A 71,054-nucleotide genomic window follows, 5' to 3' on the forward strand; every position below is an offset into this window, starting at 1 on the left:
AATTATGGCTTTAACGAGCTTTTGGTTTCTTGTACTTAAGTATGTATGATTTCTATATTTCAATTTTTTGACACTCTGGAACATTTGAAAAATTATTGACTAAATCTATAGTTCTGAAAATCTTATTTCAATCTTACCAAATATGACTGCGTTTTTTTTTTTAAGTTCAGAACTAGGAAAAATTGAGAAATTTGAGTGCATCTTATACAATACCATATATTATATCTATCACGGTCCAAACAAAGAGGGTCTAAACAAATATCAGTCGTCCGTTATCTTTGCGATACGTGCTAGCATGTGTTCGATTTCCTATTAGTTGGCAGCTACAAAGCGGACCATTCAAATGACACTGCAATTTTTTTAAAAATGCATACTGTACAGATGATACTAAGGAGCGGTGTGGACTAGGCGGGATGTTTATATATATATGTATATTATACATAGGTGTTATTTAAATATACAATTAGAATTATCAATAAGTTCATGTTTTGCGCGCCAGTAAATAATAAAGCCCAAAATTCTGGTCTTCTTAAGTATTTCTTGAGTGTCGTACAATATTATTTTCTAGCTACTATCTCTCATTATAAATGGTTTTAGTACGAAAATTTGAACTTTTTCAATTTATAGCGGCTATTCCGGTAAACCCGTAGGTGAGAAATTTGGTGAAAATGCTTATTAATGGAACTCTATCAAGCAAAGTGGCTTCATAAACAAGTAAAATTGTAAGATTTAAAGATAGGAAAATCGTCGAGTTTCATCTGGGGGCCTCTACATTCCGAAAAAGACGCTATTTGGTGTGATATGACCTTTATTTCTTCGAGCTGCACTCAATGTCAATGGTTGTCATCGAAAATGGGTCCAATTTGTATTCCATATATAATGCCATGAAATTTATGTGCAACATATTATATGTTTATGAAAAACAAAAAAAAAAAAGTAGTTTTATTAATATCACTTCAACTGTTTTTTATTTAATTGTAAAGTTCAAGTCCTTTTAATAGAACACCCTATATATAGATAATTTTTCTATGGACATAGTCTTTTTTCCTTTTCCTCACATCTATGAAAAGCGATCTTAGCAACACTGCTCAAGAGAGAAAGTGTAAAAATATGTGTGCAAGAACTAGAAGCCTTCAATTTTTTACGGATATAAACTGCTCCAATTAATAATTGTTTTAAATAAAAACTTAATATATATGTACCTTCATAAAAAACTCAAGAGCTACCTTGGATATAATTTTCGTATGATTCCATGGCGAATTAAAAAGTGCATCGAGTTTTAAACGGCATGACAGAAACACAACACTGTGGAATTTGACAGTCAAAAAGTAGCAACAGTAACGGCGATGGGAATAGGAAAAAATGTAAATTTCCTAAAGGTGTTAATTTGAGGAAAATACTTGCGAATAAGTGTGAAATCAAGTGAAAAGTGTGCCTCGCACTTCGGTAGCATCTTCCGAAAGAAAAATCATAAGTTTATTGCACAAAAACAGAGAAACGGTTGCGTGAAGAAAGTCGACAAAGTCCAGAAGAAGAATTCGGCAATTTGCATTGTCTACACATTCTGACTTGCCACAACCTCAACCACAACCATACCTGTCCGCCGTTGTCTTCGCTAATTGTGTTGTGTGTTCATATGTTCGGCTTTTGCCTTTAATTTGGAATTTTGTCTTTTTCATCACCAAGCATCGCAGAATTAGCAGTTGAAGGAGGTAGAAGGTGAAAAAAGCATTTGCTTATAAGAATTGAAAAGTGTGCATAATTAAAAAAAAAGAGCAGAATACAAAGAAAAGGAAGAACGGCTGGCGTAAATAAAAGCAGAAAATAGTGAATCGTGAAAGCATTTTAGAGATAAGTTGAATAGAACGAGGAAAGGTAAAGACGAGTGAATAAAGAACAGTTTGTTCGGGGTGTTAGCGGCCGCCTTCTCGAGTGCCAAAGTGGAAGAAAATCAAAAGAAGAATACAAGAGCAGAACGAAAGAAAAGGAAAAACAAGGCATAGTTTTGACAGGTAAGAATGTGAAAAACATAAGAGAATCACATTTTACAAATTTTCATTTCTCTTCATCATCTGCTTAATGTGAGAATGATTGGAAAATTGAAAAATAAGTAATATTTTTTTCACGTTCACTTTCACGTCTGACGTATTGACGTATTTTTGTTAATTTTTTGGTACATAGTGTGGGATTTAGCAAAGGGTCGCGGTGTAGCCAAAGATACAGCATATCTCAGCGACGACGAAGTGTGTGAAAGAAAAATTGCGGTTGCGGGGCGCTGTAAAATTGAATTTAAAGCGTAATTGTGACGAGAAAATGGAAATCGAGCCCGACCAATCGATAGAGGCAATGGACACACAAGAGGTCGAAATAATCACAAGCGACCTGCAACATCAGCAACAGCAACTGAATAAGCTGCATTTGCCACCAGCACAGCTGCCTAACGAAAACGGCAACGTACCGCCGCAGCAACTACTCGCCGACACCACTTCGCCATACGCCAACGAACAGGAGATGACGTCCGTCGAGGATCCCAAGGAGGATCAGTTTCGCTCAGAGGCGACATTTTCATATACGGTGGAGAATATTGCACAGTTAAAGCAACAACATCTTTCTCCTCCCGTATATGTACGTATGTTGCCATGGAAAATAATGGTAATTCCAAATGATCGTGCGCTCGGTTTCTTCCTTCAGTGTAATGGTGAAAATGAATCACCCACATGGTCGTGTAATGCCATCGCTGAACTAAGGTTAAAATGCCACAAACCAGATGCACCCCCGTTTACACGTGCGCGCATTAAGCATCTTTTTTACTCCAAAGAGAATGATTACGGCTACTCAAACTTCATTACGTGGACCGAATTACAAGATCCCGACAAATGCTACGTACATAATGGCGCTATCACATTGGAGGTTCATGTTGTAGCTGACGCGCCACACGGTGTACTTTGGGACTCAAAAAAACACACTGGTTATGTGGGGCTTAAGAATCAGGGTGCAACATGCTATATGAACTCACTGCTTCAAACACTTTATTTTACCAATCAACTGAGACGTGCTGTTTATAAAATACCGACAGAGGCTGATGATAGTACCAAGTCGGTAGGTTTATCACTGCAGCGTGTATTTCATGATCTTCAATTCGGCGACCGCCCAGTGGGTACTAAAAAGCTTACCAAGTCCTTTGGTTGGGAAACACTCGACTCGTTTATGCAACATGATGTACAGGAATTTTTACGAGTGCTGCTGGACAAATTAGAATCAAAGATGAAGGGTACTTGCTTGGAAGGCACCATACCGGGACTATTCGAGGGAAAAATGTCTTCATACATAAAATGCAAGAACGTAGATTACAACAGCACACGCTATGAAACTTTCTATGATATTCAGTTGAACATTAAGGATAAAAAGAATATCTACGATTCGTTCAAGGATTACATTGCCTCGGAGACTCTTGAGGGTGATAATAAATACGACGCCGGTGTACATGGTCTTCAGGTGAGTTAAGAAAAACTAAAAATTTATTACTGAAGTGAAAATACTTATTTGATCATTATATTAAATGTAACCATTATTTACGAACTTGAAAAATGTGCCAATAATTTTAAAAGAGACCTAATTGAGCACAACCGTTAGTATAATTGGCTGAGAAACTTCTCGTTGTTCTAGAATGCTGTTGGCGGGAACGCAGAAAATTTTCGCCGGTGATATTTTAAAAATTAACTATAAAAATTTCTTTTAAATAAAGTTTAAGCTATATTTGCGCTTTAGAACCATATTTGTACCACTTCTTTATATAAAAATTCTTAAATCTAAGCTTATTTTTTATTTTACTTTTCTTTCTTGTAGGAGGCAAGCAAGGGTGTTATATTTACAGCCTTTCCACCCGTGTTGCATTTGCATTTAATGCGATTCCAATATGATCCCATAACAGATAGTTCAATCAAATATAACGATCGATTTGAATTTTACGATCGTATAAATTTGGACGATTATCTAGCCGAGAAGGAGAAGACACCTGCCGAATACGTTCTGCATGCAGTGCTCGTTCATTCGGGCGACAACCATGGCGGCCACTATGTGGTCTTCATCAATCCGAAAGCGGATGGCAAATGGTTCAAATTTGACGATGATGTCGTCTCCAGTTGTCGTCGGGTAGAAGCCATCGAACAGAATTATGGCGGAAACGATGATGAAATATCGTTCCATGCTAAGTGCAGCAATGCATACATGTTAGTCTACATACGTAAATCTGAGCTGGAACGTGTCCTCAGCGATATACCCGAGCATGAAATACCCAGTGAATTAGTAGAGCGTCTTGAATTAGAGAAAAGAATTGAGATGGCTCGTCGTAAAGAGCGGAGCGAAGCGAACTTATATATCTCCATTCACGTTATCCTGGAAGAGTACTTTGAAGCGCAACAAAAGCGTCGCCTTTTCGACTTAGATAAAGTCCACCAACGTCTTTTCAAGCTGAAACAAACCCAGACTGTCGAGGAGATGATGGACGCGTTCGTAAAATCGTTCGGCGTAACAAAAGATCGTATGCGCGTGTGGATTATGTTTGCGGCACAATCACAAAAATTTCTTTATTTTGATTTCCAACGGGAAGCATTACGTCCGATTGAACAAATCGCTACTGCACAGAAGCCATGGGTGATCTTTCTCGAGTTGGCGTCTCCCCTTGTACCTGGCCGCCCGTTGCCACCGTTCGATCCTAAACAGGAAGTGCTACTATTCTTCAAGTATTATGATGCTTGTAATAAAAGGCTAAATTATATTGGCTGTTCACAACAGCCACTAACCCGGCGTTTAAGTGAACTTGTGCCTGATGTTAATGCACATCTGGGCTTTGAGCCGGACACCGAATTGACTGTATTCGATGAATGCAACGACAAGAAGATTCCCAATATAAATGAACCTCTTGAGAATGTGCTTTACCTGCATCCGGACAATTTGCAGGGCTACATATTGATATTTGAAAAAGAGCATGTTGATGTTAAATTAGATTTGCCGACAGTCGAGGATTACTTCTTGGATTTGGTCTACAGAGTAGAAATCACATTCTGTGATAAGTGTAACCCCAATGAACCGGAAATCGTCCTAGAACTCTCTAATCGCTATAATTATGATCAAATGGCACAAGCGGTCGCCGAGCGACTCAATACTGATCCAAACAAATTGCAGTTCTTCATGTGCGTCAGCAGCTACAAGGAGACACCTGGAAATGCCGTTCCGTATACATTTAAGGTGAATTTACAAGAGCGCATAAATAAACATAGATATAAGCGAAGGCAATTTAGTTGGGATGAAAGAATTTGAGTCTAATAGTGATCATTCTCGATTTTTCCATTATTATTTCTGTTGTTGTTGTTGTAGCAGCATAAACATTCCCCATACTAAATACGGGGAATGCTGCTGGAGTGAAAGTCCTTGGCCGGATATAAATCCGGGTCGTTTCGGTAACGTAGAACGGACTATCATGGAAACGTTATTATCTCTCTCACTATATGCATGCTTAGTTAAAATGTGATTGAAGAAATTATGCATTGCTTTTAAATTCAAAAAATATATAATGGGGAGGATATATTTTTTGAATTCACAAGGGTGAGGTGCCGCTTTTGGACTTTTCTGTGGCGGTATAGCCTACAATTCCGTGTCCGAAAGGAGTGTATCATTTAAATATTACATAATCTGTTATTTTTGCGCCGAAAAGTCTAACTTGAGAAACTACTTCTCCTAGTATAAGGTATTTTAGTAATAATCTTTCCACTTCAGGATCGAACTTAGGACAGTAAAGTATCATTTCAACATATTTATCTAACACTTTCATTGGTTTCTTCTTTTTGAATTTTCTTTTTTCAGGGAACTGTTAAGGATCTAGTCGCATACTGCAAGCAGAGCGCATCTAAAAAGCTCTTCTATCAAAGACTGTCTCTCAGCATTCACGAACTCGACAATAAGAAACAATTTAAATGCATTTGGGTCTCAAACGACCTTAAGGAAGAGAAAGAGCTCGTGTTGTATCCCAATAAGAATGAGAATGTCAAAGGCCTGTTGGACGAGGCTGCCAAAAAGATACAATTTGCGGAAAATAGCCGTAAGAAGTTGCGTTTGCTTAAAGTGGCCAATCACAAAATAGGAACCATATACAAAGAAGATACGCCGCTGGAATCGCTACAAAAGTCGAACGAAACGCTGACGACACAAAGTGCGCAGAAGACTTTCCGCATAGAGGAAGTGCCTGCCGAAGACATGCAACTAGCCGAGAATGAAATGCTCGTTCCCGTGGCACATTACAGCAAAGAGATCTACAACTCATTTGGTGTGCCATTCTTAATTAAAGCGAAACATAATGAACCATACGGTGCGTTTAAGCAACGTATACAGAAACGTCTCAATGTGCCCGATAAAGAGTGGGAGAATTATAAATTTGCCGTCATTTCAATGGGACACCCGAACGAAATTAACGACAATACACCCGTCGATTTGGAAATCTACCGCAATTGGACCAATGCACATTTGCCTTACTTTGGACTCGATCACATAAACAAATCTAGAAAGCGGACATCCTTGAATTTCTCTGAGAAAGCGATTAAAATTTATAATTAAATTAGAGTATAATTGGCGTAAACAACAAAAGCATAACAAATAATGAAACTCATTGTGGGGTCGATGTGTGCGTGCAAAATAAAAGAACTGCTGAGATGAAGAAAAATATGCGGAGAGAAGCGAGAGAGAGGAGGGATAATAGCAGGAAATTTTTAAATGGGGCTTTATGGCTAAGAAGACAAGTTAAATTACAGCACGATAAACGATAAAAAATAGAAAAACAAAAACAAAAATGTTGCTAACGTACATATGTCTTGTTCTTATGTTTACAAGCTGCATTCACGCCGAAACAACAACACACATATACCAATGCAATAACATCAGCCGCAAAAGCAACAAGGAAAACTATGAGCAGCCAAAAATATGAAGCAAGGAAGTAACAAGCCAACCAATTTGTCAATCGGCCAACTAACCAACCAGCAACAGCAATTGTAAATGCAAACAAAGGAAAGCAAAGCAAAAATTCTGCCAAATGCAACAACAAGCCTAGAGTGTTTGTAAATTGTTTGCTTTTATAGTTTTGAATGTGTTAAAACGCTTCGCCTGCAAAACACTCACATAGCTCACAATCACAGACAACACAAACAAGATTACGTATGAGTAATAAAACAAATGGAAATACATAATACACTTTAACAAAACAAAAACCCGATCTTTAAAATTAAACTAAAATAAAATTAATAAATTTAAAATATAGAACTTTAAAGCAGGCGTACGATTGTAAAATATTTGCGCAAAATTAAATGTGTGATGAGGTCTAAGTGATTTTCAAAAGTTGCTGACGTGATTGCGGCGGGAAATGGATGATCGATATCGGCGTAAAACAATGATATTGGGCAGGAATCAAGTTTCGTAGTGATTTTGGCGCTTTATTCGAACTCAATAAGTGGATGTTAGTTAGGTGGTGCATTTCGGCTTTGACTGTCTGCATACCTCTTCTACCTGATAATTTCGAAAAAGATTTAACTACCGGATTAAAAATCATGGGCATCAACAGGCGCAAAGTCTCTGAAAATGCGCATCACCAGCAGTAACAGCAACAACATGGAAAAGCATAGAGTGCAAGTAGTGTAATTTGAAATATACAGATCCATGCACACATATACATATATATATATATATACATCTATTAAAAATTAGAGATATACATACATACATTGAGTCTAACAAAACGAAACGATCCTGATGATTTTTAGATTACATGTATCAGAAAAGCTATACATATATTAATAGGATTTTATCAACTTCCAAAACACAAAAGACGAATGATTCTCGTACATGCTGATAAGACTCCTTTATTACAAAAGCCTACATACATAGAAGCATGGAGGTTATGCGAATAAAAAGTTGTGGGGCGAATGGTGGAGATTCATTATTTTATGTTTTATAATGTTAGCGAAAATGTTAAGAATATTAATTGAGGAATCGCATCCTGCTATCCTATCCAATGTCCTTAATTATGTACACAAACAATTTTTTTATTTGTGAATTTTTTTTTTTTATATTAAGCGCCTCTATTTTAAATTATCTGAAAGCTGTCCAGCGTTAAAATACTGAAAAATGTTCATACATATCGTTACATTAGAAATCTTTGAAAAATTTGTTTTTCCTTTCGTCTGCAAAAAATATTACAAAAATGGGCTTTACGTAAATATTGTATCATTAAATCTTAGAACTTGTACGAGATGTTATGGGGCGCGTCATCATTATTCAAAAGTGGCGCGAGTGAGCTGATACTGCGGAAGTCCTCCATCCTGAACGGATCATTCAATATGTCAGAATTTCGGTTCATAACTAAAGTCAATAATACGCATACGCCTTAAAGCTACTTAATACCATGGTCGGTAATTATTATGAACTAAAACATATAAATTTAATCATTGGGGATGGGATGGTAATCATTGTAAATTAAGAAAATAAAAATGTAATATTATTCCTGACTATTTTCTAATTCATATTTTTCGCCCAACAATAATAATTATTCCTTTATATTTATATTTTTTATCCACAAGTAATTAATAATTTAAAATTTATTCGATCAAGGACAATTACACTAAACAGCAAAATCAAAAAAAAAAAATCCATCCCGGGCTCACTATTTTTTCTTATGTAGTTCGATCTCCAAATCAATAAAAATAATTTTCGAATTTTACCACATTTTTTAGAATTTTTCTTTTATTGTTTTCGATTTTTATGATTTTAACGAATACGTCAATCGATGTAAATATTAATGGTCTTTAATTTACGTCACTTATTTTTGATATTAAAAAAAAAACAGCTTTTGTTTCCCAAAAAAATCGTCCAAAATTCAAGGAGTTAATAGTCAATATTTCTACAGAAGTTGAACCCTCCACGAAGCGAATCCATCCAATCATAATAAAACTATAAGCAATGAAGTAAATTTATACTATTTGCATCAAAATTGTTCCATTGAAAATTCTTATTCGAGTAAAAGTTGAGATATCTCAGCGCAACTCAGTGCGTAATAAAAGTGAGCAAAGTCCGATAATAATGACGTCCACCTTCCATATAGTGGTAATTTCCAAATAATAGTCCGGATTTTAAAACTAAAGACCAAATATGGGATAAAGGATGACGTAAATTAAAAAAACATGTTGTGTATTTCTAAACCTGGTGACAAAACTACAAAATTTATTGGACTTGGATAAAAAATACGCAAAAGGTTTGAAATCTAAATATGCCATCGAAATTTGCTTTGGCTTGGAGTTGTTTGATCTCCAGGAAATAAATAGTGACAGTTCGGGATGAAAACTCATGTTCTCAGTGTTATTGTTGTTTATATTTTATATTTGTTGTAACGTAAAACTACAACCATGTTGCATGTAATTGCAATTGTCGAGCAAAAAAATTAAAAATCGATAATCTATTAATATTCTTGACCCAAAAAACGTTAATCAAAAGTATCAGACGATCTTTAGTAAATCAAACAATAATCATTGCCCCGCAAAAATACAAAAATTAGAAAATAGTCATAAGTTTTTATTTTTATTAACACTAAAAAACTGCAACATCTTTAGAAATTATAACACAGACAAATATAAATGGGTATATTCAAAAGTTGCAATATTTGAAACATGATAATTTTTGATTAGTTTTAAAAAATAATGATTTTTGCCTTCCCTGTTGCACTTAAATTTATTTTTTGCGCCAATAGATTTTGCCATATTCTAAACTTAGAAATTTGTTTAATGATTCTCTGCGGTTATTTAAAATAATTGCCTTTAAAAAATCTGATATCTCTCTGTCTCCCCATAACTTTTATTTGAATTCGTCTAAATCGGTCGATAGATTATTTATTTTTTTATTTGCTTTACATTTAATTGTAATTATCAATTTAATCGATTATCAAGCTTTATATCAGTAAAAATGGTTAGGATATCAATCATTTCAAAATTGTTACGCTTGTAGCTTTTCGCAGGTTGTTTAATTTTTTTGATGTTCAAGTTGACTTTGTGACTGACGGTTTTGAAACTGGACTACTAAAATTTTTGTCTGTCCATTCTTCAAATTTGTTTTTATTTCTAATTATAATTACTTCGCCCTTTAAATTGTGGTATATTTTTTGAGAATTTTAATTGTAAATAGTTTACGCACGTGTCCAAAATACCAAAAAGTCGCTACGATTTTTCTTTCGACAATGGCTTTATAGTAATTGAATTCTTTTAATAAGTTCGAATGCACTGACTGGATTTCTGGTTTTGGCGTCGTAATTGAGGAGATCGCCATATGAATGTTGCAATTCCATTTCAATAAAACACACAACTATTTTGATTATTATTTTAAAATATTGAAAGCAAGCATTTTAAAATGTTAAGGAACAGCAATTTTTTTTTACTTATAGTTAAAGTTAATGTTTCTACGTTTCAAGGAGATGGAAATTAATTAACTAATATACATACAAATTAATGCATAAAATTAAAAATTAAATATAAAAAGCTAAAACAAAGGCAATTAAAGTATAACTACCATAAAATAAACATTTATTATACATATGTATGTGTGTGTAAAAATGATTACAATCACGACAAATAAAAAAAAAAAATTATTAAAGCCGAAAACGGAAAATATTCGAACTGTAAACGAATTGAGATAAAATTAGTGAGATGAATGAACTATTTAAGGAATCATGAGGCGCTACCGCCGTAGCAGGATGGATTAATGGCGCCGGTTCGAATTTCCGAGCATGAAACACCAAATGCTAGAAAAAGTTGTTTCTAATAGCAGTCGCTCCTCGGCAGGCAATGGCAAACCTCCTTTCGCCGTTCAGAGTCAGCTTAAAACTGTAGGTCCTTCCATTCGTGGAACAACATCAAGACGCACACCACAAATAGGAGGAGGAGCTCAGCCAAACACGGGGCGTAAAGGACTTCATATATAATTTAGTTTAATGCTTAAATGGAAAAGGAGCTAACTGCTGTATAATTACCATATGTCAAAATTGCAGCCGTTGCAATTATTTTCAGATATTTTGAAATATGTACATACATATCGCCACGTGGTAATGTCCACCTTACAGTGACTTCCCCGATTGGAAGATACATATTGAAGTGGGTTATGCGCCTCGCCATGAAGCATCTCTTCACAATAATTTATCTAATCCCAATTCTCTTCTGCCGAGATATCATCACATGTGTTGGTGTTTTCGGGGACGAGTCGTAACAGCATTGCTGCATGAGTCACTCGACCATATCAGACTGTTCTTTGAGGTTTTCAAAGTATTTAAACCTTTGCTCCTTGTTGCATTTAACTACGGCTTCTGGGTAGGAGTTCTTCGCTGATATTTTAGTGCTAGTCTGTTGACAGAAACTCAGTATCATATCTCCGCGTATCTAAATAAATCACTTTACGCTTGAACAACGTTTAAATATTGAAATCTTATTTCCAGAAAAGAAGTAAAATCGAAGCACATTTTCATCTGGGCATCTGGCGATCGGAAAATTTGCAAGTGATAGTCGAGAAGACAAACGGTCTTCAGAGAGTGACAGTTTGGTGCGGAGTTTGAAGCGATGGTACCATTAGCCCATTTTTTAGCTAGAAACACCATTTTGGTCAACATTTTGGCATGAGAAACAATTTTTGTGTCCCCGAAAATTGAAGGCATGAACTCAGACGCTCTTTCGTCTCAGCAAAATGGCGCACCATGCCACTTGCGTTGTTAGGGGTTAAGGATCGGCATCATACGTTTCAATGAAATAAAAAGGGTGTAGGTTTCCACTACGAGTTTAAGGCTTTTTTGTGTCCTTTATTCATAAGGCACCTCATACAAACCAAGCTCTCTCAATAAATCAAAGATAGAGGTTTGTTGGGCTGAACATATGTGCCTTTCTTTTGGTGGTAAAAGGCCTATATGTTTACTCCTTCTTCCTATGGTATCACATTCGTGAAGATAGTGTGTTCAAGTTTTGGGGGATTGGTCGCAAAAACGGCAGAAGTCAGTGGAACATATCCCTAGCCTATACAAATGGCTGCGCAATCAGCAGTGACCTTGAGTATATCATCTCAAGTGGGAGCCAGAGTCAAGTGAGCCTGCAGTCAACGATTCCGTATTCTTGAATAAGATCACTTTTTGTTTACCAAAAGCTTCCCTAGTCATATTAAGCAGTGTCAGCTCGAACACCAGCTCCATCGCAGCTGTTGAGCAAGGTTAACACCATAGGATTTTCGTACTAAACTTTTGCACCATGAAGGTCTTAGTTGCTAGATTCTTAAGGCGAATATCGAGCAAATAAATTGTGAGATACAATGCTTAAACAGATTTATCTGGATACTACTTACTTCATCACGGCGAGAGGAAACTACTATTCATGCGAATAATATTAAATTTAAATTCATATGTTATTCAGTTCACGAGTAGCTATGACCAATATCGCAAAAAAAAACAATTTATTTTATTATTGTAATAAATTAATTTTCCCCCAATAGAAAATAGTCTGTTCGGTATTCATAGTTGAAGAACGCTATTTTGTGGTACTTTTCTCTTTCTACACTCATGTACTCGTATAAAAGATTAATATTGTTTTATTTTCCAGATGCGTGATATCTTCATTTCAAGTATTCTAATATAGCTACAAAGATTAAATAAGTTTAATTAATTTTGTGTATCTTCAATCAGAAAAAATCATCCATGGGTGTGAAGTGAATGGATCTCCTTAAGAGTAACATCTTCAATATGAGGATGTAATGCCCTCGGCGAATGACTTAGAGATTATCCCAACTTCTACCTGACTATCAGCTCAACGCCACTGTACCACTTAAGGAGGCATCTCAGCCAACTGGTGAGAGACTTAAGGCAGCACTTTAAAACTTGCCGAGCGGCTAATCATATCTAGAGATAATCAACAAATACTAGTCGCAAGACGCCATTTACGTAATTGGATAGAAAAATTCCTAATCCGCTCTGCACTTTACTTTACCAGAGGCCAACAAGCGTTTTGTTTTTCTTTTTCCTTCATAGTCGGTTCCATTAATTAAAAACACGACTTTAGTCCATTTTCTTAACATAAAATTTCTTTACTTCATATCTGCTCATAAAACCAAAAATAATAACAGATTTTCTTTAGAATTTTCTGCGCTTTAGTATCTCAGGTCGCCAATTGACCGGATGTGTCTCTTCGCTTGCCTCTTCATCTTCCTTGTAAATTTTGATTGTTTTATCTGCTTCGGCGGTAATCAATCGCGAACCGGACTGATCAAAGCACATAGCAAAAATACCTGCTTCACTGTCCATTGAGCCGGGTTGTACAGGAGCTTGGAAACGTTGGAAATTGTAGCCAGTGCGCCAGTCCCAAAAGAACATTGTACCATTGTCACCACCGGACACCAATACTCCATCCGCGTTTACAGCCATGCAGTTAACGATAGCATTGTGACCAGAGATGTTTTGAACAAAATTGCCCTCCGGACAGCGCCATTGTTTAATATTATCTGGCGATGCAGAGGCAAACATATAGAGCGTGGGATGTAGCACAATGCTGCGCACAGATTTTTTGTGATTCGTCAGCGTACAAACGCTTTTGCCTGCGGCCAAATCCCACAAGCGCACCGTCGAGTCATGTGAACCGGTTATAATCTGCGGATTGACAGCTTGCGCAACTACACTAGCCACAGTGTTTGTGTGACCGGTGAGTGTATGTATGTTCGCCTTAGTACGCATATCCCAAATACGAGCGGTGGAGTCACGACCACAAGTAGCAAGTACATCAATTGTTGGATGCAGCGCCATAGAGTACACGGCTGACAAGTGACCGTGGTAATGGCGTATAACTTTATTGTATTCGAGATCCCAGCATTTTACCTGACGGTCTTCGCCACAACTGAATAGGTATGGATGTTTAGCGCTCACCGCTAGGCCGCGTACTGTGCTTACATGGCCAGTAAGTGAGAGCTTCAGCTTGCCACTGGCCAGATCCCAGATTTTTATAACGCGATCACCGGCGCCCGTTGCGAACCATTCGTTGCCTGGTTCTACAGCTATGCAACGTACCCAACCCAAGTGGCCTAAAAAATTAAAACAAAAGAAAAAAGTGAAAGTGAAAGTACTTGGAATGCGTAAATTATTTTTAAGATGCTCACAAATGCGTGACACTTACCGGAAATAACACGTGACAACTTCCAAGGAGCGTGCCAACTCGGTTTGGGGATTGTAGGCGCTTTCTTTGGTATCAGTTGAACATTACTGCCGGTTGTGCCAGTGCGTACACCTGAGCCGACCACGAGAGATGTACTACCATTGGACTGTTCCATTCCAACACCGCCGTCTTTGTCATTTGCCATCACCATAGCGTTGTGCTCTCCAACTAAGCTTCCATCTGTAATGGCAAGTGGACGCTCTGGTCCTTCTAGCGCGCCAACTGTCAATGCTGCTGCTAGTTTCTTTGTCTCAGCAGCTTTAGAGACACGGTCAAACACGAGTCCGTATGTGTCTTTTGCCTTGATGGATTTTCGTATTTTCAGCCTGAAATGCGTTCAATATATAGTATTGCAGTGGAATTAAATGTTTATTACAATTTATTTACAGCTTCTCGTCAATTTCCGGCAATGCGCTTTGGTTCGAAACAAACATGTCGTGCGTACGCTTTAACGATCGAAATATAAGTGTGTGCACACTGTGACGTTGTACTTCCTCCATGATTAAGCTTACTCTTAAGTCGTTAAAAGTACTATTTATTTAAAGACTCAGTTTCTTATTATAATAAATAATTATTCCAGGTAAAAAGAAATCACACACCATTCAATGCATTGCATGGAAAAATATACAAATATTTGAAAGAGGCTGCAAAAGGAAATGTCAAAAATAAATTCAGACAGGGTTGCACCTAACATACGTTTGTTGATTTAACCCTTGGAAACATTGGACAAAATTAAATTTACTAAACACGCCATCTTATACGTAGTTCTGTTGATTGCGTTAGCAAACTATTGTATTTACAAGCATATATAGGAATTTCTTGCATAGTTCGAAAACTAACCCAAAAATCATGAAGATACTTTAACTAAATTTATAAAAACCCGATCAAAAAAACCGACTTTCCACACATTTTATTGGAAATTACCCATAGTATTCAAGATCTCGAAATTCCAAATTAAACTTTAAATAAGTCTACATTGACTAAGAAATACTATTACCAAATACTAATTAATAAAGGCAACAAACCAAAATTCTATAACAGAGTATAGTACATCGTAACTGTAGTTCTAAAGGATTCACTCCACCCTAATATTATCATGAAGGTATCCAAAACAAAAAAAACGAAAGGGAATTTAGTGATTTTTTAGTATATATATTTTTTAAACGATTTTGTGGTCTTTTCTATTAATTTGCTGGCACAGGTGAACCTGCAGCCGCATTACTCGACGAAGATGTGCCTACTGAAGCTGAAGGTGCTGACGATGACAACGACGAAGATGTGGACGAAGAAGCTGATGATGTACCCGCAGCAGCTGAGCTGTTATCCTGTGATGCGCTCTCGAAGAATTTTTCGATCTTCACAAGCATGAAAGGAGAACGAACATATACAATTTACTGAATAATTAGCGCCACTCTTTCCAATATAAACAATTTCTTACCATTTTCTTGATGTAATTGCATAAAGTCTTGTTATTAGAAGTAGTAATGACATTTTCCACTCGATACGGTGGCGAAACAGTGACTTCATTAAATATTTGAATGTTAGTTCCCTGCCAGGATACTTCATTAGACTGGAAAACAAGAACGAAACATGCATGTTGTTCATTAATCAATTTTAAAGCATAGCATATTCTGCAGAACTATAGAAAAAGCAAATACAGTCGAACCTCAATAAGTCGAACTTCGATATCTCGAATCAAACTGCTTGGCAATGGCGTTTAGAGTGAGAATTGTGTGTAATTTTTACTTGATAACTCGAACTTCTATTACTCGAATATCTTGATAACTCGAACAGAATATTTGGCGCCAGCTTTGAAAAGTCGAATTTCCAGAAGAATCCCCTTATTACGTGTTGCTTATTTTATAGCAAACAGATGTCAGCAGTTGGGTCGCTGCACTGTTTAAGACCACAGGTATTTTATTAGTAGTTCTTACGCGAAAATAAACTCTGTTGACATGTCATCAAAATGTTGTTTAAAAACTTTATTTATTGATGAAAAATTTAAACTAATAAAGGAAGTAGAAATGGGTGCGCGAAAAAAGATGTAGCTGTAAAGTTTATCAAACTTGCATTTTTTCCCCCGAATATGGCATCAAAATTACAACCACTCGATCAAGGTGTCATACAAAATTTAAAATGTCATTATCGTCGCAGAATTTTAAAAAATACTATAAAATGCTTTGAAGTAAACAAAAATCTTAACATTACATTAATGGACTGTGTTGATGAAATAACTAATGCATGGAATATCGATGTTAAGCCGGAAATCATCTCTAATTGCTTTAGAAAAGCCGGCTTCGGTCAATATTCTGAATGGGAGGAAGAAGATGGCATTCCTTTGGTTTTCATAAGCGAACACATAAAAGAAAGGAGAAGGAAGAAATTCAACTGCAGAATGAATATGAAGCTTGGCAAAATATCAAAGGTACAGAAGGTGTCACCTTTAATGATTTTATGCATGTGGATGACGATATTGTTACTTCAAAGTTTCCCACGGATGAAGATATTGTGGAGCCATTGGGATCTAAATCCGATTTTGAGCATGATAGCGAAAGTGATATAGAAGATGATTTGCAAGATGATATGCTGCAACCAGTTTCAATCGAGCTAGTTGCAAATTCGTTCAAGATTTTGCGGTCATATTTAAAAACCAATGAACATACAACCGATTCTCTGTACAATGGTTTAAATAATATTGAAGCTTTTTTTGAAGATCAGAATAAAAAATCCTCTCGTCAATCCCAAATAACTGACCTTTTTACTTTAAAGGAATGAAAGCTATACATCTATTCATACAATGTTATTAATTATGTATATATAATTTTAAAATATACACATACAATATTATAAGCAACTATACATAATTTGAAGCATGTACTGTTTTATCAATAAAATTGTTTGCTAACCCTTGAGTTTTATGGATTGTTTTATTTTCCATCTGGTTTTATTTTGTTTATGGATTTTTATGTATGTATGTACATATGTATATTATATTTGATAACTCGAAATCTTGGTAGCTCGATTTTTTTTTGTGGCATGTCATAGTTCGAGTTATCGAAGTTCGACTGTACTTCATACGACTTGTGTAAGTTAATAATATAATATACCTTGAATTGCTTTGCAATTGTTCTGTAGAGCTCTTGTGCCTCCAGGCTAACGTCTGCATTTCTTGACTTCAGATACGTCTGTCGCTGTTGAACTGTATTGCGTAGTCGAATTTTTATCTGAAATGTGTTCGATTTTCAATGTTTCTTATTCAAACTTTAGAATTTTTTTCAACAAAGTAGTTGTCTGGCATTTATACCTGCTCCAAATTCAACTTTTGTGGATCCTCAACGAAGTTGCCATTACACTCCTTGATTACTTGGACATTGCTGCATAGCGACAAATTCAACACGTACACATCATTTAGTTGCTCTGAGTTTTTTGAACGACATTCTGTTTTAAATAATTATTACATTGATAGGAAAACTTTTGGGCTGGAACTCATTTAACAAATTAACACTATTGTTGTAAAATATTTAGCAATTCTGTCTGATAGGCAGTCCTTGTCCCTAACAAGATCGGGTCATTCAGAGAACGAAGTTTAACTGTTATGAACGAAACACAAGGAAGACTATGTTTAACACATGTGTGTGTGTGCAAAGTTGCGGTCCAAATAATAATAAAGCTACTGCCGTATATAGTTTAATAACTACTATATTGTCGTATAGGCAGAGGTAATACAACTGCAGGACTGATCTGAGAGTTCTTATAAAAATTATTAAGAATAGGAACTATTCAGCGGCAATCATTTTTGGGAACACAATTTTGCAGCTCATTAAGTTGCTAGCACTAACAAAATGACAGGAGACAGTTAAAGACCGCAAAGCAGCACTTTGATTCACCTATAGAGACACGGAGACAGGTCAATACAAAACCGTGATGCCTGATGCAATAGCACTTTGCTAATATGCCGGACGACAAATTAACTTCGAGTACAATCCAAAATACACAACCTAGAACATAAAGATGGGGGATCAAGTATTATTTTAGGGAATTGGACGGATATTTAGGAGAAAACTATTTGACCACATACCCTCAAGAAATACGAATGGGGTTTCTAACAGGACAATGGCTAAAAGCTTACAAGTTAGCGCAGCAAATTCCATGAAAATGGGGTTGAGGTAATTGGTGGGCCAATCACAGTCACTCCCAGACCACAATCTAATAAGTAATTTATGGTGACACGCTTTGAGGGTAGTTGCTTATGCCAATCCAACAATTATTTGTGAACTCTGTAAATGATAGAGGGCATGGAAATTAATACCTCACGAACGATGTGAAAATCTCATAAACTTAATGCATCGGCAGTTTGTGGCCTCAAGAGCAAGCAAAGGAAACTCAGCTAAGTAAAAATTATTACTATTATTATTGCGTTAACAATTTTTTCATTAAATTCAATGAAATTAATAATTATTTTAACTATGTAGCCCATATGCATTTAGGATTTTTCATAAAATTTAATTATAAAATATTAAAAGTTTTTGTATTTACTTATTGTTAACCCCCATAATTTGTTAAAATAAAAAACAATAATGGCTTAAGCTGCTTGTACTCTATTTTAGCCACTAAGCACTGTATTTTGTACTATGTTTAATAAATAATAATAATAATAATAAAGAAAACAATAAACATTTAATAAAAGCAACCACATTTTTTCTTAATTTCTTTCGCACGGCATACGACCGCCACTGTACATTTTGCAATAATTAAAACAATTTGAATATTATTATTAATCGTACCACAACAGACAATAGTCTAGAGCCGTGTTAGATTTGGAAATTTGTCCTGTTCAAGTCGTTTAAAACCTTGATATTGCAAGACACTAACCACTCCTTAATAATATTTTGAATACGTTTAATTATTTTCAGTATTACTAAGATCGTATCCTAATGATTGTACGTGGCTACCATTCGGTTGGACACAGTGGACTTTCCTCGACAGGCAATGGCGAACCTGGATGACCATTTCTGGCGCTAAAAAGCTCTCGCAACCTCTCATAGCCCCTATATTTTTATGATAACATCCAGGAACACATCACATATTGAAGGAATATATATATACATATAGGAATATATATCTATACATATGTAAACGTTATATTAAACCTATATAAATGTCATAACGAGGACTGAGTAGCTTAACTTAGTTTTAATATAACTTTTAGTACGAGCAAGAACTAAACAGGTGTTTATGTAAACAACTATACCAATACCAACAAAACACATACTTTAGTATTCATTTTACTCAAAAGTTACATCGGATGATTGACCTCAACCAAATTATAAGCGGTGCAGCTTTCTCTTATTCTGTGACAGTTTGATCCTCAAGCTGAGCGAATGCAGCAGAATTTACGCGAAATGAAGTTAAAAGATAAACCAAATAGTTTTAATAAAGTCTATACTTTTAACGGGTTCTATTTCTTAAGTACTGCTCTATTTTCAAAATAAACTCTCAAATCATCGTGGAAACAATTGAAAGGATTTACAACTGCTCTTAGCTGCCGTTTGTTTTACGAGACAAATTTATTTTTTCTGTTTAAACAGAATACCTGCTTGTTGAAAACATATTATCTGCCCATTGCTGATAGATTTGGAAATTATACTTCACATATAAATGTAAATAATAAACAATATACTTTTGTTTATGATATATAAACATTTTTAAATTTAATGTTTTTCAAAGGTTTGTAATAATTATCTTGAAAAGGATACTTAGTATGAGCATTTTTGTGTTGTGATCAAATGCGAGCACTTCGCCTTCCACCTCCTCGTTGAAGCAGGTCGTGCAAAGCACAGATGATCCAATACTGAAGCAATCATTTACCGCAGCCATTTTTAACGAAAGCCGCCACACAACGCAGCAATGATAACGCGAATTTATAAAAACTCTATTCTTTTGTTTTGTCAATTATCAAATTAACAGTATTATATATACTCTGTCGATAGGTTTGTGAATTGTGATATTTAATTATAAACAATTCGCAGATGCTTTTTCTAATGCAACAAAATGTGGTCGTGTCGCTTTTTCGACTTCTTGCTGCTGTTCCGTTGCATACGTTGATTCGCGGAAGTATTTGTCTTTTGTTATTTCTGCCAGCCGTTTAGATTATGGGCACTTTTTTAGAGCGCACGCCGCCAGCAAAATTTCAACAATAATTGAGCATCAATTCACAACAAAAGTACAAAAAGTGTTAACGGTGGCCGTAATTTTCTATGCGTTTCTTTTTATAATTATTTTATGTACTTTTTACCGACACTACTACTGCTGGCGCCGCTGCTCCTATTACTGCCGCGCTGCACTATTGCCTTTTTCCACTTTACTTGTGAAGTAATTTTATTGGTTCTTGCTTTTGCGATTCCACTAATTAATTACTCGCGCACTTTATGCAACTTTCCTATTTGTAAGTTAAATGCAATCTGCAGTGTAATTTGCGAAAGTTATTTTGTTTTTCACACAGTGAAAAATAATAGTAAACAGCAAACGCAGACGTTATCCAAAAATTTTTTGGTTAAAGCACTAAAAAACGAGCGGATCAAAAGGAAGGAGATGGCAAATCGAAAAACTCAATCCAAGTTTTCTTTGTGCAGCATATTCTTCCACACACACACATGTACACCAGCGCGTGGCGAATGACCAAAAAGAGAACTGTCAGAGTGACAGTTAACGTCCGTTCGAAATTACTATTGGCTTAAACAAAAAACTAATAATTTTAAGTTACATGATTAGAATGTGTTCTAATAATATTAAAATATATTTCTTATATAAAATTTAAAAACTTTTACTGCAATCCTTAAAACATTAATTCCAGTCGAATATTCCGAAAAGTAAAAAGATAACCTAATAGCAACTCTGTGATCAAATCCAAATGTAAACAAAAAAGCCGCCGGCTGGCTATAAACAACACACCGTCGAAATCGTTATCAAGTAGGGAACCTTCGTTTGCGTTCCTATCGTTAAATAATCAAAATTGACGGTTCAATTACCACCGATGGCTAGCAGCCAAACAACCAAATACATTTTCTACAGATATACGCGAGAAAGTTCCAAATGTTCTGAAATTAAATAGACTTACCAGTCAGCAGTGCCTTTTAATTTTTGTAAGTGGTTACCACGCCCTAACTAGTTTCTCATGAGCAGTAGATTTTCTCAGCTTCAAGTACTTTACCATTAATGTACCTGCAACGCCAAAGATCAATGTTAGTACTAGTGCTTCACTTGCTACTGCATCACATATCCATTTCAGTATATGGCATTAATCATTGGATTGTGCAGAATGATGGCCGTATTACACAAAAAATTGATTCGCCTTTTCTACTGCGTGAACCGCATAATCTAGTAGCATTTCTAGACCAGATACAACGCAACGATTACGTAGAGCAATCTTATCTAAAACTTAGACGTCAACGTGAATTAATTGCAGAGCATTTGCGTTATTCGAAACGATTCAGTGAAGATCTGGTTGTGCAGGCGGAGCGCTTGCAACCACATTTAGGGGCTCAGACTCAACCAATGCAAAACTTGATAAACTCGTTGGAAGCTCTCACAAAGCAAACAGCCAAAATGTATAGGTAGGTAAACTTAGAATAACTGTGTCTAAATATATGCCTGAATATTTGCATGTATTATCAGCTATCTGGAGTTTGTAAAAGATGAATTGAAAGAGTTCAGAAAATTGAAAATGCAAATAACACAACATCATGAAAAGCTAATACAACAACAGGTTAAACATAAAAACTATATTTTTTATTATTGAATAGTTTGCTAAATGGCTAACTTATACTGCAGGTCCCACTTGCGTCTCGCCAATTAGATGAAAAGACCAATAACGAGGATTTACTCAAGCGGGGTCAATACTGCAGTACGCGAACACTTTCTAGCACTGAAGATCCGGTTTTATTTTGTGACTTTTACTCTGATATGCAAATGCGTTTAGAAGACAAGGATGTTGATCCTGAAGCATTAGAGCGTGACTGGCAGCTAACGAGTGAGTCTGTGCTAAATCACGTGACTAATCTTAATATACAACAACGCATGAATCTGGAGCAAATAAAAACAATGCGATCACAAAAGGCTACAGCTGCATCAAGCGTCAAGAATAAAAAAACACAAGCAGCGTCCATAACTTCAGATGGTACTGGTAAAGATACATGAGTCAGATACTTTTATGAAAAGTTTGGTGTCTTCGGTTAGGTCTCTTGTATAACGTTTTGTTTTTAATCTCTGCGTAGCAATAAATCATAAAGTATTTCTGAAGTTTCAAGCAGTTTTTAGGCTTATCGTCATACTTACTTTTATGTGTGCATGTCGTTGAACTTAAGACTAAATATTTAAGAAAACTCCCTTTGTATTTTTCGATACGATATTTCGAAATTTTACAAGTTTCTTTTATGTTTACATTTTTTACATTATACAAATAAAAAATGCATAATCTTCTATATATATAAAAATGAAATGATGTTCGTTTGTACGCATTTTTTTGGGCCGATACGAGGCCAATTTTATTCGTTCTTTTTTCAAAGGGGAAGGTTTTTAGCAAAAAAAAAATTTCTTTTAAATATTTTCTTCATATAAAAAAAAGAAAAAATCAAAATATTATACAAAACAAAACTTGCTCGATTCTTAGATTAAAGTAAGTTTCGAATCGACGACATTCATTTTATGTGTACAACTTTTTTTGAATTTTTCGTTATTGTATACAGAAATTTCAAATGATTCGAATGAAAATTTTTTTTTTTTTATTTCTTCCATAAAATATTACACCTGTCGTTAGACAATAAGTAATTTGATTTACCATACAAAAAGATGGAATGAGAGTGATATTGAAGGGCCAATGACCCAAGCTCATTTGGAAGAAATATATACATATTATTTAAAAACAAGTGGTTAACAAACAATGACATATACGATTAGTTGACAATTGATTACAAGGATTTTGCAAGATCTGTTGGTGTTTGACGGTTAAGCTGTCTTTGGGTAGATTTTTCTTTATTTGGTAGTCTTCTCATCATAGGATTTGTATGCGTTAATAGTCTATTTATGTGTCTTCTGCTAGCGCTTTGTATTGTTTCATCAATAGTATCGATGTCAAGGTCGCGATGAATATCTGCGTTAGGTATGTACCAAGGTGCATTAGTTAAGATCCTAAGTATTTATGAAAATAATGTTTCAATTCAATTGAGCAATGCTTTCTTTGACCAATTCTATATGGAAATGAATGCGTTTGCAAACGATGTTTTCGGCTATGAACAAATGTTGGAATCGAATGAAAAAGGAAAGAAACGCGAAATGATAAAAAAAATTCTTGGAAAATTTAAAATGAATGGTGCTTCATTGGAAAAATTCAAAGGTAATAAGAACATACACAAGATAAAGTTAGAATTCGAATTTTTAGATTTATTTTGTTTATTTCTCATTTTTTGCTTTGTTTCGTATTAATTTTATTCTCTTTCAGCAAATCATTGAATTTATTGTCTAGCGAAGCGGGCGAGGGTACGCTAGTATTTTATACTATCATTGAAACAAAAAATGTAAAAACGTTGTTTCGTGTTTTTAACAATAAGATTACAATTTCAACAAAATCCAAAGTTGATATACATAGATACATACATTTTCCACTTAACTTCAGTCTCAAGATTTTCAGCTTAGGCACACTTTCCCTGTTATGTTTACCACTGGATGTCGGTTGTTTCGAGTGCAGTATGCATTTCTTTTAAACTGGCATATACATGAGTAGGTTTCGCTCGTTTCATTTCAGTGAGCGACTGTGTTATTAGTAAACTGCTCCAACCAGCATTAATGGCGCCTATATAATCCTTATCATATAGATTGCCAATATGCAACGCTTCATGGGGATACACATTATATTGCTCCAGCGGTTTTTCAAATGCAGCTTGATGGGGCTTTTCAACACCTAGATCATATGAGGTGTACACGAAGTCAAAGTTTTGTCTAATATTCATATCACTCAATACACGTTCCAATCCTGGATCACTATTGGAGATGACACCAACATATTTGCAACTGCCGCGTATCTTTTCCAATAATTCTAAGTTACCGTCAATGTGCACATAACATTCATTAGAACGGTATTGCTCAAAGAGTTTTTCACTAATGCGACGTATTTGAGGATGCGGCAATTTATCGTCTATTCGTTTAAATACATTGTCCACCAACTGCACCCACCACTCTTGCCAAGTTATTTCCTTGGAATTGCTGCCGAAATTTGGGTACTTCCTTGCCATAGCTTTGAATTCATCACGAAATATATGTTGTAAACGAACTGGGTCAAGATTTTTTACACCCATCAACGCCGCCGTCTCAGCATATTGCACTCCTGGAGCCTTGCGAAACTTTAGCAAAGTATCTGTGATATCAAATGTCACTAGTCGAAAACGTCTCAAATTTTTAACAAGCTGAGCTTGTCGTGGCATTATGCCAAAGGTAGACTCACTGTTAATGATGTTTGTGTGTCTGATTTTGCTCTTATTTTTTTGCTTGATAAGTCAATGGAAGCAGGGTACACCTTGCCTTGGATGGTAGCAATTGCTACTTATGTTTGCTTATTGATAAACTGAAAGATTATCTAATGGATAAAAGATAAGAGCATATTGCAATATTTTAAGCAATTCGCCACGGTTTTAAGTGTGAAATGCACCAGTCAAGGCGAATTTATATAAGGTGTTGGCATTCGAGCAATAACAACATTTTTAATATATGTATATTAGAAATGTGAAAAGAAAGATAATAGAAGATTGGAATGAATGACAAATAAATAATATTAGTTTGTCGCACACTCACAACACAACAACAGCTTCCCGTCATTTCGTTTTACTGGCATTATTAAATTAAAAGCGAATGGGAGAAGAACAAATAAAGCCTTCTTAGATATGGCTTATGCCCACAGTTACTTTATTTTTTGCGATTTTGTCAAGTCTGAAGTCAGGCTCCTTTCCAATACAAAACAAACAAGCAAAAGGAGGAGAAATTACATGTTTGTGAAAATTCAGTCGCGCAAGCCATAACATTGTGATTTGTGAGGTTTACACTAAACGAAGTGGCGTGAGTTAAATTTTGAAAGCTCAAATTAATATAAAGCCTCCAAATGCAGTTTTATTGCGTTTTTATGCGGATGATGCCGTGACAAGAAAGTGCCTATAATTTTTTGTGTTTCCATTGCTTTCGTCTATTCCTCCTCTTCACAAACAAGAAATTTCCCCTTCTTTTGTTTGTATATTCTCGGAGCCTGACGGAGCCTGGTTTGAACCTTGAAGGTGGTCGCACTAGAGCAATAACAATGTTTTGTCCATTACAATGCTACGAAAAAAAGAAAGTATAAAAGGAAAAGGAAAGGACAAGTTGCGCTGCAAGCCTGCAAGCAGTTGGAGTTAAAAGCATACGACATTCTAATCCCAAAGACGTTGTTTCTAAACGTCACCACTGTCATCACCACCTTTCACGAAACGCTATCTTGTTCTTAGTGAATTAGACAGAATCAGTTGATTTTCTGACACAAGAATATAATATTTGTATTCATTTTATTGTTTTTAATTTTTATTAGTCCCACGATTGTCACTAACTTGTAATCTTTTATTCTTGGTACATGTATATAATTTTTGCAATTTGGAAGTTTGATTGTCAATCTCTCAATGAGAATGTAAACATAAAATAAGCAAAACAAAGAAGTAGCCCACCCTGGTATTCAAAATCAGCTGTTATAGCGAAGTCACCCTGTGTGGATTCGCCTTCTAGAAACATGTAATATTTAGTGCTCTTTCAAATCATCTATCTATAAACCAGAAAAATTGTAAACTTGTGTTGAATATATAAATATGCCCTAAATGTGTCGATATGTCCGAAGAACCGCCAAAAATACGTTTTAAAAATACGCAATATAGCTATATTGAGCTAGGTGGAAAGAAACACATATTCAAATCACTGAAACAAATACTTTCTGTGGAGAAGACACAACAGTGGCCAGAGGGAACAATGTCTTGTAAGTACAATCGTGCGTTTTTTCATCTTCAAGTTATTATTCTAGGCTACGATGTAGAGACGTGTAGCTTTCAAATAAATCATAACGATAAATGAACTGATAAAAACCAAAACGCCGCCAAAGTTTAATTTGGTGTTTTAATTCCAGAGTCTTTTTTGTTTGTTTGTTATTTATACATATTGCCTTTTTCTTATTTCGTTTAGATTCGGCGTTTAATGCTCCACCCTCTTTGCGGCCACCTAAAAAGTATTCGGACATTTCCGGTTTGATTGCACCGTACATTGATCCGCACACCAAGCTACGCTACGCCAACTCTGAAGAATATACCATTGTAAAGACACTACCATCTGATATTGTCGCTGGTTACTTAGCATTGCGTGGTGCGAGCAGTATTGTGGGCTAAAATTTATAGAATTTAAATATATTATATCTGCATAATGATTAGATTAAATAGAAATGTTAAGCTACTGTTTAAGAAACAATCATACGTATTTGCAAAACTAGAATGTATCTGAAGACAGATCGAAGCTCAAGAATATTCCAAAATATATACATTTGCTACTATCAAAATCAAATCAACTTTTGTAAGATAAGTTTAAATCAACTTATTATTATTATTGATTTTCGCAAGCTTCATTATTTTTATATGAGTTACATATGTGTGCAATGTGTAATAGTGATATGAACGTCTGCCGGAGCACTCTGCGATAGAGGTTTGGGGGATGGTTACAAATTTGGCAAATGGCAAAGAAAATAATAGTCTGCCCCCATAGTATACATATTGACGAATTTCGATCATTACTATTCGTAACTATTTATCCATATCACACTGATCAGTAGAATCATCTGTTTCGATCAATATAATAACGGGTGATCAATTAAGAGGAGTTTTTTTCATTTGCGTTTTTTTTTACAGTTCGCGCGCGAGTTGTGGCAAACTGTCATCGTGGATTTGTTGAACAGCGTTTGGCATTTCATCATGGAAAGACTCACACCGCAACAACGTCTACAAATTGTTCAACTGTATTATGAAAATCAGCGTTCTGTGCCATACAGCTCGTGAAACAATGACTTTATTGAGCAGTCATTTCGGAGAGCAGCTGATTTCACGTTTAGGACCTGTGAGTTGGCCACCAAGATCTTGTGATATCACACCTTTGGACTTTTTTCTTTGGGGATTCGTGAAGTCCAAGGTCTATACTGATAAACCAGCTACGATTGAAGCTCTGGAAGCCAACATTACGCGTGTTATTCACGACATACCAGTCGAAATGCTCGAACGAGTGATTGAAAATTGGACCTTCAGAATGGACCAACTTAAGCGTAGTTGCGGCCAACATTTGAATGAAGTCATATTCAAAAAGTAAATGTCAAAGAATGTCCTTTCAAATGATAAATAAAGGTTTTGAACATAATTTACATTTTTGTTTTTTTTTTTTAACTATTGAAAAAAGCACCTCATGATTGATCACCCGTTATAATGGGACTATAGCGTTTGATGAGTTGCGTATGATTTTATCGAAATTTAGCACTGTTGAACACCAGCTTACGCTGACGACGTACTCATATTTTCAAAAAAGTCTAATAATACAGATATCATAAGAATGTACACAGAAATTCTACATCAAATTGATACCTGGTCCAAAACTTCAGGCGCTTCAATTTCTCGCGATAAGTGCAAATTACTACATATATGTAAAAAATTAAATTGCGATGTACCCTCACTTACTTTTTACAACATTAATATAGGGTTGTTCAATAGGTGCGCTTCAACATTTTTCTGATAGGGAGGGCGAACGACGCAATATTTTTTATTTTTCGCTTGTCATTTGTAAACTTCATTAGTATACATTTCATCATGGAACGCTACACACTTGAGCAACGATTGCAAATCGTGCAAATTTTTTATGAAAATGCAAAAGAAATTGAATTTCATACTTAACACATTGTGTGCGGGACACGTAAAAATACGTTTTTCGCAAACTGTGGGTAGAGCGCGGGTCACGTAGTTATACGTTTTTATAGATGGGTGGTAGAATAAGGGAAATAAAGATATACGGGTTATTAATGTTTGTTGTTACCCTTTCTCATACCTAGTATTACGATGTACAAACATATACAAATCAAAATAATAACGGTAAATTGTTTTTAACACATTATTAGTTTTCATTATTTACTTCATTTAATTATTTGTTGGTTAAAATTTTCTTTTTTTCGAGTAAACGACCGCATCTTCACAGTATACAGAAAGTAGCTTTATTTATTATAATAACGATAGAGAATACATTCTAAGATAAGAAAATAAAAGTTAAAAAAAGAAATCAGAGCCTTTTTAAATTTATACTGATTTTTAATAACAATAAAATTCGCGCACATTTTTCAATAAATTACCCGCTCCAGCGGTAATGCACTGGCACAAAACGCCCGACCACAATTTGTTAAATGTATATGTTCAAACTCGATAATAAAAAAAAAATAGTTAAAAAAGTCAAACCGTTTGTGTTTTATTCAAAAAAGTTCAAAAGTTGAAGCGCTCTTACTGAAAAACCCTATATAAACTGTACAAATAGCCTTAAGTTCTTAGGTTTAATATTAGATAAAAAGTACACTTTTACAGAACACTGTCATTATATAAGAAGTAAACTAAGTTCTAGATTAGAAGTTATTAAGTACCTGTCCACAAAACGCTCATTTATCGGCTCGGCATTGTTGATAAACGTCACAAAGGCTCTTATCACGTCACCTTATCAGTACGGCTTGGAGATTTACGGACATATTGCTAAAATTAAATTAAAGCTACTCTCGGCTCCCTACCATACAGCCCTGAGAAGATCTCTACGAGCATTTCCAACAACTCCTTTGAAGAATATTTTTGCGGAAACTGGATTAACTTCTATCGCAGATAACGGAGAAGACTGTATTGGTAAACTTTACGCTAAACCTATAACAACATCGAACAACGCACTTCGAAAAGATGTACGCTTCGAAAGCGTATTCCTAAGATACCGTCAACCATCCACCTCTGTCTCAAATTTGCTAAAGATAGTAACCTACCGCTGCAAAGGGTTCACATCAGTAAACATCGAAACCCACCCTGGCTACTTAAAGAGGCGTCCTTTATTAACAATTTAGCACTAAAACGTAAAGCGAATATATCTCGTGAAGAATATAAATCCTTTTTTTCTGAAATCGCAGCGAATTACAGAGCCATGGGCTGGAAGCTGATCTATAGCGGCGGGTCTAAGACAGGACAGACTTCATATGCTGTCGTAAAAGAGCAAAAAGAAATAATAACTTATGGGCTCTTATGCCCATTCTGCTCTATATTTACAGCAGAAGCAGTTGCAATTTCTAACGCTTTTTTGTATGCAATCCAAAACAAGGGCAAATTCATAGTGTGCACTGATAGCTTATCGTGCTTTTCGGCCATCCAGAACTACAACAACTCTAACTACATAATTGATTTCATAAGAGAGGCACTAACTACCAAACCACAAAAAATCAAAATTATGTGGATTCCTGGCCACGCAGATATTAATGGTAATACACATGCTGACCAAATTGCTAAACAAATGAGGATCACCCCTACTATTAAAACCAATATCATCTTTAAACATGACATCTACAGTCTCATAAAACACCAAAGGCAAAGTGACCTCCTACGCGAGTGGAGTAACTATAACCATCCCTACTCCTTATTTAATCCTAAGCGTGTAAAACCAGGTTTTAGTGAGTCAATCCCAACGAATATGGTCACACCATACATACGCCTTCAACTAGGCCACACAATACTTACAGCCAGCCGAAAGCCTCCGATGCTAGCGCTGCACCTCTTTCAGTTTGTATAATAATTTTATTGTTATGTAAACCTTTATAAAATAAAATAAAAAAAAAATTTTTTTTGAAATTCCTAAATATTCGAAATAACAATTCTTTACTACATAAATATTTATATGTAATTTGTTAACGCCTAGATTTTTATAACGTCAAGATTTTCTCGTGAGATTGATTGATATTTCATTGATGGATTTCGGCAATTGATCTCTTTCGTACCGTATGATTGCTTATCATCTCAATTCTCCCATAGCCATAGTCGGCTATGAGGGATAACCATGCCTCCAAAAATGTGCAATATACGCGGTTCATTGTAATTTTGCGGCTCTGCTTTGCAAGGGGGTAATACTGCTCCATCAAAATATTTTGCGTTGGTCCGGAAGATTTCGTCACTCTAATTTAAGTTGTATGTATGTTTTCATAAAAACAGCTACATGAACCTCATTGACTTCAACCACATACCACAAGATATATGATAAAGTGATTTTCCCATCATCTCCTAGATAAAACGTCAGTTTTTTTTGTATAGTTTGATTAACAACTTCATATTTATAAAAATACCTAAAGTTTAAGTACATAATTTTTTTCTCAATAAACGGTAAGTAGCTGATAAATTGATGATGATTCAATATATAACGCTCTGTAAGAATTCCTGTGATGATTCTGAAATTATTCTTATATAATTCCATACAATCTGTAAATCGGTTTAGGTTAGTGCTACCTATAATTGATTTTGATTGCGGAAACTCGGGTATTTTGCCCCAGTATGGTCTTTACTTCTGCTCCTCTCAGGGCCGTGGAGAGAGTATTCGGGCCCCGGGCGAAACTTGAGATGCGGGCCCCTTCAAATTTTTTTTATTTATCAAAATGCGTTTTGTGTTATAGTGAGCCTTGAGTCCGGGCCCCTCTGAAAAGTCCGGGCCCGGGGGAAAAAGTACCCCTTGGTTCTCAACAGGATTTTCTTTAATTTCCTTACCATATGGAGAGCGAGTAGCGATTATAAGCAAGTCAAATCATCATATACAAATTGCTTATATGTATATAGTATCCTTTTAGATATACGGTGTATAAGCTTAAATCCGCTGATTGCTCGTAGATGGCGTTAGTGAGCATATCAAGTTACCATAGAAATGCCATATTTTTTTTTGCATGGGTTCGACACCTGTTTACATCAATCACTGCACATCATCAGTGATTTCATACAGCAACACACTTTTTTCCTTGCGTAATCGTGTCTAACTTTGTGCCAAAAAAAGAGCATATGCGGGAAGCTCTACTTTTTTGCTTTAATTTGAAGAAATCGGCTGCCGAATCGCATCGAATGCTTGTGGAGGCCTATGGTGACAGTGTATTATCGGAAACAACTTGCAGAGACTGGTTTCGTCGGTTCAAAGACGGCCATTTTGACTTGAGTGACAAGAAGCGTGAAAATCGGCCCAGAAAAGTTGAGGACCATGAATTGCAGGCTCTTTTGGATGAGGACGATACCCAATCGCAAAAAATGCTTGCCGAGCAGTTAGGTGTCACTCAACCAGCCATTTCCATGCGTTTACGTGCCATGGGAAAGGTCCAAAAAGTCGGAAAATGGGTACCCCATGAATTGAACGATAGACAGATGGAGCGACGCCAAAACACATGCGAAATCTTGCTGGCTAGGCATAAAAGAAAGTCGTTCCTGCATCTTGTGGTGACTAGCGATGAAAAGTGGATATACTTTGAGAATCCTGAACGAAGAAAATCATGGGTCGATCCCGGCCAACCATCAACTTCTTCATCAAGACCTAATCGCTTTGGACGCAAGACGATGCTGTGCGTTTGGTGGGATCAGCAGGGTGTCGTTTACTATGAGCTGTTGAAACCTGGTGAAACTGTTAATTCTCATCGCTACCACCAACAACTCATCAAATTGCGCCGTGCTTTGCGTGAAAAAAGGCCTCGTTAAGAATGGTCCAAAACTACTTGGAGACAATCAATTGGGAGGTGCTACCTCATCCCGCTTATTCACCAGACCTGGCCCCTTCGGACTATCATCTGTTTTCATCGATGGGTCACGCGCTCGCCGAACAGCACTTCGATTCGTACGAAGACGTCCGGAAATGGCTTGACGAGTGGTTCGCCTCGAAAGATGAAGAATTCTTTTGGCGTGGTATACACAAATTGCCCGAGAGATGGGAAAAATGTATACCTAGCGAGGGCAAATACTTTGAATAAATTATTTTTTTGCTTTCTATAAAAAACAGCGGATTTAAGCTTATACACCGTACCATACATATATATTTACATTCTAAAAAATGAATAAGAATCGTTAATACAAAACAATATCCCCACTAGGTCGATGTCTAGACCTTCTTACATCTCTTTGTAGGCCTCCTTACATCTCTGTATGCTCGTAATGCTCCTATTATCAGAACCTTAATCGAGTTCAATGGAATCTGAAAATATGTGGAGATTAATTTTTCAGTCCACCGCGGCCGCCGTAGCCGAATGGGTTGGTGCGTGATTACCATTCGGGATTCACAGAGAGGTCGTTGGTTCGAATCTCGGTGAAAGCAAAATTAATAAAAACATTTTTCTAATAGCGGTCGCCCCTCGGCAGGCAATGGCAAACCTCCGAGTGTATTTCTGCTATGAAAAAGATCCTCATAAAAATATCTGCCGTTCGGAGTCGGCTTGAAACTGTAGGTCCCTCCATTTGTGGAACAACATCAAGACGCACACCACAAATAGGAGGAGGAGCTCGGCCAAACACCTAACAGAAGTGTACGCGCCAATTATTTGTTTTATTTATTTTTAATTTTTCAGTTTCAAAAAATCGTTTCATGACTTCTTTGAATCTCTTTTATAAGTATTTTTATAAATTACTTCAGAAAAACTAAATTTTACTACTACATACATAAATAATTCAGCAAAACTTAAAAATAATTGTAATTTTTCATATCATCGTAATAACACGTAAATGGAATCATCACTTTGCTCACAAAAGTATTTTGTTTTTGCTTTTGACTAGTATTGGAGTATAAAGTTCACTTGATTAGAGACAAGCTGTTTAATATTTCGTATGAGAACCATTATTTTTGGGAACAGCCTTTAAGCGTCTCGGCATTGATTATAATTATACCAACTGTGGACGAAATCCGGGGGGTATTTTCTCCCATTCCTTGAGCAGCGCAGACTTACTTTTAGATGAAATTTTGTTTTCCCGTACTTTTATCCTCGAGATAAGTTAAAATATTTTCAATATGTTTTATGTCAGGACGTTGGGGAGATGTTTGCAAATACTGTTAAAAAGTATCCACATTTTAACATCATATGCTGTATGTGAGGGATCGGTATAGGGTTGAAATAAAAATTCGTCCTTTGACTTACCCATTTTTTGTGCTCTGGAATGTAAATTTTCTTTGAGAATAGGGATATAAAGATGCTCATTCATTTTGGTATCTATAAAAACTAGTTTTCCGTCTCCCTGAGCTGACATACAAACCCAAAGTATGACAGAACCTCTTCCGTTTATTGAAGGTTTTTATTTTGCCGCTCTTCATTAGCTTGCGCCATACGATACGACGACCATCCAAGCCTACCGTTAGATGAGTTAGACGAGGACGATCGGTGACTCCACTGCACTGATAGGGCCTAGTAAACTGTTACAACACCTACAGTCATCCAATCTAAAAATTCCAAAATTCAAGTTTTTATTTCATTGGTGTTGGCGAATAAAAGTCGCTTTTCTTTATTTATTTTTATATGACCGGCTTTTTCCGTGCTATGCGACCGAGGATGTTGTTACTCCCGAGTATACTGCTACAATAGTAGTCATCAGATATTAATTAATATTTATTAATATTAATTTAATATTTGGCGTACTTCTCTGACTGTCAGTAACTTTGATCGACTACTACGTGTTTTATTTTCTAAATGACCATTTCCTTTGCACCTTTTCATTACTGACTACCCTATGCTCAACCATCACAATGAGCATTTAAAAAAGTAAATTCATATACTTGATACATATAAGATATTTAAAACGTGTGCAAAATACTTCTGTAAGCCACTGTACATTCATATGTACATTTACACATAATATATAATGACCGCAAACAAGAAAAACAACTACATTCATACCTACATATATTGTCAACAGTAATTAGGTTTCGAAAGCAAGTAAATAAAGAAATGTGGAAAATTGATATACCAATGCCAGCATAACAATTTATTGCTATCCCACACCATGCTAATTGAAAAGGCAGGCGTGCTGTGCCCAATTGTTAAAAGATCACGTCCAACGGTTTATGTTTTGTACACAAAAACCATGCATGTTATATCCAAAATGGAAATTGAGAATGCACGAAATGATCCGCAAAGAGGTTGAGTGAACAGCATTAACACTCTTTAGTTTGAACAGGAAATTTGTGTACCTGCTGCCTGAGCGCACAAAAATACTCACACAAACTCATCTACACAAGAGTTGACAGGACGCCATACATGCGATGAAAATCTTCCGGGAAGTTGTCTGTGTTTGTTACACGATTACGGCAAGGTTAGTGCGCGCAGCAGCAAAATTCTGCCTACAATATGAGCATGTATTTGTTGGAAAAGCGTTGAAGCTGAGATATCCAAACTCGTTTGCCAACATACATATGGCCTCTGGTGACGGGCAAGCATTGTTTGACAAGAACTTTATATGTGTGCGTGTCGGCTGATTGACGCTAATATCTAAAATTTTTGATTTTCATCATTCAAAAGCCGACAACAAGTATGTGTGACACGACGACACCCGACTGCACTAACACACACAAAGCTCAGTCAAGCATGCTGGACCGTCTCCCGAGGCCAATACGTTTGTGGATTTTTGAGCAGCGAGTGCTCTTGCACAGGTCGTTGAGCACTGATCAATCCATGATATCCACAGTCCTCAACAAGTCTCACATTCGAATGCTTCTTGTGCGCAAAGCGGTGTGCAATTCGGAGAATCTTAAAATAAGCAATAACCGTTTTAACGCTTTAAAACGCCGGCAATATTAACACAAACATGTCTGCAACAACAAGTAGTGGCGGCAGTAGCGCGAGTGACGATTCGGTAACGGATGGCGATGCCAGTTTTAAGCTTGCTAATAAAACTTTGCAAGATTATGAAGTTGTGTCGGTCATTGGCAACGGAACCTTTGGTACGTGCTTCAAAGTTCGCGACAAGCAAACCGGTGAGCTGTATGCGTGGAAGGGTATTGACTATGATGAGTTGAGTGAGTCTAAAAAAGCTTCGTTGGTGTCGGAGATACGGGTGCTGCGCCAGCTGCAACATCCTAATATCGTGCAATACTTTCATCATTTGGTCAATCATGAGGCTAAGTCGATATTTATTGTCATGGAGTGCTGTGAAGGTGGCGATCTGGCGCAGCTTATAAATCGCGCACACACGGAACGTAAGCGCTTCGAAGAGCGTTATATATGGCGCGTACTCTTTCAGGTGTGTAAAGCGCTGCAGGTGTGTCACAACAAGATAAGAAAGGGGACTATTTTACATCGCGATATTAAGCCAGCAAACATATTTCTTGATGCACAAGGTAATGCTAAGCTAGGAGATTTTGGCTTGGCGCGTATTCTGCGCAAGAATCAGGATTTCACTGCCACTTTTGTCGGCACGCCTTACTATATGAGTCCGGAAATCGTTAAGGGCTCGAAATATGATCGCAAATCGGATGTATGGGCTGTGGGTTGTCTTGCCTACGAAATGTGCGCCTTGCGTACACCCTTTCAGGCACCAAAATTCGATGAGCTTTCTTCAAATATTTCCAATGGAAAATTCAGTCATCTACCTTTTGTGTACTCTAACGATCTACAGGAGATTATTGCGTACATGCTCTCGGTGGATTCAGAGCAGCGTCCCAGCATTGAAGTGATAACACGTCACCCAACCGTTGTGCGTAACATAACCGAACTAGGCAACGAATTTCCGACGTTGATAAAAGCTGAGCCCGAATTTTTTGTTTATGAAGAAAAACCCGATGTCTGTTGTAAGCTACAATACAGCCCCTTTATAGATCTTTCCAGCACTATGTATACGGAACAAAACAGTTTTAATGAGGAATATGGACAACGCCGTTTAAGCGGTGGCTTTACACCTGACTTACGCGCCGAACTCTTTTCTTCTGTGAAACGTCCTTTGCATCCTACATGTATGCTACAGCGATCGGATCCTGAGCTCTATGAAAGTATAAAGCACGAATACTATATGAGCGCAAATGATGAGACAACACTGAGACCACCAATACCACCTCCGAAGCCATATTCACATACGCGTGTGCCAGCCAAATCGACCATGGATGAGCTCAAATGTCCTGCCATGATAACGGAGAATGTCTTTAATGAGGCTCTACAAGAACGCTTACGTGCAATACGTGCACAGGAGTCTCTGTTGCAACAAAGAGGGCTCAGCTTAGATGCGCGCACGCAGGAATTAAATGAGCGAGAAAAGCGGTTGCAACAGTTGGAAATTACGTTACATAAACGAGAACTGGAATTGGAAGTGAAGGAAAAAGCCGTGACCGTTGAAGCTACTCGTATTGCAGCAGAAAGTCGAATCGCTCAAGTCGCTGCGCCTCCTCCGATACCGCCCCGAAAGTCCAGCATTAACAAACATGACGGAACTTATTGCAGCATCGATGACACCCAATTGGAATCACCTACAATAGCAAAGCTAAGTTTGCCCTTCGCCAAGTCGCTTCCTACCCTTCGTCGGGTTACCTTCCAGTCACCGAAAAAGTTTATAAATTATAATATTGAAAATATTCCGATCGACACTGCTCAAGTGATGAATGTGAAATCGACAAAGGTGAACACTAAAGATCAGCCTACACAACTTCAAAGCAGCGTTTCCAGCAAGGATAGTCGGGATTCAATTGATAGTGGCATCGGCACCAACTCTACAACAAAAGCGGTAGCAAAACCTACGCAAACACGACGCCGCTCAATATTATCCACCATATTTGGTCTACATCGGAGTAGCAAAGACTCATCAAAGCCAGACAGCAGCAACCATATTGGAAATGCTAGTGATTCAATAATAAACAAAAACAGTAACCAACTTCCGCATCCATGTTTATCCACAGGCAAAACCCACACGCCATTCACACCACGTGACGGCCAGGTACTGGCCAAGTGCGAGACATCCGAGCTTAGTAATATTTGGACTATGGAACACAAACGCGCAGCATTTGACATGTTGGCCGCAATGAATGCCGGTCAAAACGGCGCGGACGCAGCGCAAACAGGTGTTGTGCAATACACTAGGCTCTCCTCAAACACTGTCACCACCGTTGCACGCCAAAAATTCAGACAATCGACCCGCGAACGCCATAGCGCCACCTTGCGACGTCATCATCAGATCCGGCGTTCGTTAATGGTACCTTCGCAGTCGAGCGTGCATGCGGCAGCAGCCAGTGCCGGCGCGGTTTCCACTACACGCAGCAATGGCAGTCGCGAGAAAATGCTTGTTTAGAAAATAATTCTCAGTGTTGCTTAAGCGGTAATGAAGAATTCTGAAACTATTTCCATAATTTATTCAAAATGCTGTATACCATATGTGCATATGTATGTGTATAGGCTGCCGTGACGGGCACTTTGTCTAAGCGACAAGTACAAATGTATATGTAAACGTGCAAGTAGTCCGGAGGTCGTGGTACTTCGGATATGAAAGATTAGAATGAAGCAGTAAATGTTTCCTTACCCAAGGAAAATGAAGATGCGCACCATAAAATGTTGAAACTTATCAAAAACCTGCCGAGATTGGTGTAATCCTATTATAAGAAATTTATAAATTGTGATGCGGAATAAGTTCCCTTTGTCTTTAAGATTTGTAAAATTTGTTTAATGTATGTAAATAAATTATTGTAATTAGCGGTTAAATAAATAAGTACTTTCAATATTGCATAAAAAATGCAAAGTTTACATTTTCCAAATAATAAAAATAAATGAATAAATGCTTTTTTCTAAAGTAAACTTCCAGAAAAGAATTTAGGTTTAAATAAAAAGGTATCACCGGCTGCAAAAATGTACGTTTAGTATGAATATTAATCTCTTCTGAAAGCTTCGAAACATTTACATATACAAGGCGCATACTTTGATCTTGACTTTGGCGCGGTATGAGCGAAAAATTTGCGAGGTACCTAAACTCGGGATTTGTCTTTTTGGCTACGTATGTATGTACATGTGCATGTACGTATAAACAAGTATCTAAAGTAAAATATGCTCATCTCTCTCATCCTCTGAACCATCGTCACGAATTCTAAACAATTATTTTGCGTTGTTATTATTGTTGCACTTTCGGCCTATTCTCTCAATACCAACTGTGTAGTTCACGTTTCAACACAAGGGAAGCGAACGTTACTTGTCGAAGAGGACGAGGCTCGTTAGGAAATCCTATTCGAAATTTAATATGCACACATACATAGATGCCTACATTCATATATACATATGTATATGTGGACATACATATACAGTGTTGGCCAGTACTTTAGCAACCCATCAGGAAATTCTGAATTTTAACGAAAAAGTTGTTTCATTACAGTTATTAGATGAAAAATACTTTTTCCGTTACCAGTAAGAGTTATTTTCCAACATTTACTTTTTACGTTGCCAATGTACATCCATTCGTTCGATTGTAAATTTCGAACTTTGCGAACGAGTGGATTGAGTACATTGAGTGCTGAGATTGTGGCTCCATGCTATTGTTATTCCATGGTTCAAGTAAGAGATGAAATTAAATGAAACTGAATAAGAGAGTAAAATATGCTAAGTGATAAACATCTGTGTTATAGAGACAAGGGGATTATATAAAGATTACATAGTTTACTACGATATCATTTCCAAAGCTTCTTACTCCAAGTTGATTTTCAAGAGGTCAGGAAATTTGGTAGGCTAATAAAGAACTTTTTTCATATTGGCCCCTATTATGAGTTGCATTCGATCTTCGATATTCGCTGGTTGTCGAAGATCGAAAATCGAATGTCAATTTGGTATTATGAGCGGTGCAATCCTATCGAAATTTTCGTTGTTTACCGAACTTAGAGTCGAATGCAATTTTGCTTTCGATTGTGTAGCGTATTGTGGGAAAACTTGTTAAAGTGTAAGTTGTTTGCGATTATTTATGGTTTTATAGTAACCATATAATAAATATATACTAATTTTATGCAGGTCGAAAGTCGTGAGTACCAAACAACAATTAGAAAGGCGAATACACAATTCGCAAAAGGGATTTGCACCAAAGTTCAAGCAGCAAAAAAATGGGAGGAATTTACAACGGAGCTGAATTGCTTGGGACCAGCAGTGAGAACGGCAGCAAAATGGATTAAGCTTAATAATGGTTTTTTTTTGTGATGTTTATAGAAATACATTTTTATTATCCCTTGGTAGGTATGGGCTGAAATACGTAGAGGAACTGAAATACATATTTTTTCGAATGACGAATAATTGAATAAAGAAAATTTATAACAAAAATAAAACAGAAACTGTGGCGTAAAGGTTTCTATATAATACTTTTTAGATTTTTCTATAATATTCTCAAAATTTCATTTGTTATGTTTTCTACTTCTCCGTTATTTGGCCCCACTTCAATATCTTCAGCATCATCGTACACAGTGGGCTGAGGAAGTCCTAGCATACCTTCATTACCAATACTCAATTGGTACGATCCCTGAGCACAAAATCACAGAACTGTGGCTAGCTTTAAAATATTTGGAATCAATTTGGCTCGGGTGCACTGCTGCAACTGGTTTTCTGTACTGGACAGTAGGTTTACCAACGCCTCTTTAGATAATCTAAAGTTTTTTAAAAATCTGTAAGGAAATTTCTGTAATATTAAGTACGTCAACACATTTTGAAAATTCTAAATTTACTCAGTGGAAGCCATTTCTAGGGGGTTGGATGCGCCCCTCAACTGTTTTCTACTTCTAGCTAGTTCCACTAATCTTTCATGGTCCGATGAATCGTCGAACCACAACTCCGTTGTACTCACTTTCACAAAAAATACTTTTTTTAACTTTTAAAAATAATGTTAGCAAAGAATTTCAACATAATCGGTTTTTCTTTTATTTTGATTTGCTGTATCAGCTGAGAAAAAATTATCTATTGTAAATGCGTCGAGCGATCGAAATTCACAATAGTTCTATTCTTCAACGAATGAGCACCATACAAGGTGGATTTATTTAATAAATTCGCCTTGGCACCATAATACCAAATGAAAATTCGTTCGATCAGCACTTTCGACTACAGTCGAAGATCGAATGTTGCTCATAATAGGGGCCATTGCTCTGAAGCTAGGCTTTCCACACTTTACATACATTTTTTTGGATAGTTCTCCTGTTGGAGTCTCTCTTTTAAAATATATTTCTTCATCTACATACATTAAATTTTTAATGATATGTGGCACACAATAACATTTTTTAAGCAAGAGGTATTGCATTCGAGAGAAAAGCTATGAGTTACACAGTTTTATATATTAATTGACTAAAATACTTGCTCTTTCCGTTGTTCTTATCTTATAGAAAACTTTAAGGCAATTTGTGGATCGAAAACTTATAAGAATAAACACGAAAATTGCCTTGGGAGTTATAAAGTCGAAAATAATAAAAATAATATTAATCAAAGAATATTAATTCAAGGAGTAAGCATGTACATATCGCTTATTTTCTGTAAGAGTGTCATATGTAAAAAAAAATCTTTGTTTATATAAATTCGCAGATATTGCCATAAGCTCTTCTTTAATGTTGTAAAAAAACAATCAGAGCTATATCTATTAACAAATTAGGTGAAAATGTGTCTTTACTTTCACGTATGAAGGTAAAGTAAATTGAAACCGTTCTCCTGGACATTTTCGTTTTTTGGATTATGACACACCTACATCAAATGATACCGCACATATGCATATCCTTACATATCCTTCTCAGGTTTCTTCAGTAAAATATATGTATGTATATGTTTATAATTAGTGCTTACTTAGTAAAGAATTATTGCATGTTTGGCGGTGTGCGTCTTGATGTTGGAGGGACCTGCAGTTTCAAGCCGACTTCGAACGTCGGATGGTTTTTTATGAGGAGATGTTTCATGGGAGAAATACACTTGGAGGTTCGCCGTTGCCTGCCGAGGGGCGACCGCTATTAGAAAAAAACTTTCTATCATTTGGTGATTCATGCTCGGAATTTCGAGACTGTGCACTACCGGACGATAGTCACAACCAACCCATTCGGGTACTGCGGCCGCCGTAAATTGCTCCGGAAAAATACCGAGTGTCAACCTGACACTTACTATATGTCTGAAATCTTTATATTATCCTCTGCTTTAGCTTCTACCAGTAACGTACATACATATGTATGGTTGTAAGCAGTAGTCTTGAAAAAATTTTATTTGCCAATAGCAATCATTTGGTTAGGTGGTTACATGGGTTTCGTTGGTTCAAAAAATCGATAAATTTTTCTTTGACTCATTAATTTCTACAACATCTCAGGAATATTATCTTAAATTTTCAAGTCAATCCGAATAATAAATTCGGAGATACAGCCTTTGGAAGGTGTGCGCTCCAAGCCATTTTTATTGTTACTCAAAACTATAAACGCGTTTTTCTCGGAACTGTGTTTTCAAAGTCGGTTGTCAAATGTTCTCGAAAACTACTAAACCGATCTTGATGAAATTTTACACAGGTATTCGAAATACAATTTACTCGTGCTTGAACGAAGGATTTTTTTTTTTTTTCAATTACAACTATTTAAAAAAAACAAAATCTCAAGCAAATTTGACCGAAATTTTACTTTTTTTGGAAAAATGTCTACCAAAATTCCAATTTTTACTTTTTTTTTCTTTCCTTCGTTCAAGCACGAGTTTATGGCCTTAACTAAAGCACTTATTTTTGTTTTTTCATTTTTGATGATCCTGTCAGGAGTTATGCTGACAACGCGGACGCACCTTTTTTTCGAGCGGTCACCGGAAATGACGTCACAATGGAGGAGTTTTAAATTTTTTTTTTGAAAATTTCAGAAATTATTCTTTAAATATGTATCTATAAGACAGAAAAAAGTTTGAATTAAATAAATAATTTTTTACATAGAGAAAAAAATATTGAAAATGGTCCTTTTTTTACCCGAAGAAACCCATGGAACCCCTTAAAAAATTTAGTACATATAATTTGATAACATAGATTTCATTTAGAATTTTCTACATACATGCATATGTATGTATGATGTGTTGAAAAAATTTCTAAAGGGGTTCTTAAGTATTGGCCAGTACTGCCAATACACATATATTCGTATATTCATACACACATGCATATATGTATATACGCACAAACAAGTTTTATTTGAGGCACTAACGGCTGGTTTGCGGGCTGCAGGTCATAAATCAGAAGGCACTTGTGAAAGGTTGAGACGAAAGAATTTGAATGCTCTGGTCAAAATTGCAATGCGCTTGTGGCAATGGTCCAGCTTATGACCGTATAACAACGCTGCAGCAGTGCTACATCTCTATATTATAGTTTTATGTGCCCATACACACATTCACACATACATATGTAATATGGATTAAAGCAGTGTTATAAACTAAACAAAATCTTGGTATTTTCTATAACTTTGACCACAGATAAGTAGCCTGTGCGTGCTATATCCAAAATATGTGTGTATGTGTTCTTAACCTTTTAAGCACATATTTATGTTCAACGGTTAATACATTTATGTACTTATATACTTACATACATATTTGTTTAATTCTTCTCTTGCTGCTACTTTTCCTAATTTTCGTCACTTATTAAGACCTTCTTAACATATGTATTATGGAAAGCTGAAGTAAAAAGGAAATCAAATATTCACTAGTCCTGATATTCTGAAGCAACAGGTTTTAAGAAAAGTCATTAAGAGTTGTGTTAAAATGCCAATTTGAACGGTATTTCTCTTTAGTTTGATTGGTTAGGAAGGAAATAATGGATCTTAGGTGATATGTTTACATATTTATATTTTAGTCATATTTATACAATATATTTGCAATTAGTCTCAAAACTAATTCTAAAATTACGTTCACATATGCAGTAATTAGCAATAAATCCACAAAATTAATCTACCCGTTCACATATGGCAGATTACCTCTAAAATTGACAATCAGCTGTCAATGCTGCTTTGAAATGTTTTTCTTCATAGAAATAGCTTTGGTGGAATATTTTGATTTGTTTAATTAGTATTAACGATATGAAGAAAAGACAAGGAGAAGAAATAGCTAATTTAATTGCGGAATTGGCTACCACTAATAAACAGTTGGAGAAAATCCGTAAATGACGTTTACTGAGGTTTCAAAAATTTATACATTTTATAATAAGTAATAAGAGGACAAAGCGTTTATGGACACACATTTTTTTATGTTATATGAATGCATAATTAATAATACCTAAAAAAGATTTTATTAGAATTATGTCTCTTTGCCGGCATCCATTTTTTTCAGTTTTTACTTTGACGTTCCTCTTTACGATCGTAAAAATAATTATCTATAATACAGAAAATACAGGGTTGTATGTAAACACGTTGGTAATAATCTATGATTATTTTATAATCTCAGATTTCGCGAGAGAAATTTTGTATGGGTAATCTCGCTTTTTAATTACGGATTAGGATTTAAGCACGAACAAGTAGATAATCCATACTAATATTATAAAGAGGAAAACTTTGTTTGTTTGTTTGTTTGGTTGTAATGAATAGGCTCAAAAACTACTGGACCGATTTTAAAAATTTTTTCACCATTCGAAAGCTACATCATCCACGAGTAACATGGATTATATTTTATTTTGGAAATAGGGCTCGAGATATAGGTCAAAACGTGGACCCGGGTAACCTTCGGATGTGTATGTACAATATGGGTATCAAATGGAAGCTGTTGGTGAATGCTTTAGTTCAGAGTATTTCCATCCGCTCCGTGACTAGGGTCTCGAGATAGAGACCAAAACGGGGACCCTAGAATGTGTTTGTACAATATGGATATCAAATGAAAGCTGTTGATAAGTGCTTTAATACGGGGTAATTTCCATACCTATTGATGACTAGGGTCTCGAAATATATGCCAAAACGTGGACCCGCCGTATCTTTGCACCGAATTAAACCAAACTTACGCACATTGTTAAGTAAGTATTGAAAATGGGTTTCGTAAAGTTTGGTTGTAATTCGGAGCACTGGCAACGGGTACAGCGTTCTTTTGAACCAGCCATAATGTCGCTTACTTTTTTAACGCTTGGGGCGGAACTGAACTGTCAAATTGACAGTGTGAGTTACAATGTGTCAATATTTCTTTCTGATTTAGATGCCATAAGGAAAAAACATAAGTGCAACATGTAAAAATTGTTTGTGAATTTTTTTGGAGTTGATTTTGGAACAGTGAATAATTTCTTACGAAATTTGAGAATTTAATGTAAAATCCGAATGAAATTATGTGTTCGTGGAAAAAACAATTTTTTTCGTTTTTTTTTTTTTGAAAAATATAAATGGATAATGGTTAAAAAAGCTCCAATGCTTAATAAAACATATAAATTGAAACGAAAAATTCATGGATGATCAGGAAAAAAGACGATTGTTTATTCATATGCGTTGATTTGAAATTTAAAAACAATCTTTTTTTTCCTGATTTTCAATTTATATTTTATATTTACTCAAAAACAAATAGAAAAACAAAAAATATTGTTTATGCCAAAGCGATTGAATAAAGAATAAAGAAATAAATAATATGAAAATCATATATTTTCTGTTCTAAACCATATCTATTCTATTTTAGTATGCCCAGCGAAGGGGGCCGGGTTTGCTAGTCTACTTATATGTATTATAAAGGCTTACTTACGCCGTATGCTCAAATTAGTATAATCGATGCCAAAAATCAGCTTTGATATGTTTTCAGATCCCATTAAAGCATTAAAATTCTATTTAAAAAAATCATCTGACGGACTACACAGACAGCTATTTGTCTGCGATGAATGGTGTATTGTATTCTGTACATCGTGCAAACAATATTTATGTAAAGAGCAATCTCCCACAGAATCATTTGATATATTAATCCAACTTAAACCTCTCCGTTTATTTAAATATGCGTTTTATTTTTTTATCTGTTTTACTGGTTATTTTATAGTACATGCAGATTTAGCAAAAATTTTAATGTTCTAACAAACATTTAATGTTCACATAAGAATTTGGTTTAATAAGTCCAAAATTGGATTTTGTATTACAGTACACTACTACTACTACCTTTTCAAAAATTTCTACAGTAAACCTTTGGTTTTTATCATTTAAAAAAATACTTCAAATAATGAATTTGATCTCTTAACTTCATAAGAAGTTATTGGATCAAAATTTTGGTTCAACGATATTGAAAAAGAGTAATCTTAAAGATTGTTTAAAGTAAAATCAAAGTTTCGAAGATCGGAAAAAAAGAGTTTTTTGTTAAAACCTCGGAGAGTTTCTTTCATAGTTTTGCCTATTATTCAGGGACATTATCCAGGAAACGGCCGCAATTCCAAAATAATTTTTACCGACTCGTTTAGCCGCATTTCTCGATGCTCTAAGAAAAAGAAATGGAAATATTTGAGGATTTTGAACTGCGTCTTGTGCATTTTGCATATAACTTGCTTCTGTTAGAATATTTTTAACAAAATTGCTGACATAAAAAAGAGTATTCAATCAATTACTCCATCGTGTTAGCACTAGGTTTGGTAGCAAGGGCCATTAACCATAATTTCTTTATAAATGAAAATTCTGGCAACTGATTTTAGCAATGCCATTTTCATTGCAAAACTAAATTTGTTCACTTCTCTGCAAACGGGCAGATTTTTTATGAAACTCTTTGGATAGAATTTGGATGAAACATGTAAAATAGATTCAAATAATGCGCTAAATACATGCAAATACGCACATATGTCTTTTTTATTTTTCATGAAACGGGTTTCTGCCCCATACGTCTTGGATGATAACCAAAAATATCCAATTTCAAAGAATTTCGATGTCTAATAATAACCACCAAAGAAATTCCTGCTGCTCATTTTATTAAGCACACTAAATCTTCGTTCCAAAGAATTTATGAAAATATAAATTTGTGAGCTAATAATGATTTATGGCATGTGAAAGCTCTATATATCCCGGCACTTATATATATGTTTATGTTGTTGTTATAGCAGTATAAAAATTCCATATATAAGGTTTGCGAATGTTGCTGAAGGGCAATCCTAGACCGAATATAAATCCGGGTTGTTCGGGTAACTTAGAACCGACTCTCACTTGTATATAACTGATCAAGTGCGCCTTCTTAAAGTCTTTGGAAACTATTCAAAAAGAGCTGTTGCTTACGGATTTTATAAACCCCAAATTTAATTCCGTTCTCGGAAAATTGGCTTTAATGCCTCAACTTAACTTTTTCTATCTACATATAACGAGGTTTTGATAATGTCTAACAAAAGGGACAAGAAAGTGCAGAAGTGCAAAGAAGTCCCAGTAAGAGAAACACATAACTTTATCCTTACTGCTTAAGCCTGTACATGCGAACAAACAGTCAATGCTTTCATTGAATTTACAGCGTAAACTAACTTAATTTACCCCTGTAAATTTGTTTTTTTAATCTTTAATAGTTTTAGGAATTCGGAATATAACTAAATGACCTTAGCTTTAGCTTTAATGCCATTGCTCGATATATTTTTTTTTTTTTGGAATTTGAGATGTGTTTGGCGGGATTTTACATCCACAAAAAGCCAGGGTGTTCAACGTTTGGTATTGAAAAATACCTATTTTCGGTATGCAAAACTAAGTGCTCTGGTGCATCAAAGTTTTGAGAGTGAAATTATTTAAAAGGAAAGGTTGGCAGCACTAAGAAATGAAATAAAAGACTTAAAGACTTTATTGTTTTTAAATATGGAAACGACGTCCGTGTATGAATCAAAAAAGCTGTAATTTCTTCTGATGTGATTAAGGAGTGGACAGTTAAAGATTCTGTGAAAGTAAGAGTTAATTTCACCGCACATATAAAGATCAGTGTTATTGGCTCCTATTTTGTGCAAATATACGCTGTCATAAGTACATCCTACTAGTATTCTATTTACCATTTTGATAATTTTGACATCAAAGGAAGCTTTATGAAACCAAGGTTTTGTCGGCAAGCAATCATGAAGTTTGGCAAAAAGGTTTGGTTTTTCTTCTGAGAATGAACGAAAGCCGTCATACCAATCCCTGAATATTAAATTTCTTATAATTCTGAGTGCCTCTTCAAAAGTGAATTCTACGCTCAATATTGAGCCGTAGCAAACAGCTTTTTTTGCAATAGCATCGGCTCTTTCATTTATTGGAATACCAACATGTCCAGGCGTCCAAATCACCCGAACACTGTCAAAACCGTATTCATTTACGTTGCTCGATATATGCGTATCATTTTTTAGCAAATATAATTATGCTGGCATTTTTCTCCAATTTCAACCGGCTCCATTTAGCATTGATAACAGTGCACGTGTTTCGTTTATACCATTTGTATTTATTTACCATACAAGTTCGCTTTTTTTCACATTATTTTAAATGGTACCTCAAATAGACAATCTTCACTTATATTCCATTAAAAAAAAAAATCATTACCAAGATGGGGGCCTGCCCTCGGAGCCTTCCGGGCGGCCGAAGAGCGCGCTTTTATCTCGAAACAAAGTCATACGTTCGGTTTCTTTTTTATCAAGGAAATGTCCAATTGCAAAACCAATAATGGGTAGCACACCCAGAATGTAGTTTTTGCCTGAGCCAAGCATCTTGCTGTTGGTTATGCTGTATTTCTAATCCGTCAACAATTCACTTTCCTTCGCAAGTTTGCGTTGTTGTTTTTTCCAGGCTTGGGTGTGCGTCCAGTCGGCCAAAATTGTTGTCACAGTAAATGTGGGGAAGAATATAACAGCTCCGTACTTTCTCGCAAAGCGGGCAACAGTCATAACACCTGAAAGGAAAGATGTCGGCAATGAAAATTACGTAAGTTCGTACACAAAGAGTTTTTAGAGCTTGACCGCAAATGTTTGCTGTATTTTACAGGGCAGATTTAATAATGAATTGCTATTACTTAAAAAGCAACATTAAAAATAAGGTTTATGTATATATTAAAAGATTTTTACAATTGCTTACACTTTATTAGATGCTGCTTGCGCTACACATGAACAGAAAACAGAAACATGAAATGTCAGTTGGGTGTCTGAAGTGAAGTAATCAGCTGTGTGTACAGTTGATTCCAACTGTTTTCATACAATTTTTTAGTACAAGCAGAAAATCTAAGCAAATGAAGAAATATAATGTTTGCATTTTGCAAATAGATTATAAGTAATAAAAAAACATAAATGAACAAATAAGTAAATGAAATTACTATGAAATTCTATATAAATATTATATAAAACTCCTTCATTTTGGAAGGAATACTCATCTATTAACGCTTAACCAAACGACAAAAATTTATAAATTAAGTGCAAATTCTGCTGATTATATTTTATGACATCAGAAGTACTGAAAGGCTCGACAAAGTTGTGGTTATTTAAAAATAAATGTAAATATATGGGCATATTTAAAAGTTTTTTCGTTTGCCCTAAAGTTGTACTAATTCAGCACCTCGGCATCGAGTTGAAATTTTTAACACCTGCCTCGTTTTTAACAAATGCATTATGGGAATTCAAAAATCGCTTCTAAAAACCTTAAAGCACAGCTACTTCTAAAATTCGGTTGCTCGGCTAATTTTCGAGTAAATTCTATCCTGATATGAAATTCTGTCGAATTGTTTTCTGATCTCTCTCAAAGAGAAACATATTTAGAATAATCAAATTTCACAAACTGTTGTTATTTTATTTGAATTGAGATAATTATAAGTGAAATAAAGGCTGTGCTTTCTATTTCTACCACGATATATTTGCTTATAATGTCTAAATGCGTGGACCGAATTTAAAAATTATAACACGCAAATGTAGTCACTATATCAGCCTTTTGATTTATATTACTTTTTATAAATTAAAATTAAGAATTAATAGCAATATTTAACGTTAAATATGCATCTTTTTTGCATAAGCTTGAAAAAATGCCCTTTTACAGACGCTTATTTCACTTAAATACAAACACAGAGAAGCAACAAAATCACTTATAAACATTCTTTATTACATTAAGATTCGATTTAAAGCTATTTTTACTAAATAATACTCCAAATTCTATTAAAATTCTATTATTACAAATGTTCTTCTAACCGTTTGTAATACCGTGCAGAATAAATTTGAGGAGCGAACTGTCAAACGAACGATGAGAGAGAGAACAACAAAGCGAAATAAGAAAAACCCAGTCAATCAAAAGGGAAGAATTCTTTTATTATTATTTTTATTATTTATAGGGGCGCTTTTTTGGTTTCAAATATACATACGAGTATATATTACAAAAAAGAATATTTTCACAAGTACGGAAAATTTGGAATAAAATTCGCGCGATTTTTAGTCCAAATTTTCGACTGCGGCGCTTTTTTGATTCAAATATACATATATATTACAAAAACAAGTATTTTTACATAAAAAAAAAATTTATAAATAGTGAAATAATGCAAAATCGGACAATTTTGTGCCTAAATTTTCACCATCGGCACTCATAACTTGTACGATAAAACAACGTTTTCATAAGTGCTATGAATTATAAAACCTAAATTAAATGCTTGCTGGGTTGACAACTGCTGTATACTCTTCTCTTCAACTGTATTTCAGTACAAACAGCAAATGCGGTCGGAAAAAACCTAATTTTTAAACTTCTCCTGGGGGTTCTATAGGGACACTAGGAGGTTGAGACTTTCACAGTTATAATAGTGTGACCTTGCTCTTTCTAATGGGCGTGGTGGGTGGCGCCACGCCCCCTCCCCCTCCGTCCCCCCATTCAAATATATCGTGGTAGTAAAGGAAAGTTTTGCCGAAATAAAAAATGGAGTTTTATTCTGTAGAGTCTAAAAGGAAATTTACTACTTCCATATCTATAAGTAGATTATTTACCAGCTCTATTCTGAATACTCCCGGGTTTCTGTTTGTTTGTTCTCCGGGAATATCAAAGATTTTAGAATAGTAGTGGAAGAATTAGCTTCTTAAGAAGAGCAGCAATTTGCTATTCAAAGAGTGGAAAGAGTACAAGGATCACCGACCGAATAGGTAAGTATATCGTTAAATAATGCCTCAACTCCATGTATTGCTAATGTACTGTTTTCTAGGTTGAAATTGAGTACCTCAGATCGTTTACCTATCACATCTGAAGAATTGGCGCGCCTGTTAAGTGGCAGGAGTTAAGCTACACCGGCGCCATACAAGCGGCGAATACGTTCGCTAAGAGAAGTTTCGAAACTCAATTCAAATGAAATCGGAAAGTGAGCTTACAATACTTGTATGCAAATTTATATATTTAATGTATTTTATTTCTTACATTTTCTGATTTTTTTTTTTTAATCTAGAGGGTTATAAAATCACACCTATGCGGAAATAATGGTCGAACTCTGTAAATGTTGTAACAGTTCCAATCCTTCAATTTACTTCTTTTTGTTTTTATTTGGCGAAAATCCGACATCATTTCAGTTTATCATTTTAGAGTTCTACGTTATTTATTATTATTGATTTCAGTGTCATTTTATACAAAAAAAAAAATATAAAATGCAAGTATTCCAAAAATATGAACAAGAAATAACGGACGTATGTATGCATGCATAAATTATTTCAAATTTTCCATAAATCTTAACAGCTTATTGTTTTTAGAGTGAATGCTAGTGAATTTTAAATATTACGGAAGAGACAAAAAAAGTCATAAATTTTTAATTTGTATTTCGCCTTGCATCTGATATTTATAAAAGTCATGGTGAGCAGAATGCATCATTCATGTTAAAAAGTGAACTAAATTCCTTTTTATTCTAATCAAATGATACTTTTCCTTTTGTTACTTAAGTTCGGTATGTACAGGGTGGGACATACAGCGTTTAGTTTTTGAACCACCTATTTTTTTGAGAATGGTAACACAAATGACATGTCAGATGTGTTCATAATTTACTTAAAGGTTTGACATTTACGAAATGGGACGCTATACGCTTGAACAAAATTGGGAAATATTGAAAACCTATTTCCAAAGTGGTGAGTCTTCTTCTTCTTTTCTGATTTTCACATCGGTGGCTACGTCAATAAGCAAAATTGTCGGATTTGGGGCTCAGAAAATCCACACGTTACTGTAGAGAAGCAAATGCATCCACAACGAGTCATTGTTTGGCGCGGTTTTTGGTCTAGCGGCATCATCGGGCCATTTTTTTTCGAAAATGAGCGAGGAGCCGCGGTTACAGTAAATGGCGAGCGTTACCGTGACATGCTCAACGAGTTGTTTCCAAAAATTGAAGAGGATGACATGGACGACATTTGGTTTCAACTGGACGGTGCAACTTGTCACACTGCCAAAGTTACACTCGAACTTTTAGCTACCGTTTTTGAATTCCGATATCAAATGGCCGCTTCGGAGCTGTAATTTAAGCCCGTTGGGCTATTTTTTGTGGGGAGCCGTTAAGAACAAATGCTATGCGAACCATCCAGAGACGATTGATGCTTTAAAACACGAAATCGAAGTTGCCGTTCATGAAATTGGAGCCCAAACAATCGAAAATGTACTTAAAAATTGGGTTGATCGAATGGCCTACTGTAAAGCCAGTCGTGGCAGTCATTTGAACGATATTATTTTTCATTCATAACTGGCAATGTTCAATCTTCAAAATAAAAAAAAGGTTTGAAAAAATATTGATTAGTTTTTGACGTGATAACGTCTTATAATTCGACTTAGCCGGCTGCACGCACGAAAAAATGTGTCGTTACCTTGCTCACTAGTGTTACCTTGCTCATTTGTCGTTACCTTGCTCATTTGTCGTTACCTTGCTCATTGCCGTTACCTTGAATGAACTGCAAGCGAAAGCGCGGAACGAACAAAGCAAACGAACGGCAACGTTCGACATCTTTCTCTCTCCTACTTAAGTGAGCGTATATATGTATGTATATGCGCATATGTACATATATAAATTCACGTATTTGTATTTGCATATGCCTTCTTATTGATTTTTATTAATTTGATTTACTTGAAGAATTTAAAATAAAATCAAGTTTGTTAATAATACCTGTTGTTTTAATGTTATTATTATTAATTTTTTTATTATATATGAAGGAAAAAATGTATTTTAATATTTACCACATACCTTATAAGATATGTTGTATACTAATATATGTATATAAACATACATATATGTAATATATGTACATATACAATTTCGCGCAATTTTCAAAAAGAACAAATCTATATGTATGCATACAAATCATTTGGACATACATATCAAATATACGAATCTATTCCGTACGCAAGCAAATGTAAGCTAATGTGCTTGAACTGCAAGCGAGAGCGCGGAACGAACGACAAAGAGAACAATCGGCCCCCGCGTTCGGCAACGTTCGACATCTGGCTCTGTCCTACTTGATTGAGCATATGTAAGTTATATATTATAAATAACTTTCCCCTTTCGCTCTCGCTCTCTTCATTATCTAACTGTAATAATTAGCTATGTAAGTAATATATTTAATTGTTGTAATTGTTGTAAGAATAAATGGGGAAATCATTCTCTCTTCATTTCAAGTATAAATCTAACTGTTAAAATAAATTGAATAAGTATAGTTTTTAATGTTAAAAGTAGTCTTCAAAGTCACCTTGAAGAGTAAAGAACAAATTATTTTGAAGTGTAATCAAACTTGTTCCATTTTAATAAAAATAAAACTAATAAAAATAAAACTTTAACAAATTTATTTTATTTTCAAAAATAAATTTAACTGGCGACGAGGATGGGATATGTTAGTTAAAACATATCCAGTGATAATCGGCAAAAGAAAAGTTTAAAATTTTCAAGAAACCGATGTGAACCGCAAATAATTCAAGTGGACATTACTAAAGTGTGGCAAAAAGCGAAATTTTTGTAAACTTAAAAACTAAAAACTAAACTAAAAAAAAAATATTTCGTGTAATAACTAATCCGAAAGAATAGTTCTAACAAATTTATGATCGTTGAAAATAATTTGAACTTAGCGCAGTTGAGTGCAAAACGGCAAATTTGTGCATAATTTGTGAGCAATTTTACTGCCCAAATTGATATGACTACTGTACATATATATATTTAAAGCGGACAAAATCTTTGACAAACAAGAAAAAAGATTGGCTTCGTAAAAAAACAAAAAAAAAAAAAAAAGGAAAAGAAATTACTAGAAGTTAAAAGTTAACGGAAAAAGAGAAGAAAGTGTACGGTGTGCATTCCAGTGCTAACGGCGTGAAAGACGAAAGAGAAAGCAAGCCAGCTATCATTAGAGAAAGAAGCAGAGCAGCGTTTGCTTAGAACAAACAACAACACCCACAATGGCTTTGACGCTAGCTGAGAGCTTGCGTGAAGCGAGGAGCTTGCCTGCATTTAACGGGAGCAGTGAATATACGCTCAGCAACTACCTGAGGGACGTCGCAACTGTGTTGCAGCTAACGCCAGCAGAACATGTACAGACAATAAAAACAGTATTAAGCAACAGACTGCAAGGTAAGGCGTTAAAGGCGGTTGAAACCTTATTTAACCCTACATGGGAGGGTATAATAGTTAAGCTTAAGGAGGAATTTGGAGTAAAAAGAAGTTTTTTTAATTTAAGAAGTGACGCTCTAAACGAAGAAGCTAGAAACATTGAGGAATTACATTATAAATTAAGTAAAATTTTAAGTTTAATGAACACAAAGTATAGCTTAGAACCTGACATTTTGTATACACCTGAAAATAATGAAAAATTAATTTTTGATATTTATGTAAACTACTTACCTATTAGTATTAAATCTCTTTTGCTACAAAATAATATTAGATCTATTAACATAGCTTATACATTTTATTTAGAAAATAATATATTAAAAGATATAAAACTAGTAAATAATAAACAAGCGAATAGTTTTGTGCATAAAAGTTTTCAAAACAATAATGGTTATCCAAATAACAATACCTTTCCAAATAATAACTTTCAAAATGCAAATAATTCATTAAATAGGAATGGTTTTCAAAGATTTAATGCCTACAAACTTAAATAAGGAAGAAAATAAGTTATTAGAAAATTTTTTACATAAAAATAAAAAGACGTTCTATATTAAAAACCAAAATTTAACTACAACTACCTGTGTAAAACATAAAATAATAACTACTTCTAATAAAATAGTGTACTGCAAGAATTATAGGCATCCACAGATTTTAGAAAATGAAATAGAAAAGCAAATAAATGAAATGTTAAAAGAAAATATAATACGCCCCAGCAAATCGCCTTATAATTCCCCTTTGTGGATTGTTAAAAAGAAGTCCGATAATTCGAACCAGCAGAAATGGCGATTAGTTATAGACTTTAGGAAGCTAAATGAAATAACTGTGGATGACAAATTTCCTCTGCCAAATATAGAGTCATTATTTGACAAGTTAGGTAAGGCGCAATATTTCTCGTCCTTGGACCTTGCGAAAGGCTTTCATCAGGTTTTGATGGAGGAAAGCGACATTGAGAAAACGGCTTTTTCAACGCCCCGTGGTCACTTCGAGTTCATTCGAATGCCCTTCGGTCTCAAAAACGCGCCCGCTACATTTCAGCGAATGCTAAACTACATTTTGGCTGATTATATAAATAAAATTTGTATAATTTATATGGATGATATACTAGTCTTTTCAACCTCGCTAACAGAACACTTAGAAAGCTTGCAAAAAGTATTTAATAAACTGAATGACTACAATTTAAAGGTTCAAATAGATAAGTGTAGATTCTTATCGAAAGAAACAAACTTTCTTGGTCATATCATAACAAATAATGGGATAAAGCCCAACCCCGAGAAAATTAATATAATACAAAACTTGGAGCTACCAAAGTCAGTAAAAGAAATTAAATCGTTTTTAGGTTTAACCGGATATTACCGGAAATTCATTAGAAACTATTCCTTTGTTGCTAGCCCTATAATAAAATATTTAAAAAAAAATAGTAAAATTGATATTAATGACAAATCTTATATTGACGCTTTCGAAAAATTGAAGAAAATTTTAACAAATCCACCAATATTATGCTATCCAGACTTTAATAAAAAATTTGTATTGACCACGGATGCAAGCAATGCTGCTATTGGCGCGGTGTTGAGCCAGGATGGCAAACCAGTAAGTTACGCCAGTAGGACTTTAAATGGACATGAAAAAAACTACTCAACGCTGGAAAAAGAATTATTAGCCATTGTATGGTCAGTGAAATATTACCGTCCATACCTTTTTGGTCGAAAGTTTCTAGTTCAAACTGATCATCAGCCTTTGAAATGGCTTTATTCACTTAAAGAGCCCAATTCTAGAATCATCCGATGGAAAATATTATTAGATGAATTTGATCTCGATATTGAATATATTAAGGGAAAGGAGAATAAGGTAGCTGATTTTTTGAGCAGAGTTGAAGTAAATCATAGTACGGAAGAAAATGTAAATATTAATTTCTTTAGAATAAATAAAATTGTTAATAAATATAGGACGCAAATAAGAATAGTTAAAAATAAAAATAAAGAAACCGAAATACTTTTTAAAAAATATAAAATAATATATGTGTCTGAGAATGACTTAAATAATACTCATTATTTGAACGATTTATTTAGACGTGAAATAAAAAGAGGAAAAATTGGGGTATACTCGGAGCTTGACAATAATAAATATAATATAATACAGAACAAATTAATTGAATTATTTTCTAGTAACAATAAAATAAATTTCATAAATTGTACAAAAGTTGCTAGTGATATTGAATCCGAGGAATCTTTATTGAATATCATTGATGATATTCATATTAAAGGTAACCATAGAGGAATCCAGGAGAATTTCGAAGAATTAAAAGATAATTATTATAATCCTAAATTATTAAAATTTATAAATAGATATTGCAATAACTGCAGAATATGTAATGAAAACAAATATGACAGAAAACCAATAAATAAAATATTTCAACATACTCCAACACCAGAAAAACCAAATGAAATAGTACATATAGATATTTTTCAGATACAAAAGACTAGTTTTTTGACAACAATAGACAAATTTACGAAATTAGGAACGGCACATAAACTAAATGACAAAAATATGGTAACAATTAAAACTAAAATCGAAGAGCGAATCGCATTTTTAGGAAAACCTGATAAAATTATTATGGATAATGAATTTAATAATGCACTTATAAAGCTGTTCTGTCAAGAAAATAATATAGAAACTCATTTTACAACACCGAATTCGCACACAGGAAATTCAGATGTAGAAAGAATGCATTCGACTCTCTTAGAGCATATAAGAATATTAAAAAACGCTGAAAATATTAATGACTCTGAAGAATTAGTACTAAAAGCAGTTAATTTCTATAATAATACAATTCACAGCACGACTAAATTAAAACCAATTGATTTTATAAATAAGTTACACATAAATTTAAAAGAGGTTAAGGTAAGATCTGAAGCAATTAAAAAGAAAACCATTGATAGAGAAAATATTAAAAGAGAAAATATTACACTTAATTTACAAAAATCTAATTTATATATTAAAAATCCTACTGCAATTAGACAAAAAACTGCTAAAAGATTTAACAGATACCACCACAGCAACCCTAATAAAGTAGACACTGCACAATTTAGACGCCCATTAAAGTCTATAAAATAAAATAAAAATAAATAAAAAAAAAAATAATAATAAAAAAAATGAAATGGATTTGTAGAGCAAAACATGGAAAACTATTCGTTAATATTTTTTTTATATTAAATCACACTATATTTATTTTTTTAAAATGTAAACTATAGAATAAGAAATGAATATTTATGGCTAATATAGTTTAATATTTATCTTGGAAAAAAACCCCTAAACAACTTAAATATATTTCATGTTTTATGTTAAGTTGTGATTTAAATCTGTATCACTATAAGAAAATATTAAACTTTCGTATTGTATATTTGTAAAAGATTCGACGAGACTCGAATTCTTTAAGGAGAGGCGAGTTATATATTATAAATAACTTTCCCCTTTCGCTCTCGCTCTCTTCATTATCTAACTGTAATAATTAGCTATGTAAGTAATATATTTAATTGTTGTAATTGTTGTAAGAATAAATGGGGAAATCATTCTCTCTTCATTTCAAGTATAAATCTAACTGTTAAAATAAATTGAATAAGTATAGTTTTTAATGTTAAAAGTAGTCTTCAAAGTCACCTTGAAGAGTAAAGAACAAATTATTTTGAAGTGTAATCAAACTTGTTCCATTTTAATAAAAATAAAACTAATAAAAATAAAACTTTAACAAATTTATTTTATTTTCAAAAATAAATTTAACTTGTATGTATGTATGTATATGTATGTATATGCGCATACGTAGGTATATAAATTCACATACTTGTATTTGCATATGCCTTCTTCCTGTGTGCATGGTAATTAACCATTTCTCTGTTGAGAATAGGACGATGATAGAAAAAGTAGGGAATGAAAGGGAGTGTTTCGAGTGTAAAGTGTCTTGAAAAAGGCAAATCGATGATGGTGCCTCTTAGTGTTGTTGACTTATTAACGTCTGATGCACAATCGAAATTGAAGATATCTTTCATGAATTTGATAAATGTTTCGTCATTTTTCACGTTTGTGTAAATGTAACTTGACCTATTCCATTGCAATTCCATTTACCTCCTGCTCTATATCCATACAAAATATCTATCAAACAAATAAAATTAAAATTTTGATTTGAAAATTGCAACCATTCCATCAATATTTTCTTATGACGTTGTCACGTTAAACTATCGTCAGTAAACCGACTTTACAGACAACCTCTTTTTTTTTATAGCCGATTCAAAAAGCAAATTTTACATGGTCCACCCTATATGTGAACGTATTATTAAAGAGTTGAAGGGAATTAGCTGTTAAGCTGACGTAAGTGGAGAGATTAGGTAAAGTTTTTTTTAATAATTTTTCTTATTTCTATTCTCTTACCTATTACTTTTTGTTTACATATATCAACCTAACCTAAATTTAATATTTTTGCATTGACATTCTCTTATTAGTTTTCTTACACACATCGTCTAAAATTACATCATAGTTCATTTTTCCTGTATCTGCGTAATCTTGTATTCCATATTTTGTGATTTCACATTATGTCATGTCCGACCCATTGAGAAGACTGACGTGTGGAACGAGAAAAATAAGAAAGCGTAGTTTTGAGAATTACAAAAAATAGCAAGGCCAATCCTCAGAAGATGACTTCGCTATAGCAGTTGATTTGATTTTTTGTTCCTGTGGTTTGCTGGTTGGAATTTCAAAGATCCCCGCTTCTTGGTTGCTGCCTTATTTGTTTGTTCATATTCTCATTGACGTTTCGACAATCGAATGATCAAATTGCAGAAACAAAATATAGGGTTTTTCAATAGATGCGCTTCAACTTTTTTCCGATAGGGAGAGCGAACGACGCAATATTTTTTATTTTTCGCTTGTCACTTGTAAACTTCATTAGTATACATTTCATCATGGAACGCTACACACTTGAGCAACGATTGCAAATCGTGCAAATTTTTTATGAAAATAATCGTTCTGTTGCTGCTACTTTAAGAGCATTACGGCCATTTTACGGTCCATTTAACAAGCCGTCCCGTTTTGGGGTTATGTGAAGTCATTGGTCTACAGTAACAAGCCGGCGACGATTTGTGAGCTCAGAGCCAATATTGAACGCGAAATTGCTGGAATTTCGGCCGATTTATGCAAAAGAGTGGTCGAAAATTGGGTTCAACGATTGGACTTCGTAAAACGTGCACGCGGTGGTCATGCAAAAGAAATCGAATTTCATACTTAAATGTATATGTTCAAACTCGATAATAAAAAAAAATCAGTTAAAAAAGTCAAACCGTTTGTATTTTATTCAAAAAAAAAAGTTGAAGCGCTCTTACTGAAAAACTCCTTACATGTAAATGTTTTTTTTGTGTCCTAAGGAGGTTACTTTCTATGAATTCGCCGACTCCGAACGGCAAATATTTTTTATGAGCTTTTTCATGGCAGAAATACACTCGCGGGTTTGCCATTGCCTGCCGAGGGGCGACCGCTATTAGAAAAACCTTTTTCTTTATTTTGGTGCCACGCGGAGATTCGAACCTTCGTTCTCTCTGAATTCCGAATGGTAGTCACGCACAAATCCATTCGGCTACAAGGGTCTTTATTAGTTAGAATTTAGAACTAATAAATCTATCATCGTTCATAAGCATTTTACCTTTATATCCATCTGTTTAAACCTTTTATAAAAGCATACGTCAGGTCTGCATTAGTAAAAGTAGACCCCTTTACATGAATGAAAATGATGATCAGATAAGGTTTTTTATTACGCGTGGCATTGACACATCGTATTGATATAATTGTACATACGTTATAATTCACTAAAAAATTTCCAAGCATACATATATCCCTCTACATATTATATATTCCCCTCTATTTATTCTGCTTCATATTACGCAAGGCGCGCTTGCGAATATTCAACAATTGTTTGAAGACAAAGTCCGTAGTGAAGGGTTCACAGATAATATCGTTCATGGCTTTCAAAGCCACCTGTAGAAATGTATGTGGCAAATAGGCTGCAGTTTTGGTAGTATATCCCAAAATATTAAGAGCAGCGGCGACATAGGTGTCGGGCGATGGGGTCATAGCGTTCGTCTTTTTCATCTTGCTCATATTGGTGGCCACAAAGCCCGGTTGAACGCATTGCACAGTGATGCCTTTACTACGGTACTCCGTTTGCAAGTCCACGCTAAATTTGTCAACAAAAGCCTGTAAAATTCGAAACAATCAGTTGAGAGCGGAAAGCTAAGATGAAGTAAAACACATTTCATTTACCTTCGAGCCACTATAAACGCTTAGTAATGGGTTTGGTATAACGGCAGCAGTTGAAGATACATTTATGATCACACCTTTCTTTCTGTTCACCATAACCGGCAAAATCAAGGCACACATGTGCGTCACAGAGTGTATATTGACTGAAATAATGTCCTGTAAGAATTTGGGATTTTGTTCGTAGCTCTCTAAGAAATATTCTGGGTAGGGATATGAAACGCCAACATTATTGACGAGCACACCAATATCGAGACCTTCAATGCCTGCTTTGATTTTGTCATAAATATCCACGCCGTTTGTGAAATCGACATCGATGATTTTGGTATCGACCTTGAAGTCTTCGCCTTAAAATTGGTAAAAAAAAAAGAAAATGAATTTCAGAGTAATAGTTAAAAATTTGTTCAAAGAGGCTATTTGTTTTATTACTCATGGCCTATTATTATTGTATTCTCTTTTGTTGAATTAATTTAATTTAATTTTATTTTTTAGTTTATTTTCTTTTCAATTTAATTTAACTCTATTTAGTTTAACTTAATATTTTGTTCACCCCCAGGTTTAGGAAGTTAGGATTTGGCGCGGTAACGGATGCCTGTCGTAAGAGGCGCCGCACCACACATCAGCCTGCTACTTATGAGAAATAACTCAACGCTAATAGGCTGAACGGAGCAGGTGGATTTGTGACGATGGAAACTGTCGTCACTGTACTAAAATTTATTGAGGAGGTTGGGCTCAGATAAATACTCTGAACTTATGAAGGCGGCTTAATAGATCTTTAGATAGGCATAACGTTGCAGTACTTAATCCCCCCATAACAATAATGACATATATATATTAGGGCGGGCCGATTTAAAAATCGCTCATTGCTCTGTGAAAATCGTATTCTAGGGATCAAAATAATAAACTTTGCCGAAGGAACTATACCTCTAAAACGAATTCTGATGTCCCCCAATTTAAATATATCACCACTTTTGGCCTTTACATGAATAACGTGATAACGTCTTATAATTCGATTTAACAGGCTGCACGCACGAAAAAATGTGTCGTTACCTTGCTCATTAGTGTTACCTTGCTCTTTAGTGTTACCTTGCTCATATGTAGTTACCTTGCCCATTAGTGTTACCTTGCTCTTTAGTGTTACCTTGCTCATATGTAGTTACCTTGCTCATTAGTGTTACCTTGCTCATTAGTGTTACCTTGCTCATTGCCGTTACCTTGCTTATTAGTGTTACCTTGCTCATTGCCGTTACCTTGCTCATGTGTCGTTACCTTGCTCATTGCCGTTACCTTGAATGAACTGCAAGCGAAAGCGCGGAACGAACGACAAAGCAAACGAACGGCAACGTTCGACATCTTGCTCTCTCCTACTTAAGTGAGCGTATATATGTATGTATATGCGCATATGTACATATATAAATTCACGTATTTGTATTTGCATTGATTTGCATTGATTTTTATTAATTTGATTTACTTGAAGAATTTAAAATAAAACCAAGTTTGTTAATAATACCTGTTGTTTTAATGTTATTATTATTTTTTGACGTGATAACGTCTTATAATTCTATCTAGTCGGCTGCACGCTCCAAAAAATGCGTCGTTATCTTGCTCATGCGTCGTTACCTTGCTTGAACAGCATGCTATGTTATGTTATGTTATGTTGTGTTATGTTATGTTGTGTTATGTTATGTTATGTTATGTTATGTTATGTTATGTTATGTTATGTTATGTTATGTTATGTTATGTTATGTTATGTTATGTTATGTTATGTTATGTTATGTTATGTTATGTTATGTTATGTTATGTTATGTTATGTTATGTTATGTTATGTTATGTTATGTTATGTTATGTTATGTTATGTTATGTTATGTTATGTTATGTTATGTTATGTTATGTTATGTTATGTTATGTTATGTTATGTTATGTTATGTTATGTTATTTTATGTTATGTTATGTTATGTTATGTTATGTTATGTTATGTTATGTTATGTTATGTTATGTTATGTTATGTTATGTTATGTTATGTTATGTTATGTTATTTTATGTTATGTTATGTTATGTTATGTTATGTTATGTTATGTTATGTTATGTTATGTTATGTTATGTTATGTTATGTTATGTTATTTTATGTTATGTTATGTTATGTTATGTTATGTTATGTTATGTTATGTTATGTTATGTTATGTTATGTTATTTTATGTTATGTTATGTTATGTTATGTTATGTTATGTTATGTTATGTTATGTTATGTTATGTTATGTTATGTTATTTTATGTTATGTTATGTTATGTTAAGTTATGTTATGTTATCTTATGTTATGTTATGTTATAATATGTTATGTTATGTTATGTTTTGTTTTGTTATGTTATGTTATGCTCAAGTATATTATGTTATGTTAATGTTAACTCATTCTCTATATCCATACAAAATATCTATCAAACAAATAAAATTAAAATTTTCTTTTGAAAAATGCAACCATTCAATCAGTATTTTCTTATGACGTTATCACGTTAAACTATCGTCAGTAAACCGACTTTACAGACAACCTCTTTTTTTCTTTATTTTTATTTATTTATAATAATATTTATTATTTATTTATAATAATATCTATTTTTTCTCTTAAGAAATTTATTTAGTCAGAACATATGTAAATGAAAAAAGTGAGTTATAGAAAAGAAACTAAAAAGTTCGACCCAAATTGGGGGACATCAGAATTCGTTTTAAAGGTATGGTTCCTTCGGCAAAGTTTCTTATTTTGATCCCTAGAATATGACTTTCACAGAGCGATGGGCGATTTTTTTGCCTCCCCACAAATCGACCCGGCCTAATATATATACTACATAGGCGCATTCGCCCTTTGTTGGGTCTTTGGCTAAGTTCCTCCTCCTATTTGTGGGGTGCGTCTTGATGGTTTTCCACAATTGAAGAGACCTACAGTTTTATACCGCCTCCGAACGGCATATGGTTTTTATGAGGCATGACAGAAATACACTTGGAGGGTTGCCATTACCTGCCGAGGGCCGACCGTTATTAGAAAAAAAATGTTTCTATCATTTGGTGTTTCATGCCCGGAGTACTACTGAACAATGTTTACTACAGTTTCGACTACGTCGGCCGTCATTATTTAATTTCATGGTAGTCACGCACCAACACATTCGGCTACGACGGCCGTACTTTATTATATTATATAATATTAATTTGTTTTATTTTATATCACTTTATTTCGAATGATTTATGTTATTTTTAAATATTATCTTATTTTGTTTTATTTTCAATTAAATTAAATTTATTTTTATTTCTTAAAATACCCTTTAAATAGTCTTAAAAATTTCAAAGGATTTTTTTTTAGAAAATTTCCTAGGATTCTTCTGTATAAATTACATAATTAATTATAAACTTAGTATTATTTTTAGCGGTTTGACAGCTGTTCATTGCCAACATTGGCGGTTTGTTATATAGAATTTGATTTAAAGTATCATTTATCGAATATTCTACTCCGCACCAACCCTCTATGTACACACTCTTTATTACACAAACTGGCAAATTAAATTCTAAAATAAGCAGAGAGTGTTTTCAAATTTTAAAGTAGATAGTTTTAGTGGTTTGACCTGTATATACTTACCGATTTTCTTTGCTACGTTTTCTAGCTTGGGCAACGAACGACTGATCAATACCAAGTTAAATCCCTTTTTAGCAAGCTAAATTAGAAAAAATGTAAATATGTTTTTTAGAACGAAAACTAATCGAACTATAAAAAGTATATTACTATTATTTATTTACTAATACATACAATAATTATGACTGCATATTAGGCTGCTCAAATGACTTGGCTTCAGACTAATGACTTTTCTTTAGTAATCTTCAATGTACCTGAGAAGTGCTGTGTATTGTGTATATCCATATGTATGTATGTACATCAGCTCATTCAAATACGATTATGTGTGTGTGTGTAGGCAAATAGAGTCTACTGTGATTTCTTCTTATTTCATTGGCTGTGTTAATTGCATTACACTTTTTTGCCCATTTGTGGGGGTTATGCGCTTGCATTTGTGATACAATGCAATTTTTGCGTCGTCAGGGTATTTACGTAAAATTTTTGTTATGCTAATAATTGCCCAAGTAACTGCGCTTTTCTGTGTTTGTTCATTGTGAACTCTCATTGGCACTTGACATTGAATATTTTTGTTTGAGATTTGCAAATACTTTGCAACTTTGCATAATTTTTAGTTGAATGAAAAGCAAAAATGTCAATATTGGGATTTGGCTAGAAGTGGAATAAACAATTTACAAATTGCTAAATATAATTTATTTTATCAGGCGCCTGATTGCAATTTTACCATGAGTTTTAATAAAAAAAAAAATTTACTAGATTTATAAATAACTGTTTTGATTATTTCGGTCAAACTACGGAGTAAAAAATAATGTGTGGCGACGTAAGTAGCATACGCCTTCTTTCTAATACATCTTAATCTCTTAGCCCATTTATATTAATAAAAATAATTATCGTGATATCCACAGTATTAAATTTTCGAGAATTCGGTGACAATATAAAATATGTATGTAAACTTCAATGTTTTGTTTTATGAAGTTAAAACTTCTTATGGGCTTCTGCTTGGCCACCGTCGCGAGAAATCTCCGTCGAACAATCTCTGCTGCCTCTCATAAAACTAAAAAACTCAATCAGCAGGGTTCTCTTTACGACCTTGAAACTATTCCACTAAGTAGAAGACTGATTACTTTAGTTGCACACTTCGATGCACTGGTTTTGAATTGAAGGCTAATTTAGTCGTACCTCTTGATACCTTTTAGCCGTTATTTTGGAAGATAACATTTTACCTCAATACTACTATATCATTATATAGGACTTTTTAATAGGAACTCGTTGATGTTTACAGGCTGTAGCGGTCATACCATTTTGTTTTGGCAACGTCTGCCAAATTTTTAGTTCATTATTCAGTCATTGAAAATTGGATCACTTGGATCTGTGCTACCATTCGAAGTCGCGGTGGACATGTAAACGATGCTATTTTCCATTCATAATGGCGTACATGCCTTTCAAATAAAAAAAGGATTTCGTTAGTAATACTCTAATTTTTTAATACTATTTAAGCACACCCTAATTGGAGGGCGCCTTCGTTCTACCTGGAGCGAGCTATCTACCTTGATAGCACCTTGAGGGCCTTCGCTTAATAAGAAAATATCAAAAATCACGAAGTCAAAAAATTGAAGAGGAGAATATGTGAGTATTTTGTGGTATACGAAAGAAATAATCTGAAGAACTGTACATATTGTCGACAATAGGTATAGGCAAGCGAAGAAATGATTTGCTTGTAAGATGACATTATCATAATTTTAGCAAGATCTTGTCTAGACCTTCGCATGCAGCGCACATAATTTGATTTATGCGTTTCTCTACTTCCTTCAGAATGACTCCGCTATATAATGAATTATAATAACTACCTCGCACACTGCCTAACGGAATCGTGTTGGATAAAATGTTCAGAATGGTGAGATAAAACAGTTCAGCAATGCTTGACTGTCTGTCCGTCCATCCGCGTAAAGATTCGTATATAGGCATGTATACTGATGTATCTTAACGAAATTTTAGGTATACGTAACTCTAGGGCTAGGTTTGATTGGTGTTGAAAATAAAAAAAATATAAAAAAAGCGATACTGCTCAAGAAATTTTTTTTTTAAATTTGGTATAAGCATTGATCACAAAAAAATAAATAACGGGTGATCAATTAAGAGCAGTTTTTTTCATTTGCGTTTTTTTTACAGATCGCGCGCGAGTTGGGCAAACTGTCATCGTGGATTTGTTGAACAGCGTTTGGCATTTCATCATGGAAAGACTCACACCGCAACAACGTCTACAAATTGTTCAACTGTATTATGAAAATCAGCGTTCTGTGACAAAGGTTTTTCGTGCGCTTAGACCGCATTATGGTCAACATAATCGGCCTGCCTTAAACACTATTCGACATACCATCAACAAATTTGAATCCGAATATTCATTGGTGGATAATTCTCGACCGAATAGACCACGTCCAGCAAGAAGCATTGAGAATATAGCGGCAGTAGCAGAGAGTGTACGTGAAAACCGCGATGAATCGATTCGGCACCGTTCTCAGCAACTTGGACTGTCGTATGGAACAACCTGGTCAATTTTACGGAAGGATCTTCATTTAAAAGCATACAAAATACAGCTCGTACAAGAACTAAAGCCAAATGATCTTCCTGCACGTCACCGTTTTGCTGATTGGGCTCTTGAAAAGATTGAAGAAGATCCGCTGTTTTCGAGCAAAATTTTGTTCAGCGATGAGGCGCATTTCTGGCTCAATGGTTACGTCAATAAGCAAAATTGCCGTATTTGGGATGAAGAGCAACCAGAACAGGTTCAACCGTTGTTTTCTCTGGGTGTAAAGGTAGCTCTTACACCCAGGGAAAACAACGGTCTGGTGTGGTTTATGGGCTGGTGGAATCATCGGTCCATATTTTTTCAAAAATGATGATGGCCGCAACGTAACTGTGAATGGTGCTCGCTACCGTACCATGATATCGGACTTTTTGCTACCTGAAATTGAATCTAATGATCTCTACGACATTTGGTTTCAACAAGACGGAGCCACTTGCCATACAGCTCGTGAAACAATGACTTTATTGAGAAGTCATTTCGGAGAGCAGCTGATTTCACGTTTAGGACCTGTGAGTTGGCCACCAAGATCTTGTGATATCACACCTTTGGACTTTTTTCTTTGGGGATTCGTGAAGTCCAAGGTCTATGCTGATAAACCAGCTATGATTGAAGCTCTGGAAGCCAACATTACGCGTGTTATTCACGACATACCAGTCGAAATGCTCGAACGAGTGATTGAAAATTGGACCTTCAGAATGGACCACCTTAAGCGTAGTTGCGGCCAACATTTGAATGAAGTCATATTCAAAAAGTAAATGTCAAAGAATGTCCTTTCAAATGATAAATAAAGGTTTTGAACATAATTAATATAACATTTTTGTTTTTTTTTTAACTATTGAAAAAAGCACCTCATGATTGATCACCCGTTATAATTGAAAATTTTTAAAAATAAAGTTCGGTTGCCTCAAGTTTAGACATTGCCTTATCAAATCTAATTCAAAACACAATAATCGATCACCCTAATATATATGTATGCACATACATACATGCACAGATACATATGTAGATGTTTTTATTAAGCAAGCAAAATTCAGCCCACCATTGCTCGTAACTGATTAAGCAAATGCAGTCGACAATTTAAATTGATGAATAAAAATTCTTCCCTTCCATACATTTACTTGCAGTGAATGTAAATACACACATACTTACATATACTTCTGTGTATGTAATATAGGTACGCTAACAGACGAAGTCCACTATGTAGACTGTTGTTTTTGATGGCTCAACGATTGCCAATAATAATGTTTCCTGAGTGTTGTTTTTATATTTTTTTTTTTTTTTGATTTTAGTATTATTTGAACTTGGAGGCCTAAATAGTAATTTTATGCACGTCGCATAGGTGCTACTGTTACGTTTTTGCTGTTTTAGCTGTTGTAGTCGCTTTATTTGTACGCTTACCTACATTCGTCCCCTACGTGTCGAATATGGAAAATGAATTATAATATAATATTAACATTAAGAAAACAGTTCCAACGTTTTACTACTTAGTAGATATATAGATAGCAAAATTTAGCTCGGGAATGCAGAAAGGAGCTTATCTATTGGGTGTGTAAAGTTATTCCAACTGAAGACAGATTTTTCACCTAAAGTGGTATTTTGAAGTACACAGCTTTTCACCAAAATACCCAACAAAAGTTTAGAATATGTGTTTTATATGATGTTTGGTGTTGATATCGCCAAAGACATGATTTCTGAGGCTGAATCTGACTCAACATTCATCAAACGAATTATTACTAGAGACTAGGAGACCTTTACGTGACGTAATTCGCCAAAAAAAAAAAGGATTTTTGGGTAAACCACTCGTGGATTTCGCACCATGATAACCCACTGTCGCACAGTGCTATAATTATTTGTGAATTTTTGTTCAAGAACGAATCGCATACCATCCAACAGCCATCGAATTCACCCAATGTGGCTACCTGCGATTTTTTTCTATTTGATCCAGTCAAAAAAAAAAAAAAGATAAAACCATTACGAGAACGCGTTTTAACAGCTGAAAGGAAGTAATGGAAAACTCTAAGACGGCTCTAATGGCTATATTGAGGATAGAGTTTCAGAAATGTTTTGAGAGCTGGATTAAGCGCTGGCATAAGTGCGTTGCAGTTGAAGTGGCGTACTTTGAAGGCATAATATCACTTTTGGGGAATAAACTGGTATTTTGAATTTTCTGAATATATTCGGGGAACTTTTTGATCAATGTGGTATGTATGGCGCGGAAATTCTGTGCTAGGTATGTATGCGACCGAGCTTCTCCTTCATTTTTGCTGTGTCTGTCTTGGCCATCGCAGATACTGATGTATGTATAACTTGTGAAATATTTTAGAGAATCCTAAAAAATCATGCGATTAGTTAGATCTTAGATATAATTATTTTCGTCATAATTAGAAAAGCACAAGTGAAATACTTAATTTTGATGTGGCTTGATAAAGTTTAACAACAGATAATCCTAGCTACCTAAAATGGTAACTAAACATTCACCAACGCTTGTGAATATGATGACGATACACTTTCTCACAAACCAGACTTATCACCACCCCCTGGGACTTTAATCGAGCTTCTAAAAAAAGTTTAACTAATTTTATTCCTTTTTTTTGTAATAGAAAAACTAAAAAAAAAGTAAATCCGTTTTAGTTCTTGTATGCACTTACCTAAGTAATATATATTAATTTTACTTTGAATTGAAAGATTATTCGCTGCTCTTGCATAGTTTCTGGGCAACACTTTTTCAACGGAATATTGAAATATTTTTTTTAACTCAATGATAATAATTTATTAAAAAACAGATATCCGTTCCGTACAAAAGGATCAGGAGTTTATAATTTAAAAAACCGGTTTCAAATGATTGTCTAAATTAAAAAGAGGCCAGAAAAAAAAAAAGTTCCAAAACCTTTTACCTGATGCTGCTCTGGCTGACTTTTCCTTATTTTCCATCCCTCAAATTATGATTACACCCGTTTTCAGTAAAGAGAGATACGAATAAAAGCAAATTCGCGAATCACTGAAGTGGATTTCGGAAAATGTGTTTAAGAAATGTTTTGGTTGGATTATTCTTTGTCTGCCATTTCGGAATGGTCCTCCTTCAAGGTGAGACAATAAATTTGAATGAGCAATAATTGTTATTTTATTTGCATGGGTTTAGTGGTTCAAAAGATCGATTTATTTTTTTTTTGCTTATTAATTTCTACAACCTCTTAAGAATATTATCCTTAATTTTTAAGTCGACCCGAATAATAGTTTCGGAAATACAGCCTTTGGAAGGTGTGCGCTCCAAGCCATTTTTATTGTTACTCAAAACTTTAAACGCGTTTTTCTCGGAACTGTGTTTTCAAAGTCGGTTGTCAAATGTTCTCGAAAACTACTCAACCGATCTTGATGAAATTTTACACAGGTGTTTGAGATACAATTTACTCGTGCTTGGACGAAGGATTTTTTTTTCAATTACAACTATTTAAAAAAAAACAAAATGTCAAGCAAATTTGACTGAAATTTTCATTTTTTTGGAAAAATGTGTGCCAAAATTCCAATTTTTACTTTTTTTTCTTTCCTTCGTTCAAGCACGAGTTTATGGCCTTAACTAAAACACTTATATTTGATTTTTCATTTTCGATGATTCCGTCAGGAGTTATGCTGACAACGCGGATGCACCTTTTTTTCGAGGGGTCACAGGAAATGACGTCACAATGGAGAAGTTTTAATTTTTTTTTGTTTGAAAATTTCAGAAATTATTCTTTAAATATGTATCTATAAGACAGAAAAAAGTTTGAATTAAATAAATAATTTTTTACATAGAAAAAAAAGTATTGAAAATAGGCATTTTTTTACCCGACGAAACCCAGGGGATACTTAACAGGATCGAGACAGCATAAGAGAAGAGCTAGTGGTAATTTCTACACTTTTATAAAAAAAGGATTTTTTTTATAACAACCCTTTTGCAATAAACCTGCAAATTTTTTCACTCTGACAAAATTTCGCACGCATGAAACTATAATATAACACACAAAAAACTATAATATAACTAAAAAAACAACTATAAAATTTCGGGATTTCTAACCTCATTGAATTTGTGCGTACATACATATGTACGTATATCTTTAAGAGTGGCAATAAAAATGACGTTAGAAATTATAGGCCTATTTCAAAGCTGTCAACTATTTCCAAAATTTTTGAGCACGTGGTCTATGCAAAGCTGAGCTTTGTGGCTAAATCTTTAATTTGCCCTAATCAGCATGGGCTTATTGCCAACAGATCTGCAATATCTAATCGGGCTGTTTTCAGTAAATACTGCATTCATTCTTTCTCGGCTGGCTTTCAGGTCGATTGTATTTACACCGACTTTCCGAAAGCCTTCGACAAAGTTTCTCATAGAATCTTAGTTAAAAAATTAGCTTGTTTTGGATTTCATTCTGCATTTCTGCAATGGATAAACTCTTATTTGAGCAATAGACGCTGTGTTGTAACAATTGATGGTATTTCATTTGCCCCCTTTGCTGCCACCTCTGGTGCTCCGCAAGGAAGTATCTTGGGACTGCTTTTATTTGTGTTATTTATTAATGACATCAAAAGTTGTTTCTCATTTGCTAAATTTTTGCTTTATGCTGATGACCTTAAAATCTTCTCAGCGATCAAGACTCAAGAGGATGCCATTAAACTTCAAGCCGATATGAATAGGCTTTACTTGTGGTGCCAGAATCCACGACTTTCCCTGAACTTATCTAAGTGCTTTCAAATATCTTATTCGAAAACATCTAACATTTTGTGCACTAAGTACAGCATCTCGACATGTGACCTGCAGTGTGTTAG

At 34.7% G+C, this 71,054-nt stretch overlaps 10 protein-coding genes across 11 annotated transcripts in view; 4 read left to right on the forward strand and 6 right to left on the reverse strand.

The window, feature by feature from the left end:
• The first annotated feature begins 1,175 nt into the window (after window positions 1-1,175).
• On the forward strand, window positions 1,176-10,688 carry LOC129239645 (ubiquitin carboxyl-terminal hydrolase 7). Its single transcript, XM_054875307.1, has 4 exons — window positions 1,176-2,012; window positions 2,182-3,495; window positions 3,847-5,247; window positions 5,863-10,688. The coding sequence occupies exons 2-4, from the start codon at window positions 2,314-2,316 to the stop codon at window positions 6,607-6,609; spliced, it is 3,330 nt and encodes a 1,109-aa protein (XP_054731282.1). The 5' UTR covers window positions 1,176-2,012; window positions 2,182-2,313; the 3' UTR covers window positions 6,610-10,688.
• A 2,422-nt stretch (window positions 10,689-13,110) lies between these two features.
• On the reverse strand, window positions 13,111-14,884 carry LOC129239156 (pleiotropic regulator 1). The gene is made up of 3 exons (XM_054874487.1): window positions 14,646-14,884; window positions 14,220-14,584; window positions 13,111-14,127 (listed from the first exon to the last, which is right to left on the reverse strand). Exons 1-3 carry the CDS (start codon window positions 14,756-14,758, stop codon window positions 13,187-13,189), a joined length of 1,419 nt encoding a protein of 472 aa, XP_054730462.1. The 5' UTR covers window positions 14,759-14,884; the 3' UTR covers window positions 13,111-13,186.
• Window positions 14,885-15,389: 505 nt separating this feature from the next.
• Window positions 15,390-20,807, reverse strand: LOC129237819 (LSM12 homolog A). Its single transcript, XM_054872766.1, has 5 exons — window positions 20,015-20,807; window positions 17,563-17,696; window positions 17,366-17,482; window positions 15,697-15,828; window positions 15,390-15,613 (listed from the first exon to the last, which is right to left on the reverse strand). The coding sequence occupies exons 1-5, from the start codon at window positions 20,133-20,135 to the stop codon at window positions 15,443-15,445; spliced, it is 675 nt and encodes a 224-aa protein (XP_054728741.1). The 5' UTR covers window positions 20,136-20,807; the 3' UTR covers window positions 15,390-15,442.
• A 118-nt stretch (window positions 20,808-20,925) lies between these two features.
• Window positions 20,926-22,683, forward strand: LOC129237818 (uncharacterized). Its single transcript, XM_054872765.1, has 3 exons — window positions 20,926-21,871; window positions 21,933-22,023; window positions 22,089-22,683. Exons 1-3 carry the CDS (start codon window positions 21,474-21,476, stop codon window positions 22,452-22,454), a joined length of 855 nt encoding a protein of 284 aa, XP_054728740.1. The 5' UTR covers window positions 20,926-21,473; the 3' UTR covers window positions 22,455-22,683.
• A 1,125-nt stretch (window positions 22,684-23,808) lies between these two features.
• Window positions 23,809-24,921, reverse strand: LOC129237685 (rhythmically expressed gene 2 protein). Its single transcript, XM_054872574.1, has one exon. The coding sequence runs from the start codon at window positions 24,731-24,733 to the stop codon at window positions 23,969-23,971; it is 765 nt and encodes a 254-aa protein (XP_054728549.1). The 5' UTR covers window positions 24,734-24,921; the 3' UTR covers window positions 23,809-23,968.
• Window positions 24,922-26,043: 1,122 nt separating this feature from the next.
• Window positions 26,044-26,870, forward strand: LOC129237920 (INO80 complex subunit C). The gene is made up of 2 exons (XM_054872909.1): window positions 26,044-26,295; window positions 26,499-26,870. The coding sequence occupies exons 1-2, from the start codon at window positions 26,151-26,153 to the stop codon at window positions 26,696-26,698; spliced, it is 345 nt and encodes a 114-aa protein (XP_054728884.1). The 5' UTR covers window positions 26,044-26,150; the 3' UTR covers window positions 26,699-26,870.
• Window positions 26,871-34,994: 8,124 nt separating this feature from the next.
• Window positions 34,995-38,049, forward strand: LOC129239020 (uncharacterized). The gene has a single exon (XM_054874285.1). It carries the CDS (start codon window positions 35,156-35,158, stop codon window positions 37,619-37,621), a length of 2,466 nt encoding a protein of 821 aa, XP_054730260.1. The 5' UTR covers window positions 34,995-35,155; the 3' UTR covers window positions 37,622-38,049.
• Window positions 38,050-47,622: 9,573 nt separating this feature from the next.
• Window positions 47,623-47,905, reverse strand: LOC129237803 (NADH dehydrogenase [ubiquinone] 1 beta subcomplex subunit 1). The gene has a single exon (XM_054872743.1). The coding sequence runs from the start codon at window positions 47,903-47,905 to the stop codon at window positions 47,738-47,740; it is 168 nt and encodes a 55-aa protein (XP_054728718.1). The 3' UTR covers window positions 47,623-47,737.
• A 24-nt stretch (window positions 47,906-47,929) lies between these two features.
• On the reverse strand, window positions 47,930-48,355 carry LOC129237804 (uncharacterized). 2 transcript variants are annotated; one of them, XM_054872744.1, is made up of 2 exons: window positions 48,270-48,355; window positions 47,930-48,087 (listed from the first exon to the last, which is right to left on the reverse strand). In XM_054872744.1, the coding sequence occupies exon 2, from the start codon at window positions 48,080-48,082 to the stop codon at window positions 47,930-47,932; it is 153 nt and encodes a 50-aa protein (XP_054728719.1). In that variant the 5' UTR covers window positions 48,083-48,087; window positions 48,270-48,355. The 2 variants fall into 2 exon arrangements, with proteins under 2 accessions (XP_054728719.1, XP_054728720.1); XM_054872745.1 differs by lacking the exon at window positions 48,270-48,355 and adding an exon at window positions 48,155-48,242.
• Window positions 48,356-59,524: 11,169 nt separating this feature from the next.
• Window positions 59,525-71,054, reverse strand: part of LOC129237762 (very-long-chain 3-oxoacyl-CoA reductase) — a 16,507-nt gene continuing 4,977 nt past the window's right edge. Inside the window, exons 3-5 of the mRNA XM_054872688.1 lie at window positions 63,680-63,755; window positions 60,067-60,407; window positions 59,525-60,000 (exon numbers count right to left, since the gene is read on the reverse strand). Coding sequence (XP_054728663.1) covers window positions 59,665-60,000; window positions 60,067-60,407; window positions 63,680-63,755 — 753 coding nt within the window. The 3' untranslated portion in view covers window positions 59,525-59,664. The remainder of the gene's footprint in view (window positions 60,001-60,066; window positions 60,408-63,679; window positions 63,756-71,054) is intronic.

This window comes from Anastrepha obliqua, chromosome 2 (assembly GCF_027943255.1).
Source record: "Anastrepha obliqua isolate idAnaObli1 chromosome 2, idAnaObli1_1.0, whole genome shotgun sequence".
NCBI classification, from domain to species: Eukaryota; Metazoa; Arthropoda; class Insecta; order Diptera; family Tephritidae; genus Anastrepha; species Anastrepha obliqua.

Excerpts from the sequence above, each read along its gene's own strand:
- LOC129237804 (XM_054872744.1), bottom strand. The coding sequence starts at position 48,082 with ATGACTGTTGCCCGCTTTGCGAGAAAGTACGGAGCTGTTATATTCTTC.
- LOC129237920 (XM_054872909.1), top strand. The coding sequence starts at position 26,151 with ATGTCCGAAGAACCGCCAAAAATACGTTTTAAAAATACGCAATATAGC. Across the intron at positions 26,296-26,498 it reads GCCAGAGGGAACAATGTCTT|ATTCGGCGTTTAATGCTCCA; the intron begins GTAAGTACAATC and ends TATTTCGTTTAG.
- LOC129237819 (XM_054872766.1), bottom strand. The coding sequence starts at position 20,135 with ATGGCTGCGGTAAATGATTGCTTCAGTATTGGATCATCTGTGCTTTGC. Across the intron at positions 17,697-20,014 it reads CACAAAAATGCTCATACTAA|AATGTCGTTCAAAAAACTCA; the intron begins GTATCCTTTTCA and ends TATTTAAAACAG. Across the intron at positions 15,829-17,365 it reads CAATTGCAAAGCAATTCAAG|TCTAATGAAGTATCCTGGCA; the intron begins GTATATTATATT and ends CTTGTTTTCCAG.
- LOC129237803 (XM_054872743.1), bottom strand. The coding sequence starts at position 47,905 with ATGCTTGGCTCAGGCAAAAACTACATTCTGGGTGTGCTACCCATTATT.
- LOC129237818 (XM_054872765.1), top strand. The coding sequence starts at position 21,474 with ATGTACCTGCAACGCCAAAGATCAATGTTAGTACTAGTGCTTCACTTG. Across the intron at positions 21,872-21,932 it reads CAAACAGCCAAAATGTATAG|CTATCTGGAGTTTGTAAAAG; the intron begins GTAGGTAAACTT and ends ATGTATTATCAG. Across the intron at positions 22,024-22,088 it reads AAAAGCTAATACAACAACAG|GTCCCACTTGCGTCTCGCCA; the intron begins GTTAAACATAAA and ends CTTATACTGCAG.
- LOC129237685 (XM_054872574.1), bottom strand. The coding sequence starts at position 24,733 with ATGCCACGACAAGCTCAGCTTGTTAAAAATTTGAGACGTTTTCGACTA.
- LOC129239645 (XM_054875307.1), top strand. The coding sequence starts at position 2,314 with ATGGAAATCGAGCCCGACCAATCGATAGAGGCAATGGACACACAAGAG. Across the intron at positions 3,496-3,846 it reads CCGGTGTACATGGTCTTCAG|GAGGCAAGCAAGGGTGTTAT; the intron begins GTGAGTTAAGAA and ends TCTTTCTTGTAG. Across the intron at positions 5,248-5,862 it reads CCGTTCCGTATACATTTAAG|GGAACTGTTAAGGATCTAGT; the intron begins GTGAATTTACAA and ends TTCTTTTTTCAG.
- LOC129239156 (XM_054874487.1), bottom strand. The coding sequence starts at position 14,758 with ATGGAGGAAGTACAACGTCACAGTGTGCACACACTTATATTTCGATCG. Across the intron at positions 14,585-14,645 it reads CCGGAAATTGACGAGAAGCT|GCTGAAAATACGAAAATCCA; the intron begins GTAAATAAATTG and ends AACGCATTTCAG. Across the intron at positions 14,128-14,219 it reads GTTGTCACGTGTTATTTCCG|GCCACTTGGGTTGGGTACGT; the intron begins GTAAGTGTCACG and ends TTAATTTTTTAG.
- LOC129239020 (XM_054874285.1), top strand. The coding sequence starts at position 35,156 with ATGTCTGCAACAACAAGTAGTGGCGGCAGTAGCGCGAGTGACGATTCG.